Genomic DNA, 72089 nt, shown 5'->3' on the forward strand with positions numbered 1-72089 from the left:
AGGGGGGTCTATCAAATTCCATACAAATTATAACACAGTTCAGAGTATATAGTGCAGTCAATGTAGGATATATACTGTTCAGAGTATATAGTGTAGTAGTCCGTATAGTATATATAATACAGTTTAGAGTATTTAGTGAAGTCCATATATATATATATATATATATCCAGGTCCATAAATATTGAGACATCAACACAATTCTAATCTTTGTAGCTCTATACACCACCACAATGGATTTGAAATGAATCGAACAAGATGTGCTTTGACTGCAGACTTTCAGCTTTAATTTCAGGGTATTTACATCCAAATCAGGTGAACGGTGCAGGAATTACAACAGTTTGTATATGTGCCTCCCACTTTTCAAGGGACCAAAAGTAATTCCATAATTGGCTGCTCAGCTGTTCCATGGCCAGGTGTGTGTTATTCCCTCATTATCCCATTTAAAAAGAGCAGATAAAAGGTCCAGAGTTCATTTCAAGTGTGCTATTTGCATTTGGAATCTGTTGCTGTCAACTCTCAATATGAGATCCAACGAGCTGTCACTATCAGTGAAGCAAGCCATCATTAGGCTGAAAAAAAACAAAACAAACCCATCAGAGAGATAGCAAAAACATTAGGTGTGGCCAAATCAACTGTTTGGAACATCCTTAAAAAGAAAGAACGCACCGGTGAGCTCAGCAACACCAAAAGACCCGGAAGACCACGGAAAACAACTGTAGTGGATGACCGAAGAATTCTTTCCCTGGTGAAGAAAACACCCTTCACAACAGTTGGCCAGATCAAGAACACTCTCCAGGAGGTAGGTGTATGTGTGTCAAAGTCAACAATCAAGAGAAGACTTCACCAGAGTGAATACAGAGGGTTCACCACAAGATGTAAACCATTGGCGAGCCTCAAAAACAGGAAGGCCAGATTGGAGTTTGCCAAACAACATCTAAAAAAGCCTTTGCAGTTCTGGAGCAACATCCTATGGATAGATGAGACCAAGATCAACTTGTACCAGAGTGATGAGAAGAGAAGAGTATGGAGAAGGAAAGGAACTGCTCATGATCCAAAGCATACCACCTCATCAGTGAAGCATGGTGGTGGTAGTGTAATGGCGTGGGCATGTATGGCTGGTTCTCTTGTATTTATTGATGATGTGACTGCTGACAAAAGCAGCAGGATGAATTCTGAAGTATTTCGGGCAATATTATCTGCTCATATTCAGCAAAATGCTTCAGAACTCATTGGATGGCGCTACACAGTGCGGATGGACAATGACCCGAAGCATACTGCGAAAAGCAACCAAAGAGTTTTTTAAGGGAAAGAAGTGGAATGTTATGCAATGGCCAATTCAATCACCTGACCTGAATCCGATTGAGCATGCATTTCACTTGCTGAAGACAAAACTGAAGGGAAAATGCCCCAAAAACAAGCAGGAACTGAAGACAGTTGCAGTAGAGGCCTGGCAGAGCATCACCAGGGATGAAACCCAGCATCTGGTAATGTCTATGCGTTCCAGACTTCAGGCTGTAATTGACTGCAAAGGATTTGCAACCAAGTATTAAAAAGTGAAAGTTTGATGGAGTTAATCTGTCCCATTACTTTTGGTCCCTTAAAAAGTGGGAGGCACATATACAAACTGTTGTAATTCCTACACCGTTAACCTGATTTGGATGTAAATACCCTCAAATTAAAGCTGAAAGTCTGCAGTTAACATCTTGTTTGTTTCATTTCAAATCCATTGTGGTGGTGTATAGAGCCAAAGAGATTAGAATTGTGTCGATGTCCCAATATTTATGGACCTGACTGTATATAATACAGTTCACAGTATATAGTGCAGTCTGTATAGTATATATAATACAGTTTAGAGTATATAGTGCAGTTCGTATAGTATATATACTCTGAACGTATAGTATATATAATACAGCTCAGAGTATATAGTGCAGTATATATAGTGCAGTCAGTGTAGGGTATATACTGTTCAGAGTATATAGTGCAATCAGTGTAGTATATATAATACAGTTCGGAATATATAGTGCAGTCCGTGTAGTATGTATACTACAGTTCAGAGTATATAGTCCAGTCCATGTAGTATATATAATACAGTTCAGAGTTCAGAGGCACGCCTGAGAGGACTGGGAGGATGCAGGCTGGGATAGGTACAGAACCAGAGGAATGGACTGTGGTGTCATGGGCAGGGGAGAAAGGCAGCTGTAGCCAGGAGGGCTGGCAGGGCCTGAAGATGGCTTACTGGGCTCAGTAGCCGCTTGCAGGACAGCTAGCACCAGAGACTTTCTATTTTGTTACACTATAGTCCCTGCCTGCAAAGGGCAATTACTAGGGCCTGCCTGAGCCAATGTCAGGCCAAACCATGCGGTACTAGCTGTGCCTGGAAGCTCATGCAAGTAGAGTGCTGGAGGAGCTGAGGAGAAATAGTCTGCAGTAAGAGTTGTGCTGGAGGAAGTTTCAGGGTCTTGGCAATGTTCTTATAGCCTAGGCCATCTTTATGTAGAGCAACAATTCTTTTTTTCAGATCCTCAGAGAGTTCTTTACTATGAGGTGCCATGTTGAACTTCCAGTGACCAGTATGAGAGAGTGAGAGCGATAATACCAAATTTAACACACCTGCTCCCCATTCACACCTGAGACCTTGTAACACTAACGAGTCACATGACACCGGGGAGGGAAAATGGCTAATTGGGCCCAATTTGGACATTTTCACTTAGGGGTGTACTCACTTTTGTTGCCAGCGGTTTAGACAACAATGGCTGTGTGTTGAGTTATTTTGAGGGGACAGCAAATGTACTCTGTTATACAAGCTGTACACTCACTACTTTACATTGTAGCAAAGTGTCATTTCTTCAGTGTTGTCACATGAAAAGATATAATAAAATATTTACAAAAATGTGAGGGGTGTACTCACTTTTGTGAGATACTGTGTGTGTGTATATATATATATATATATATATATATATATATATATATATATATAATATACAGTGGCGTAGTGTGGGTTGTCAGCACCCGGAGCAAAGCAAGTAATTTGCGCCCCCTAACTTGCAGACTTTTAGCACTTCCCGAGTCCCTTCAAATACATTAGTACTGACCTACCTGATTCCTATACTGACCACTACACTAACCTACTTGAGTTCAACACTGACCAACCTGATTCCTTTACTGACCATTATACACTGACCACTATACTATACTGTCCAATACACTGAGAACTACACTGACCACTATACTGTCCACTACCCTACACTGACCACTATACTATACTATCCACTACACTACACTGACCACTATACTGTCCACTACACTACACTGACCACTATACTATACTGACTACTACACTGTCCACTACACTACACTGACCACTATACTGTCCACTACACTATACTGTCCCCTACACTGACCACTACACAGTCCACTACACTGAGAACTACACTGTCCACTACACTACACTAACCACTATACTGTCCACTATAATGTCTACTACACTACACTGAGAACTACACTACACTGACCACTACACTGACCACCATACTATACTGTCCACTACACTACACTGACCACTATACTGTCCACTATACTACACTGACCACTATACTATACTGTCCACTACACTATAATGACCACTATACTGTCCACTATACTGTCCACTACACTACACTGACTGCTATACTGTCCACTACACTGGCCACTATACTGTCTACTACACTACACTGACCACTATACTGTCCACACCACTACACTGACCACTACACTATACTGACCACTATACTGTCCACTCCTTTATACTAACCGCTATACTGTCCACTACACTATACTGACCACTATACTGTCCACTACACTATACTGACCACTATACTGTCTACTACACTACACTGACCACTATACTGTCAACACCACTACACTGACCACTACACTATACTGACCACTACACTATACTGACCACTATACTGTCCATAAATACTATACTGTCCACTACACTGTCCACTACACTACACTGACCACTATACTACACTGTACACTACACTACACTGTACACTACACTACACTGACCACTATACTGTCCTGCCTACAATCTTCCTATACTGACACTACATATATGGCACCTCTTCCCCCCCCCCCCAGTCTGTGTCCATTCATTCCTCACCTTCTTGTCCTGCATCAGTCCGGACTCTGGAGGATAGGAGGAGGAGGAGGAGAAGACAGTGGCCCCAGCGGCTCACACTTTCCAGTGCTTGTCTCCCCTGCGCTCCGGCTGCCATGTTCAGTGTTTCCCGGCGCACTGTGATTAGGCGTATGGGGGTCATGTGTGGAGGCGGGACTTCAGGAGCAACTGCGATCGTGGACAGGCCAGCCCCACGTCGCACATGACCCCCATACGCCCAATCACAGGGTGCCGGACACTGAACATGGTGGCCAGAGCGCGGGGGACACAGGAAATTAAAATTAGGAGGAGGCAGCCAGTAGTGATACTACTGCCACGAAATTTCGCCCCCCTAAATGTCGCGCCCACGGCACCCCCCACGCTACGCCACTGTATATATACAGTATCTCACAAAAGTGAGTACACCCCTCACAATTTTGTAAATATTTTATTATATCTTTTTATGTGACAACACTGAAGAAATTACACTTTGCTACAATGTAAAGTAGTGAGTGTACAGCTTGTATAACAGTGTAAATTTGTTGTCCCCTCAAAATAACTCAACACACAGCCATTAATGTCTAAACTGCTGGCAACAAAAGTGAGCACACCCCTAAATGAAAATGTCCAAATTAGGCCCAATTAGCTAGCCCCCCCCCCCCCCCCCCCCGGTGTCATGTGACTCGTTAGTGTTACAAGGTCTCAGATGTGAATGGGGAGCAGGTGTGTTAAATTTGGTTTTATCGCTCTCACTCTCTCATACTGGTGACTGGAAGTTCAACATGGCACCTCATGGCAAAGAACTCTCTGAGGGTCTGATAAAAAAAATTGTTGCTCTACATAAAGATAGCCTGGGCTATAAAAAGATTGTCAAGACCCTGAAACTGAGCTGCAGCACCGTGGCCAAGACCATACAGCGGTTTAACAGCACAGGTTCCACTCAGAATAGGCCTCGCCATGGTCGACAAAAGAAGTTGAGTGCACGTGCTCAGCGTCATATCCAGAGGTTGTCTTTGGGAAATAGATGTAAGAGTGCTGCCAACATTGATGCAGAGGTTGAAGGGGTTGGGGGGGGGGGTCAGCCTGTCAGTTCTATGACCATACACTGCACACTGCATTAAATTGGTCTGCATGGCTGTTGTCCCAGAAGGAAGCCTTTTCTAAAGATGATGCACAAGTAAGCCCGCAGTTTGCTGAAGACAAGCAGACTAAGGACATGGATTAATGGAACCATATGCTGTGGTCTGATGAGACCAAGATAAACTTATTTGGTTCAGATGGTGTCAAGCGTGTGTCACAGCAACCAGGTGAGGAGTACAAAAACAAGCGTGTCTTGCCTACAGTCAAGCATGGTGGTGGAAGTGTCATGGTTTGGGGCTGGATGAGTGCTGCTGGCACTGGGGAGCTACAGTTCATTATGGGAACCATAAATGCCAACATGTACTGTGACATACTGAAGCAGAGCACGATCCCCTCCCTTCGGAGACTAGGCCTCAGGGCAGTATTCCAACATGATAACAACCCCAAACACAGCTCCAAGACGACCACTGCCTTGCTGAAGCTGAGGGTAAAGGGGATGGACTGTCCAAGCATGTCCCCAGACCTTAACCCTATTGAGCATCTGTAGGGCATCCTCAAATGGAAGGTGGAGGAGCACAAGGTCTCTGACATCCACCAGCTCCGTGATGTCGTAATAGAGGAGTGGAAAAGGACTCCAGTGACAACCTGTGAAGCTCTGGTGAACTTCATGCCCAAGTGGGTTAAGGCAGTGCTGAAAAATAATGGTGGCCACACACAATATTGAAACTTTGGGCCCAATTTTAACATTTTAACTTAGGGGTGTACTCACTTTTGTTGCCAGCGGTTTAGACATTAATGGCTGTGTGTTGAGTTATTTTGAGGGGACAGCAAATTTACACTGTTATACAAGCTGTACACTCACTACTTTACATTGTAGAAAAGTTTAATTACAGTGGAGAGTATATAGTGCCATAGTGTAGTATATATAATATAGTGGAGAATATATAGTGCAGTCAGTGTAGTATATATAATACAGTGCAGGGTATATAGTGCAGTGCAGAGTATATAATACAGTGTATTGAAGTAGAAAAAAACAGTGTGGTGCCCCCCCCCCAAAATCCAGACCCTTTGGGTCTGGCTTAGATTTTAAGGGGAACCCCACACCAAAATCCAAAATGTAGAAAAAAATTGGCATGGGCCCCCCCCCCCAAATCCATACCATACCTTATCCGAGCAAGCAGCCTGGCAGGCCAGGAAAGGGTGGATGAGCGAGCGCCCCCCTCCTGAACCAAACCAGGCTGCTTGACCTCAACATGGGGAGGGTGCTTTGGGGTGCCCTCCAAAGCACCTTAACCCCATGTTGATAGGGACAAGAACCTCTTCCCGACAACCCTGGACATTGGTTGTCGGGGTTTGCGGGCTGGGGGCTTATAGGAATCTGGAAGCCCCCTTTAACAAGAAGCCCCCAGATCCAGCCCCCCTATGTAAATGGTTAAACCCATTAACCAAAAAAAGTGTAAAAAAATAAAAGCCACAACAGACAGTTTTTGACAATTCCTTTATTAAAAAGAAAAACGTCCATCCATCTCACGCCACCCGACGGACCCAAAAAAATAGAAAAAAAATTTAAAAGCTCCGCCTCGATGGGAGGCCTCCCGGCAACTGCCGTCTCTTGGCTTTGACAGCTGTTATATAGGCAAGGGTGGGGCCACCCGGTGATGTAACCTAGTGACCCCGCTGCCTTCTGACGTCATGATTTAAGAGCTGTCAAAGCAAAGAGACAGCAGTTGCCGGGAGGCCTCCCATGGAGGCGGAGCTTTTTGTTTTTTTGTCTATTTTTCTAGTCCGTCGGATGACTGTCTATTGTGGTTTTTACTTTTTGACACTTTTTTTGGTAAATGGGTAGGGATACAATGTACCCGATACCCATTCACATAGGGGGGCAGGGATCTGGGGGCCCCTTTGCTAAAGGGGGACTTCTAGATTCTGATAAACCCCCCGCCTTCAGACCCCGACAACCAATGGCCAGGGTTATCGGGAAGAGGCTCTTGTCCCCATCAACATGGGGACAAGGTGCTTTGGGGTGGAGGGGTGCAAAGCCCCCCCACCTTAAATCAACCCCCATGTTGAGGGCATGTGGCCTGGTATGATTCGGGGGGGCGCTCGCTCGTCCCCCCCCCCATTCTGACCTCCAGGCTGCATGCTTGGATAAGGGTCTGGTATAGATTTTGGGGGGACCCCACACCAATTTTTTTACATTTTGGCATGGAGTTAGCCTTAAAATCCATACCACACCCAAAGGGCCTGGTATGGACTGGGGGGGACCCTACGCTGTTTTTTTCCTTGATTTTTCATCTATATTGCCGGGAGTCGGCAATACATTACAGCCGCAAGCAAGTTTAAATGATATTATTTCCTTTAGAAATGTCATTATTGCTGCGGCACTGTTCTACACATCGCACAGATGTGCAACTTTACAGGCAGACTAAGGGGACCCCCAGGCACGCTATTTAAAGGAATATTTCATTTTTATTGTTTCACTTTAAGCATTATGGAAAAGGGATGCCCTTGGGGGGATTGTGCGGGTAGCAGTATGAGTAAGGGATGAAAACAGAGGTATAAGTATATAAAAAAACGGATAACTTTTATTACAAAATAACAATTGCAAAATACAATATAAGTATTCCTAAAATCATAAAGTTGGATACAAATACATATACAGTTGCTTAATTAATGGATCACAAGTAGACTCCAAAAGAGGGGTCATGCAGATGGTATGATCACAAAAAATCCCAACATGTTTCGGAAAAGCGGGGGGAATAGGGGTAAACGTATTAATTTCCTTCCTCAGGGATTTAAATGGAAGCAAACTGTTTATATGTCTAATGAAGAGAGACGGAGCCTCAAGTCTCAAAAAATGTTTTTAAATGGCAATGTTGTGCCAAGGACACGGAATTCAATCAGTTGGATAGGAGGTCATCAGATTGGTGAGATAAAAGCCATATACTGGGGTAATCCTAGGCTATGCTTTAAGGTGTGCTGTGGTGTGCAATGCCCAAACCATACAGCAGCAAAACTCACAAAGAACAGCCATTGGAGTCAGGGAAGCGCCAATCTATCATAAAAATGAAAAAATATAATAAAAAATAAAATAAAATAAAAATGGTATCGATGAGTATATGTTTGTTTTGAATAATGAGTCATTTTTTTTACATTTTGGTGTAGAGTTCCCCTTAAAATCCATACCACACCCAAAGGGCCTGGTATGGACTGGGGGGGGGGGACCTAACGCTGTTTTTTTCCTTGATTTTTCATCTATATTGCCGGGAGTCGGCAATACATTACAGCCCCAAGCAAGTTTAACCACTAGAGATCTGCTCTATAGCAGAATGACTGCTACAGTGTGGACCTGCTTTGCCGGGACTACGTCCATTGACGTCGTCCTGTGCACGAGCGGTCTGCGCGCCCCCTGCAGGGAACGCGTGCCACGCTCAGTCTATGAGACTCGCCTGATCACAGATCGGAGTAAGGGGTCGATCCCGACCCCTTACCACATGATCAGCTGTCAGCCAATGACAGCTGATCATGTGATGTCAACAGAGCTGAAAAAAAAGCCGATCACCGGCGGCCGTGAGAGGGACATCAGTCCCGATCATGGAGATCTGCCGCCAGATCACCAGTGCCCACCTGTGCCCCCTGCAAGTGCCCCCTAGTGCCTAGTGCCAGTGCCCCCTAGTAATAGGCAGCAGTGCCGCCTACCAGTGCCCACCAGCGCCACCCATCAGTGCTCACAATCAGTGCCTCAACAACAGTGCTGCACATCAGTGCCACCTATCAGTGCCCATCAGTGTCACCTACCAGTGTCCATGAGTGCCGCCCATCACTGCCCATCAGTGCCGCCCATCACTGCCCATCAGTGCCGCCTATCAGTGGTACCTATCAGTGCCCATCAGTGCCATCCATAAGTGGCCATCAGTGCCACCTTATCTGTGCCCATCAGTACCGCCTTATCTGTCCCCATCAGTGACGCCTTATCTGTGCCTATCTGTGCCGCCTTAACTGTGCCCATCAGTGCCGCCTTAACTGTGCCCATCAGTGCCGCCTTAACTGTGCCTATCCATGCCCATCAGTGCCGCCTATCAGTGCCCACCAGTGCCGCCTCATCAGCGCATATCAATGAAGGAGAAAAATTACCTGTTTGCAAAATTTTATAACAATCTATAAAACATGATTTTTTTTTCAAAATTTTCCATCTTTTTTTGTTTGCTTAGCAAAAAATAAAAATCCCAGCAGTGATTAAATGCCACCAAAAGAAAGCTCTATTTGTGGGAAAAAAATGCTAAAAATTTCATTTGGGTACAGTGTTGTATGACCGCGCAATTGTCATTCAAAGTGCGTCAGCGCTGAAAGCTGAAAATTGGTCTGGGCAGGAGGGGGGTTTAAGGGCTCAGTAAGCAAGTGGTTAAATGACATTTTTTCCTTTAGAAATGTCATTATTGCTTCGGCACTGTTCTACACATCGCACAGATGTGCAACTTTACAGGCAGACTAAGGGGACTTTTTTGCATTGATACATGTCCCCTAGGGCAGTACCTGGGTCCCCATACACTTTTTATGGAAATAACTCACATATAAGCCTTTTGATTTTTCATGTTCGTGTCTCATAGACTTTAATAGGGTTCGCATGTTCCCTAGAACTTTTTGCCTGTTTGCGGTGTTCTGGTGCGAACTGAATCAGGGGGTATTAGGCCCATTACTAATCATGACTCATAACAGGAGTGAGTGAGAATGGTGATTTCCACCACTGGAAAACTTATGAAGTACAGTAAAGACAGAAAAGCTGGTTGTTTCAGTGAATAACAGACTAGAACAGTTTAAATCATAATTGGCTGACATGGATCATGTACAGAGATTCAGCCTCCCATTCAAACTTGACTTTGACACTTTTTATTGATTATCCATAATTGCACAGCTTCATAATAAGACATCACAATAGCAGTTTACCAGGTGTCATGGGACCATATCTAGGTTTGATGCTCACAGCCTCACACAATGTTCTGATCAACCTACTTCAGCCATTTTTAAGGGAACCCTTCAGTTTTGAATCCCTTTCCTTGCTTTCCCCTGTGCCTCTTCTTGCCACTTTGTTTTTATATTGCTCCGACGTCTTGGGTTTACTCGCACAATTGTTAACTATATTGACTTCCAGGCTCTGTGGACTACATATTGATTGTTTTATACCACCTTTTGTTAAACATTGTACATGTTCTGCCGTTCTCGTAGTTAAAACTTTATAAAGAAAGATTTACTCCAAAAAATCTTTAACAATCCACTTGAGAAATGAAGCCAAATTACTCATCCCCTTGTACTGGACATCTGGCTATACTCCAAATATCATAGATTGGTTTTGGAGTATAGATTACATTTTTAAAATGGATGAGCTAATCATGGTAGCTTTGCATATGATACATCATTACATCAATACCCAATTCACTTGGATATACTTTGAAGAGTACAATGTATTACTTAAATGTCCTCTGATACTGTAGAAAATTATAATAAATTATATTCAGTAGGAAAAATTATAATGAATTGAGAGATCTATATTTACACTTCCCCCCTCTTCCCTCCCCTCTTTTTATTTCTTATCTTACTCATACTCATACTCTTTTCTTTTTTCCTAATGGGGAATATGGCATTTTTCTGCATCATATATCACAAGATGAAATATATATTTTATTGTAGTTTCATATTGTTGAGTCCAAATTTTTAATGTTTCAATTTTAATATTTTTATAATTAGATGGTCAGATCTTAGCCTTATACTGTAAAGACAGCTTGTCCTCATTTCTGTCCTCTAAAAAATTCTGCTACTATGAAACGCATTAAAAAAAGATTATTTTTTCAATTGTATTAAAACATTATAGACAAAGTAACATTGTTTTTTTTAATTTGGCAACTGCATATTTAACCTGTAATTTATTTTAACATTTTTAAAAACTTTATTCAAGATTGAAATCAAGAATCATAGTTATAAAATATTATAATGCAAACAGCAGTAAACCTGGCAAACCATCAATTTATGTTACCTATCTATCCACTAAAACAAGAATCTTATTTTGTTTCCATCAAAATCTCATGTGACTCAAAATGTACAGATCGCTGAAACATTTGGATACTCATGGGAGTCCGCAGGTAGGGACAAAGGGGGGGGGATCAGGGAATCAGGGATCTGGGGTTCCCCACTCGGTCACTATCCTAGCGCCGTCGGCTGGCCCTGCTCACACCTGTACACAGTTTAGCAGGGCCGGTGACAGCTGGTGCGAGGAGCGGGACAGCGAAGGCCTCAAGGGGTGGGCAGGATGACATCACCCGGTCTACATAGTGCATGCGAGTGGCCCAGGAGATGGAGGCCGCGGGAAAGGAGAGGAGCCTGGAACCCCTGGACTCCTTAAATCTCCTCACCGCTCCCAGGCCTGGAGGACAGATTGACCGAGGCTTCAGAGAACAAAGACGGGGAGGAAATGCAAGCAGCCAGGGACCGCACCATCTTACATCATAGATCAGATGGAAGGAACAGAGCACCTCCTGTCCTCACCCAGAATGAAAATGGGTCTTGCCAGCTGCTGGCCATCATGGACATCCTACTGCATGCAAGGTACCATACTGAGCATTACACACACAACTGGGACATAGGGGCACTAGAGGGACTGCCGACAGGGCTCTTTCTCTCTGACCCCCCTCTCTCTCTGACGCCCCATCACCCCTCTCTGTCATCCCCTCTCTTTGTCTGTCACCCCTCTGTCTTTCTCACCCCCTCTCTCTCTGTCACCCCCCGTCTCTCTCTGTCACCCCCTCTGTCTCTCTCTGTCACCCCCTTCTGTCTCCCTTTGTCACCCCCTCTGTCTCTCTCTGTCACCCCCTCTCTGTGTCACCCCCCTCTGTCTCTCTTTGTCACCACCCTCTGTCTCTGTCTCTCTCTCTCACCCCCTGTCTCTCTCTGTCATCCCCTCTATCTTTGTCACCCCCTCTGTCGCTCTCTCTGTCACCTTGCTCTCTCTCTCTCTGTCACCCCCTCTCTCTCTGTCACCTCCCTCTCTCTCTGTCACCCCCACATGTATGCAGTCTCTTAGAGTCTCTTATGCCATGTCCGCAGTCTCTTACAGTCTCTTGAGCCATGTATGCCGATTCTGACAGTCTCTTGTACCATGTCCACAGTCTCTGACCGTCTCCTGTACCATGTCCGCAGTCTCCGACCATTTCCTGTACCATGTCTGCTGTCTCTGACCATCTCCTGTACTATGTCTGCAATCTCTGACCATCTCCTGTACTATGTCTGCAGTCTCTGACCAGATCCTATGCTATGTCTGCATTCTCTGACCATCTCCTGTACTATGTCTGCAGTCTCTGACCATCTCCTGTGCTATGTCTGCAGTCTCTGACCATCTCCTGTACTATGTCTGCAGTCTCTGACCATCTCCTGTATTATGTCTGCAGTCTCTGACCATCTCCTGTATTATGTCTGCAGTCTCTGACCGTGATAATGTGATAATGACATTATTGAAAAAGGTCAGAGCATGGGTGACCTTAAAATGATATCAAAAGAAATGTATCATAACACAGAGTGGTGTTGTGGATACATAATCAATATAAAAGTGCCGCGTCCTATAACTAAAATGGCAAGAGGAAAAACGGATACTATTATTAAACCTTTACAACATTAAAATCAAATATATACCACAAGACCAAACTTAATAAAATGAACTATATACAGACTAAATCCATCCTCATCTGTTATAAAGGAATAAAAAGCCCCATTCAAGGATGTGTTAAGCAAAGTCATAAAGGTTACATCCACTGGTGAACGGAATTAGAATTAGGAAATCCCCCTATGCAATTCTACATCTAATAAATAGTACATACTATAGCTCCTCCTGTTGGAAATGGTGAAGATCATTCAGATCCATATGTAGCTGTTTTCAGTCCTCTCCAGCAAAAGCGTTGGGCCGCATACCGATACGTCCTGCCATTTGCGGACTCTATGGCCCATTTAAACTGCACTTGAGTGCAGTGTGTACTCTCTTGGCTCCACCTAACCTTAGCAGTGGCTGCTCAAGGCCATTCAAACTCCACATGTGTGCAGTACTCTCAGCTAAAGCAGGAGACTGCGCATGCACAGGATTTTAATGGCCCGGATAGGCTCCTACTAAGGGTAACAGAATAACTGGAGCCAGGAGAAGAAACACTGTGCACGCACCCAGCTTAAATGGTCCAGAACGGCTGCTAGGGAGCGCAATACAGTAACATTCAGCTCATTTTGTAAATGGCAGGGTGGAGCAGCATGAGGGCCTGCTGCTTTTTCTGGAGAAGACTCAAAAGAGCTGTATTTGGATTGGGATGACCTTCACCATTTCCAACAGGAGGAACAAGAATATGCATTATTCAATGAATGTAATCAAAATTTGGGGTGAGGGGATAGAGTGTTATAATGAATCTACCCCTAGAAAGTACTGTCTCCAAAGACAAATATGTGAAACCAAAAAACATATATGGGACTTTAAATGTACATTCTAGGGAATGTTAAACACCAGCTCATGAAAAATATACAAATATAACAATTTTATTCGATATCACATGGATTAAAAAGTGTTAAAAACATCTTCACAAAGAAGGTAGTCACATAGATCTCGGTCTTGGCCTTGGGATCCAGTGTATTGGCCAACACGTTTCGTGGGCTACCCTGCTTCATCAGGGCTTTAGGTAAAAGTACTGCAATTATATACAAACATATATGAGACATTTAACCATTGCTGGCATAGTATCATTAAGCATTCTACATATATCTTTTTAACTTCACTATACAGTAAATAGAGGTATCATATTCACCATGAATGTAAAAAGGGGAGGGTTGGATCAAAGACTTTGCAGTCTATTCACTAAATAGGTATCTGTCATAACTATAGGATATAGTTAATTATTTTATTAATTAAAATGGACCATCACTGCATTAACCTGATATAATTACCTGTATGATGAATGCATGAAGCACTGATAGCAAATAGTCTGCCGGGTCCATGGGGAACAAAACCAAATCCTCCAACGCTAACTCATACCCAAGAATGTTGCCTAACATGGAAGACTAAATATTAAAATAACGAATCCAAATAAAACGGTGTTTGAGTAACAAAGGTGTTGCAGTGGAGATTAAGTCGTGTGAAATGCCGTGCCAAGAAATATGTGAGGGGATGTGGCAGGGAAAAGGAAGAAGGGGGGGTGTGTGTGGGGATAGGTGGGAAAAAGGGGGGACGGGGAGAGATAAACAGGGGGAGGGGAAAAGTGAGGAGGGGGGGACAAGAAGGGGGATGGGGGAAGGGGAGGGGAAACCAATGAGGAGAGAGGGGGCGGGGCCGATCCACTGCTCCATGCCTGAATGTACACACAGAGCAGCAGCTAGGCTGGGGTGCCCCCATAACAAGCAGCTGCTGGGGTTTCAGATCGATAGCCCACACTAAGTGGCTTCCTAAGGGGTTTTACCTTGCCCTTGTTCCATGAACCATCTAGTTTATTTTTATATGGTCGCTCATTTTTGAACCAGCCAATATGATTGAGCCTGCCTTAGTTGCCTCCCTCTGACAACCACTGATCCTCTGTGGGACTTGGAACCCAATTCAGGCTGAGACCCGAATAGTATACACCCTTAGCTATCTTTGCTGGTCTGGACACCTGGTCATGTCCATTTTTCTGATTGAATCCACCTTCCAACCCCTGAAGAAGACTTTGTATAAGTTGAAATGTGTTGGGTTGATTTGGTGGATTTGCAATTAATTTTAATCTTTCTTTCTTGCACAAAATTGTATCCCTGCTCCCTGTGAGGTCAGCAGGAAATAATTTATAGAAAAAGAACATGAACTGTATAGACCAGCCATTTTTTAATTCATTGTTCAATAAAGATTTTCTATTTTTATATATATATTTTTAAAGTGTGTGATTTCTATTGCTGCAACAAAGTCCCATGAGAGATATCTTTTCAATAATTCAATAGAGATGGAGCAGCTATCTTGCCCATGATTTAATCGCTACTCTTTGTTTCCATGATGCTATTTGCAAACATTAATTTGTGTCAAAACGTGTCAGTCATACAGGTTACATTATATGTGGCACCTCTGTACACAAACTGGTGAAAGTCTGAGATCTAAATTTAACTTTGTCAGCAAGTTGAATTTACTTTTATTCTAAGATCCAAAGGCAATGACCATTCTTTGTTGCTGGAAGATCAGGAAATTACCATCTAACTAAATTGTCCCTCAGATCTTCTTATTACAGACCGCCAAGAAGCAAATAAAACTACTGTTCAGTTCAGTACACTGGGTTCATCACATACAGCCAGCATTTGAGGGAATGTTATCGGTGGTAAGCATCAGCTATACCTATCAATGAGCAGTTAATAGTGAATTAAAAAGGTCACACCAAAGTTATACTATTTTATATTAATGAACCAAGATCTGGTGTATTTAGTTCCCAGTCCTCTTTCAACTTTACCAAGCGTTTAAGAATAATTGATTGCATTTGTGTTTATCTACCTTTGTTACTACAATGTACTCGGAAGCGAGAATGGCTTTTAGCATCCAGTTTAGTTCTACTACTTAGTTATTCATATAACTTAATTTCTCAATATTAGAAAATGTAAATACCATTTAACTACACTCTTTTAACATTCACTTTTTCCTGTATGTCTGGGCATGAAACATCCACTAGAGGACAGCAAGACTCCATTCATGTACAGATTTTGACACTGCTATGGCTTTCAAACACAATTTTTTTGTTGATTTACTTCATATTTCTTTTAATAGCAAAGTAAATTTGATATTGTAATAATGTAAGTGAAATAAGCATTAAAATTTCTGCTTTAGCACAATTTTTTTACTCCAGTTTAAAGGCAGAACAATAGGAAAAAAACGAAATACACAGCTGACATATAAGGGAGCTGTTTTCCCAGCCAAAGGGTTTGAATTTCTGACTATCCAGTTGTGAAATTTACACAGCTCTGCCACACAGCACAGCCCTGTCTGGCAGAGAAAAAGACCTGATTTTTTTCTGCTGTAGTTCAGTAATATTTACAAGTCTCTTTTTTCTGCTGCAGTTCAGTAATATTTACAAGTCTCATTCTACCTCCACCCTGTGCCTGGGAAGTGAAAGAAGAATGTGCAGACTAATGAGCTAATGACTGTTCTCTCCTCCTATCAGCATGTAAGCAGGTGCTTACAGGGTATCCTTAAATGTATTGCTGTAATAATTGCACTGTGTAGTTATGCAGACAGTCCAGGCTGATAAGGGTGGGAAGGAGTTAAAGTTGTCTTGAATTTTTCCTGGGCTTTTATGGGTCTTGCCCCTGTTGTGTACTGATAAATACAGGGGGAGTACTCTGGAGAGGGGCTTCTTTCACATGGGAACTCTAAAGGAGGATCTGCTGAGCAATGTAGTCCCATCTGAACACAGGGTCCCTGTTACAGGGCATCTGCATTGGGATCTCACCTGGAGCCAGGAAACCACCAGATATGGTGGACTTACAATGAAGGACTTGTTACCCCGGGGAAGGTCTGAACCTGGGTAACCTGCATTTAGGTACAGTAGTTAGGGTTGAACTTAGTTCTTGTAAACTGTGTCACTGAACTTTACTACTGAATATTCAGTACAGTTCAATCAACTGTTAAATGCCTGGTCTGAAGCTCATCTAAAGGGATGCATAAAGGTACATAGCGTATCAAAAGAACAGGGCATGTACTATACATACAGTCAGGTCCATAAATATTGGAACATCGACACAATTCTAATCTTTTTGGCTCTATACACCACCACAATGGATTTGAAATGAAACGAACAAGATGTGCTTTAACAGCAGACTTTCAACTTTAATTTGAGGGTATTTACATCCAAATCGGGTGAACGGTGTAGGAATTACAACAGTTTGTATATGTGCCTCCCACTTTTTAAGGGACCAAAAGTAATGGGACAAATTAACAATCATCCATCAAACTTTCACTTTTTAATACTTGGTTGCAAATCCCTTTTAATACTTTTTAATACTTGGTTGCAACGCCAAGTGCTACCGTGGAAGCTTACCTCAAAGTCATTTGATGGCTGAGGTAATCCGCTTTTCAGTTGTCCACTCCCGAGATATGGAGCACAGAGATAGCAAGTCTACATCAATCAGATTAGCCAGCTTGCTTTCTTTAAGGCTGCATGACTCCTGGTTTCCACTAGATGGGGCATGTAGACCATAGCAATGTCTGACTGCACCCCAATCGATTGTCCTTGCTAATGTTGATGGGGAGCTTGGCTTCCACTGATGACCATATTCCCTGGCCCATGAGGGACTGAAACACTTCTACCCAACCTGAAAAACTGGTATCTGTTATCACTTTCCAGGGATAATGAATGAAGAACATTCCTATTTTAGGACTGGACTGGAGATCCAAATGATACTGGGGCAAATGGTATAGCCTTAAAAAATAAATAAATAAAAAGCTACTGCAAGGCCTAGAACGCTCACGGGGAATCTTATTGTGGGATGTCTCTGACCTCAATTATGCGTGAACTCTAATAGAGAATTGCCCTATCTGGAAGGAAAACCTTTGCTTGGGATGTGTGCAGGACTAGACCCAAGTATTCCACATGCAGAGCAGACTTGAGAGCAGATTTTTGGAAATTGATCACCCAACCAAAAGCCTGAAGCATCTGAACTGTCCTTTGGACATTCGAAAAAAGCTGGAGTGTTCAGAAGAAGGTTGTCCAGATAAACTGTCACCTGGTTGACCTGCATTCTGAGAAGAGCAACAAAAGGTGCTAGGATTTTTGTAAATACTCTGGCAGCAGAGGATAGGCCAAAAGGCAGTGCAACAAACTGGAAATGCAGAAAACGCTGATGAGGTGGATAAATGGGGAACATGCAGATAGAGGCCGTAAACACCTGCGTTCGCTAGATGTGTGGTGGTGCCATTCTTAGAGACCTTGCACTCCTCCACTTTCCGTTTGAGGATGCCCCACAGATGCTCAATAGGGTTTAGGTCTGGAGACATGCTTGGCCAGTCCATCACCTTTACTCCCAGCTTCTTTAGCAAGGCAGTGGTCGTCTTGGAGGTGTGCTTGGGGTCGTTATCATGTTGGAATACTGCCCTGCGGCCCAGTCTCCGAAGGGAGAGGATCATGCTCTGCTTTAGTATGTCGCAGTACATGTTGACATTCATGGTTCCCTCAATGAACTGTAGCTCCCCAGTGCCGGAAGCACTTATGCAGCCCCAGACCATGACACTCCCACCACTATGCTTGACTGTAGGCAACACACACTTGTCTTTGTACTCCTTACCTGGCTGCTGCCATACACACTTGATGCCATCTGAATCAAATAAGTTTATCTTGGTCTCATCAAACCACAGGACATGGTTCCAGTAATCCATGTCCATAGTCTGCTTGTTTTAAGCAAACTGCTGGATTTTTGTGTATCATCTTTAGAAGAGGCTTTCTTCTGGGTGACAGCCATGCAGACCAATTTGATGCAGTGTGCGGCATATGATCTGAGCACTGACAGGCTGACCCTCCACCCCTTAAACCTCTGCAGCAATGCTGGCAGCACTCATACGTCTATTTCCCAAAGATAACCTCTGGATGTGACGCTGAGCACGTGCACTCAACTTCTTTGATCAACCATGGCGAGGCCTGTTCTGAGTGGAACCTGTCCCATTAAACCGCTGTATGGCCACTGTGCTGCAGCTCAGTTTCAGAGTCTTGGCAATCTTCTTGTAGCCTAGGCCATCTCTATGCAGAGCAACAATTCTTTTTTTTCAGATCTTCAGAGAGTTCTTTGCCATGAGATGCCATGTTGAACTTCCAGTGACCAGTATGAAAGAGTGAGAGCAATAACCCCAAATTCAACACACCTGCTTCCCATTCACACCTGAGACCTTGTAACACTAATGACTCACATGACACCGGGGGAGGGGGGGAATGGCCAATTGGGAACCATTTGGACATTTTCACTTGGGGCGTACTCACTTTTGTTGCCAGCGGTTTAGACATTAATGGCTGTGTGTTGTTTTTTTTGAGGGGACAGCAAATTTACACTGTTAAACAAGCTGTACACTCACTACTTTACATTGTAACAAAGTGTCATTTCTTCAGTGTTGTCACATGAAAAGATAAAATTAAATATTTACAAAAATATGAGGGATGTACTCACTGTTGTGAGATACTGTATATACACTATATTACCAAAAGTTCAGGGACGCCTGCCTTTACACGCACATGAACTTTAACCATTTCAATACCAGGCACTTTCGCCCCTTCCCGCCCAGACCAATTTTCAGCGCTGTCGCACTTTGCATGACAATTGCACGATCATGCTACATTGAACCCAAACAAATTTTTTAGCATTTTATTCCCACAAATAGAACTTTCTTTTGGTGGTATTTGATCACTGCTGGGATTTTTATTTTTTGCGCAACATATTAAAAAAAAGCCTGGAAAAAAAAAAAGTTTTCTTTGTAAAATTTTGTAAATAAGTACGTTTTCTCCTGCACTGATGGGCACTGAAAGGCTGCACAGATGGATACTGATGGGTGGCACTGCTGGGCATCACTGATGAGGAGACATCTGGCAGGCATTTGTAGTTGACACTAACTGGCACCATTTCTGGGCACTGATTGGCATCCTTGGTGGCCATACCTGGTCATGTGTGCTGGCCATCCCTGGTGGTTCAGTGTGGGCATCCGCGGGGGGGGGGCTGCGCTAACAAACAATCAGTGCAGACCCCCCTGCGCGCGACCGTGGCTTATCCTGCTGGACGTCATTTAACACCCAGTCAGGATAACTGAACCACTACCCAGCCGTCATTTTGCTATAGGCCGGAGGGGAAGTGGTAATGGCATCCTGGTCTTAGTCCGTAGGGTACAATATTGAGTTGGCCCACCCTTTGTAGCTAAAACAGCTTCAACTCTTCTGGAAAGGCTGTCCACAAAGTTTAGGAGTGTCTATGGGAATGTTTGACCATTCTTCCAGAAGCGTATTAGTGAGGTCAGACACTGATTTGGACGGGAAGGCCTAGCTTGCAGTCTCCGCACCTACTTCATCCCAAAGGTGTTCCATCGGGTTGAGGTCAGGACTCTGTGCAGGTCAGTCAAGTTCCTCCATCCCAAACTCGCTAATCCACGTCTTTATGGACCTAGTTTGTGCACTGGTGCTCGCTCAGGTTGGAACGTGAAGGGGCTTACCCCAAACTGTTCCCACAAAGTTGGGAACATTAAATTGTACAAAATGGATTGGTATGCTGACGCCTTAAAGAGTTCTCTTCACTAGAACTAAACCCAATCCCTGAAAAATAACCCCACACCATAATCCCCCTCCACCAAATGATTTGGACCTGTATTAAGTAAACCATTTCTAATATGTGAAGATGCTCTATCAGAAGGGTTTATTGGGTTTGCACCACATGGGCAAAACACAATATAGACCACACCACGTGTTTGACACATGATGTGTTGTTTTACCATTAGTGTTTTATCACTGGGTAATCTGAAAGATGAGCATTCAAAAACCCATGAGCAAAATGAATATTTTCCACATTTAAATTTGAGCTCAGCGAAGCTGGCCCCCCTACAATCAGCACAAATAAAAACTCAAGTGTGTTGCTTTAGTGCTACGTTTGTGCTGTTTTGTGCCGTAAAAATTTACATTTGTGCTGCTTTTATTTTTAAGATATTAGCAATTGTTTTTTCCAGACCATGACATCACCTAGCCCCCCCACAACGTTCAAATGACACAAAACTGGTCTCGTTGGTTAGTGCTACGTTTGTGCTGCTAAAAATTCCGTTCTATCTTTTATCGTTTTTGAGTTATTAATTATTTATTAAAGGCCACCAAAGGTCAGTCAGCCCCCCTACAACACCCAAATGACACGAAACTGGTCTCGTTGGTTAGTGCTACGTTTGTGCTGCTAAAATTTTTATTTGTGCTATTATGGTTTTTAAGTGATGTTTTTTTTTTTTTCCCAAACCCCACTCACTTCGCCCACCCTACTATCAGCACAAATAAAAACTCAAGTGTGTTTCTTTAGTGCTACGTTTGTGCTGCTAACATTTCCGTTCTATCTATTATCGTTTTTGCGTTATTAATGATTTATTAAAGGTCACCAAAGGTCACTCAGCCCCCCTATAATGCCCAAACGACACAAAACTGTCTCGTTGGTTAGTGCTACATTTGTGCTGTTTTGTGCTGCTAACATTTCCGTTCTATCTTTTATCATTTTCGCGTTATTAATGATTTATTAAAGGTCACCAAAGGTCAGTCACCCCCCCTACAACGCCCAAATGACACGAAACTGGTCTAGTTGGTTAGTGTTATGTTTGTGCTGTTATGGTTTTTTAGTTATAACAGCTTGTTTTTATATTTGTGCTTTTTTTGTGTCATAATAATAAAAATTTGTGCTGCTTTTATTTTTAAGATAATAGCAATTTGTTTTTTCCAGATGATATCACCCCGCTCTCCTGTCACGTACCTGGTTAGAAAGCAGCCATGGGAGCACAGTGAGGTATGAGTGCCTGTGATCAGTCCAGTAGACTGCGTGGTGGCAGCAGTCAGCAGGTGGATGTGGCGGCAGAACCAGCTGGTGGCAGATGAGCTGGCACTGAGCTTGGCTGGTGGCAGACTGTGGGTAAGCAGCTGGAAGCAGGAGACAGATGAGACCTTGCTGAGCTGAAGAGCTGTAGCAGGCTGGATGAGCCGGGTCCATAATAGTCAGGCAGATCAAGCATAGACGGCACACAACAGGATAGTCGGGTCACAAGCCAAGTCAGCAACAGGAGGTAGATCAGGCAAGAAGAGAAGGCAGAAGCAGAATCCAGAGACAAGCCAAGGTCAAGGCAGGTAGCGGTCGAACGGAGGTCAGGAGCAAGCTGGGTTAGGATCAGAGGTCAAACACAGGAATCAGGAATGAACACACAGATGCGGCACACCAAATTGCAGCCTGTTTAAATAGTCTGTCTGGTGCCAGCATTGGTGACAGGCTCACGCTCATCTGCCCAGCCAGTTGCCAGTCTGCGCATGTGCATATGTATGTACATGGAGACATCATTTGTGCTATGCAAAAGCCTTCCCTGACACCCCCTACAACAGCCAAACAAAATGAAAATGGGCTGGTTGGTTAGTGCCACGTTTGTGTTGGTTTGTGCCTATTTACTTTCCATTCTATCTCCTTTTGTTTTTCAGTTATTGTTTGAACCCCCAAGTTATTCAGTTATTTAATAAAGGTCACCAAAGGTTACCCAGCCCCCCTACAAGAGACAAAAGGCATGAGACTGGGCTGGTTGGTGCCTCCTTTGTGCTGTTTAAATATCAGTTCAACCGCTTTTTGTTTTTCAGTTGACCTTTGAAAAAATCATTAAAGTGGTGTTCCGGTCAAAATTATACTTTTTAAATAAAAATACCCCTATAATACACAAGCTTAATGTATTCTAGTAAAGTTAGTCTGCAAACTAAGGTCTGTTTTGTTAGTTTATAGCAGTAGTTTGTTATTTTATAAACTTACAGCAGGCCTTGGCCATCTTAAGTGTGGGCATCTGAAGCCAGACTGTATTTTTTCCTGGATCTCATCCTTGCAGATCTCGCACATGCTCAGTGCAGCACAAGCAGTGTAATAGGTTTCAGGTCAGGTTTCCATAGCAACAGCAGTTTCAGAGGAAGTTGCCACCCCTTCCCAGAAGGCACTGCAAACAGGAAATGATGCGATGGGCCGTGGCCAGGGAGGAGGAAGTGAAAAATGAATACAGCAGATATACAGTAGGTGCTGCGAAAAAAAAAAAAAATATATCCAATTTGTTTACAGTGCACAGTTTAGTGAGGGATGCTGAAGAAATGTAAAAGTGGGTGGAACTCCACTTTAATAACGCAAAAACGATAACAGATAGAACATAAATTTAAACAGCACAAAACAGTACAAATGTAGCACTAAAGAAACACACTTGAGTTTTTATTTGTGCTGATTGTAGGGGGGGGGGGGGTAAAGTGAGTGGGGTTTGAAAAAAAAAAAAAAAATCTGTTATAACTTAACCACTTAAGGACCAGCCTCGTTTTGGATTTTAGGTGTTTACATGTTTAAAACAGGTTTTTCTGCTAGAAAATTACTTAGAACCCCCAAACATTAATATGGTTTTTCTTCTAACACCCTAGAGAATAATTGGCGGTCATTGCAATACTTTTTTTTGCACCGTATTTGCGCAGTGGTCTTATAAGCGCACTTTTTTTTGGAAAAAATTTACTTTTTTTAATAAAAAAAATAAAACAACAGTAAAGTTATCCCAATTTTTTTTTATATTGTGAAATATAATGTTACGCCAAGTAAATTGATACCCAACATGTCACGCTTGAAAATTGCGCCCGCTCGTGGAATGGCGTCAAACTTTTTACCCTCAAAAATCTCCATAGGCGACGTTTAAAAAATTCTACAGGTTGCATATTTTGCGCTACAGAGGTGGTCTAGGGCTAGAATTATTGCTCTCGCTCTACCGGTCGCTGTGATACCTCACATGTGTGGTTTGACCACCGTTTTCATACGCGGGCGCTACTCGCGTATGCGTTCGCTTTCTGCGCGCGAGCTCGTCGGGACGGGGGGGGGGGGGGTTTTAAAAAATTTTTTTTTTATTATTTATTTTACAATATTTTATTTATTTTTACACTGTTTAAAAAAAAAAAAATTGTGTCACTTTTATTCCTATTACAAGGAATGTAAACATTCCTTGTAATAGAAAAAAGCATGGCAGGACCTCTTAAATATGAGATCTGGGGTCAAAAAGACCTCAGATCTCATATTTACACTAAAATGCAATGAAAAAAAAAAAAAAAAGACATTTTAGAAAAATTACATTTGAAAAAATATGCCTTTAAGAGGCGTGGACGGAAGTGACGTTTTGACGTTGCTTCCACCCAGCAGTGTCATGGAGACGAGTGAGCGCTATCTTGGCCTCACTCGTCTCCAGACACACCACACAGAAGGACGTGATCGCTACCGACGGCTCCGAGGGCACCGGATCGCGGTAGGAGGGGGCCCTTTCCCGCCACCGATAAAAGTGATCTCGCTGCGAATCCGCCGCAGGGACCACTTTTATGAAAGCCGGCCGCTGCACGAAAACGGGGATACCGGGGTTATGGCAGCTAGCTGCTGCCATAACAACGATATCCCCGTTCAAACTTAGGACGTACATCATCGTGCGGCGGTCGGGAAGTGGTTAAAAACCATAACAGCACAAATAAAAATTTTAGCAGCACAAATGAGGCACTAACCAACGAGAGCAGTTTTGTGTCATTTGGGTGTTGTAGGGGGGCTGACTTTTGGTGACCTTTAATAAATCATTAATAACGCAAAAACGATAAAAGATAAAACGGAATTTTTAGCAGTATAAACGTAGCACTAACCAACGAGACCAGTTTTGTGTCATTTGGACGTTGTAGGGGGGTAGGTGATGTCATGGTCTGGAAAAAACAATTGCTAATATCTTAAAAATAAAAGCAGCACAAACGTAGCACTAAAGAAACACACTTGAGTTTTTATTTGTGCTGATTGTAGGGGGGACAGCTTCACTGAGCTTTAAATTTGCCAGGGTTGCCCTCATCTACAGTATTTAGGTCTCCTATAATGGCTCGTGATCACAGAGAGAAGTAGAACATCTATGTGATTTCAGGATCAATTTCCACATATTTGTTTAAAATTGTTTGGTTCGTAAGAATTCTCCAATTTTTTTTTTTGTAGTATGTTTCCCAAATTGAGCCTATTGGTTAGAGAAGGTAGTAGCCAGTCTAACCATCTCTTTATTTTTTACCAAATAACAGTCTCTGTCTCATTTTTGATACCGCCTTATTTAAAGCCCTACGTAATGTCGTTTCGGTGTAACCTCTAGTGAGCAGCCATTTACGTAACTTATTAGCCTCTGTTTGAAACATGTCCTCAGAACAGTTGCATCTTATTCTCAGTAATGTGAATATGGGATACCGTTGATGGGCACTGTCAGCATGCAATATTGTATTCCCTGCCGTGTTTTCGAAAACATGTAGTGGCAGTAGATCCATCTTTTTCTCAAAATTAAAGTAGTGTCTAAGAAATCAATCTTTTCATTACTATATGACAAAGTGAATTTTGCATTAGTGCCTCTGCATTTAAAAAAAAAAAAAAAAAAAAAAAAACAGCGGCGCCTCGGCTGGGAAGCGGTGATTGTTTATTATTTTAGGCTTCCCAGCCTAGAGGTGAGATGTGGGGGGTCTTATTGTCCCCCTATCTCACTGTAAAGAGGACCGATCATGTCATATTCCTATTACAAGGGATGTTTACATTCCTTGTAATAGGAATAAAAGTGATCAAAATTTTTTTTTTTTTTTTTAAAGCGCCCGTCCCCGTGAGTTCGCACGCAGAAGCATACTCAAGTCCCGCCCACATATGAAAACGGTGTTCAAACCACACGTGAGGTATTGCCGCGAACGTTAGAGCGAGAGCAATAATTCTAGCCCTAGACCTTCTCTGTAAAACATGGAACCAGTAAAAAAATTTTAAAGCGTCGCCTATGGGGATTTTTAAGTACCAAAGTTTGGCGCCATTCCACGAGCATGTGCAATTTTGAAGCGTGACATGTTAGGTATCTATTTACTCAGCGTATCTTCATCTTTCACATTATGCAAAAAAAATTTGGCTAACTTTGCTGTTTTGTTTTTTTTTAAAGCATGAAACTTTATAATTATAATAAAAAAAAAAAAAAAAAACCACACACGTTTGAAAAAATACCGTACAAGATAAAAAGTTGCAATGACCGCCATTGTATTCTCTAGGGTCTCTGCTAAAAAAAAAAAAAAAAAAAAAAAAAAAAAAAAAAAAAAAAAAAAAATCATGTTTGGGGGTTCTATGTAATTTTATAGCAAAGAAATGATTTTTGACATGTAGGAGCGAAGTGTCAGAATTGGCCTGGATGCGAAGTGGTTAAATGAATTTTTTCCCAGTTTAGTAAAGAATTCCTGTAACTCCTGGGTAGATCCAAACAATATGAGCACGTTATGCATGTACATGAACCAGCTCAAGACATGGTCCAGGTCCATCGAGAAGTGAGAACCCCTAGTTTGTGTGGAATCGAGTAATACAAAGCGGTCCAAATTGCCTGTCATTTTGTCCCCTTTGATTAAAAAAAAACAAACCTTGTGATCTCCATGTGTTCATTTGTTTTTGGGACTGCATCTACTGATGCAGGTGAAGCCACTCCTGTTTGTAGTAGTGCTTGTGATGTGTCTCCACATTGTGTAAGGATAGCATTAAGAACTTGTGGGGGGAAAAAAAGTGGCAGGCACTTCTCACTCTGTTAATTCTAGTGTGTGAGACATTCAAAGTCTTTCTATATCTCAAAACACTTTGAATGTCCACAATCAAGGTAACAAAATTGCATCAATATGATTGTAGATTAATAGTTCAGGTTCATTTGATCTGTCTTCCCCAAATAGATGGTTTCCTATATTTTACATTATATGGGTGGATTTTATGGTGACATGTTTGATTTAAAATTATATATTATTTAGTTAATGTATCACTCCTCTGTCCCCCTTGTGTATGTATATATATATATATATATATATATATATATATATATATATATATATATATATTTGAATGAGGACTGGGATATTTTTTTATGATTTGGATGCATCTATATAAATATGCCCCTAGTGGGTATTTTTGCAACCTATATTTATGGATCTTGCTCCAAACACATGTACAGCTATGATTGTCATATCTAACTATTTTAGACCTAGTGACCATCTGCATTTCCCTATATGCTCCAGCACCCACCTAGGGAGATAATGTGCTAGTGCTACCCCCACACAGTAAAACCCAACTATAGTGGATTATGTACTGTTAATTGAGTTCAGTATGTAAATGCCATTGTTTTCTAGATGAGTGCTGTATGGTTTCCACAACACTGATTACACCAATCTAAGCAAAATGTGTTAGCGTATGAAGACCTAACGTACCAGTATTTGCCTTTTACGTGTACAGTGAAACCTATGGGCACAATTGCTTTTAATTTATATATTATGCAAGGTTCTATTGAATAAACTAATCTTTCATAGTATTGATGGTCTTGCCCCTTTTGTGGCCTGTATAGGCCGACATCTTTGTGCTCTTCCCCCCCCCCCCCCCCATATAAAGTTGTTCAAGGATTCACAACAGATGAAGACAATGTTCTTGTTAGGCAAGTTGCATGCCTGAAATAAACTTACATTGGATGCAGAGACCATTGTTGATTTTGGGTCCTGGGCCAGTGCATGGGAAGCATAGCAACTCTATAGGCAATTATTGTATAGGACTTCGAGCAAATCTTTAAATAAGGTACTCCCCTTTACTAAAAGTAATGAAGAATATAGGGAAAGCATGTCCAGGAGTGCACAGCATCCTTTCTGTACACCATCCTGTGGGAGGAAAAATGATAGGAGGCAGCACCAGAATAGCTTATAGGGCTCTAGGCAAGGTGACTGTAAAGTGTTCAATCAGTGGTTTGATGCAATACCTGGTTTTCCACTAGAGACTAAGCTCTAAGGAGTTCAAATTCAGCACTAAAGTTTACACTAAATACTTTCCAGACAGTTCCAACTTTTACAGTTAAAGAGACAGGGCCATAAAGTCCAGTCTTTACCAGACGAAGGGCATACCCCCCAAAAGTTGTCTGGAACCCATAGGGACACAGACCTAGACCCGTATAGTAGCCGACTACACATTGCAGCAAGTGCCATGATAAATACCCAAAACATTACAGATCCCAAAGCTGTGAGTTCTGAATATAGCTCCATAAACCTTATTCATGTTGCACTGCTTCTACTGTTAGTAGTGGAAAAAAGCAAAGGGGTCAACTGAAAAGAGGGCCAAAAGAATCTGATGTTAATAAACCAGTTAAGTGTGATTTCTCTACTAGGACAGAATCAAAATAAAGACTAATGCCCCGTACACACGGTCGGCCTTTGTTCGGATATTCCGACAACGAAATCCTAGGATTTTTTCCGACGGATGTTGGCTCAAACTTGTCTTGCATACACACGGTCACACAAAGTTGTCGGAAAATCCAATCGTTCTGAACGCGGTGACGTAAAACACGTACATCGGGACTATAAACGGGGCAGTGGCCAATAGCTTTCATCTCTTTATTTATTCTGAGCATGCGTGGCACTTTGTCCGTCGGATTTGTGTACACACGATCGGAATTTCCGACAACGGATTTTGTTGTTGGAAAATGTTATCTCCTGCTCTCCAACTGTGTGTCGGAAAATCCGATGGAAAATGTCCGATGGAGCCCACACACAGTCGGAATTTCCGACAACACGCCGGACATTTTCCATCGGAAAATCCGACCGCGTGTACGGGGCATTAGAGTAATACGGGAGGGAGCATGTTCTCAAAGAGTTGCCAGTGGCCAATGACTTGAAGTTATGAGCCCAGGGTCTACAAACTACTCAGCTGGTGTCCTTTAGTGTACAAATAGGATTTTACAGAGCTTATAAAAATCCTGATTCCATTAGGAACTCAAGATAGTAACAGACCTAGATGAACACCTACAGAGGAAATAGACACAGAAACTGAAAGCCAGCCCCCTTATACTGCAGGCAGAAGCATAACCCCAAGTCTCTTACAAGATGTATCCTTCAATGGACAATAGAGAATTTTAAGAACAGAGGAAGTCTTTGTATGCAGAATGACTGTATAACTTTGAACTTCAGTTGTCCAAGTTCTCAGTTGCCATCTAGGGTTTGCTTGCAGGAGGCTGCATTACCAATGCCCTCAAAAGGTTACATTTAGGCCGAGTTTCCTCTCAATCCCAATCTGCATTTAGATGACACTTCAGAGGCCAATATAGTGAGAAAGCACTGCATCACTGCTTTTGTCTTAACTACATTTCCCCCCCCCCCCCCCAACAAAAACACCCCAACTTTGCACGTTGCAGGGTGTTTGCAGCACTTCATTTGATTTAGCATGTAGCATTCAGCAGGCTACATGTCCGGAGGCTTTGCCATAGGCAAGAAATATTGCACCCACGGCATCAAAACACCCCTCTCCCCTGCCTAGTGCAGCTAACTGCACGTCTAAAAAGTAGTATTAAAGCTCTACTCCAGCCTTGCCATTTATCTTCATTTGTACAGGCTCATCTCCAAACAAAAGGTGGTGATTTGCATACAGTGTTCCATGACCAAGCAATTGTCAGTTAACAGTAAGTGCTGAGTAGCAGAAAATGGTCATGAAGGTGTTTAACCACTTGATCTAAGGCTTTAAGAGTATGTAAGCCCAACATTTCAAAGTTCTGATATGTGTCTGCTGTACTATGTACGAAAATGTAACCTGTTCTTTGTATAGTTTCCTTGTGTGAAAATCACTGGTATCTCTGCCAATGCCCCTGAACTCCTTTTAAAAGCTGAAACAGAAATCAGTCCTTTCACTAGCCATGCCGGGATCTCAGCCTGCTCTCCAATGATGAGACTTGTCCTGACAAAATAAATATTTACCCAACTACTGACACCATTAAATGCACATCTTATGTAGGTGGAAAAACAAGTGGCATGTAGCAAGGTTGGTAACGACTTTACCTGCTTGAGGACCAACCCTGAGTGAGCCGTCGTAGCTGTAGGTTGGCCACTTTAAGAGGACCAAGAGGCACATGCACACTGCGACAACCAAGCTGATGTGCATGCCCGGTCACGATGTCCACCGGGTACCCACGATCGCTCCTGAGAGACAGGACGGAGGTCTGCCAATGTTAAACAGACAGATCTCCATTCTGTCAGGGGTGAGGAGACTGATCAGTTGTTCCTACTGCTTAAGAACGATCGTCTACTCCCCCAGGCAGTCCCATCCCCCCCCACAATTAGAAACACTCCTTAGGTAACACATTTAACCCCTTGATTGCCCTCCTTCCTGCCAATGACATTTAGTAATTAGTGGCCATTTTTAGTACTGATTGCTGTATAAATGTCAATGGTCCCGTCAGTGTCCGATCTGTCTGCCGCAATCATGATACAAAAAAGAAAAAAAAAAAATAATAATTTTGCAGATCACTGACACTACTAGAAAAAAGAAAGAAAGCTCCATTTGTGGTGGTGGTGGTTGGGGGGGGGATTGTTTGGGGACAGCGCTGCATGACTGCACAATTGTCAGTTAAAGCGATGCAGTGCTGTATCGCAAAAAATGGCCTGGTCATTGAAGGGGCAAATCTTCTGGGGCTTAAGTGGTTACTCAAATATAAGAAGCACACAGCCAATTTTTAATTTTTTTATTTTTATATTTACACCAAAAAAAAGAAAAATTCTGTCCAATAAGTTGCCCTGAAAAAGAAAAAAAAGAAAAAATTAACATAGTACAATAGTGGCCAATTCGCCATATTTAACTTTATTTCATAAATGACAATGTAGTATAAGTTCGCAAGAATCTAAATGGGATTATACCTAGTTTCCAATTCAATGTGCATCAAGGAGGTAGTGTGGACTGAATGACATCTGTATCAAATCTGTTGAAAGGGGAAGAAAAAAAAAAAAAAAAAGTTTAAACATTGTCAAAACTGGGTTACTGTAAACCCAAAAAGCAACTCAAATACAAAATTAGCACCAATTAGTTTAATCTAGTTCTAAAGCAATTAGTAGCTATGATTAGTAGCAGGAAAAAAATGATGGCATCTACTGCAAGACCTTGACAGGATGTGGAGCTGTGTAAACACAGCTCCACGTCCTGTCAGGGGAGAGGATACAGATTGTGCGTTTCTAGCATATAGGAACAACGATCGGTCTCCTCCCCTAGTCAGTCCCATCCCCCCACAGTTAGAACAGTCAGAGAACACATTTAACCCCTTGATTACACCCTAGTGTTAACCCCTTCCCTGCCAGTGACATTTACACAGCAATATATAAATGTCAATGTTTCAAAAAGGGTCAAAAATGTCCGGTCTGCACAGTCACCTTATAAAAAAAACAAAAAAAAAAAAAAAAATTGTAGACGCTCTAACTTTTGCGCAAACCTAATAAGCTTATTGCGATTTTAACCAAAAATATATCGGCCTAAACTGAGGGAAAAAAAGTTTTTTTTAAATTTGGGATATTATAGCAAAAAGTAGAATAGTAAGACAGTCACTCTTGTTTATAGCGCAAAAAACAACTGCAGAGGTGATCAAATACTACCAAAAGAAAGCTGTATTTGTGTGGAAAAAAAAGTCAAAATTTCATTCGGGTACCATGCATATTGTTTCACTGAACTTGTGTATTAGCATTACTGGTTCCAGCAAAGTGTCAAAAGCATCAGTGTGTGATAGTCCACTGCAATCGGCGTCTCGGTACAAAATATAAATTATATACACAAACACATACCCCAGGTTGTAGACACTAAAATGTTTGCGTAAAACCAATATATGCTTAAACCAATATATGGATTTTATAATTAAAATTTATCAGAATACACATTAGCCTAAATTTGAGGAAATGTGTTTCACTTGTAATTTTGTAATTGGATGTTTTATAGCAGAAAGTAAAAATTCTCAAAATTGGTCTTGGTCTCTTGTTAGTAATGAAGTGGTAAACAAATCCCACCAAAAGAAAGCTCTATTTATGGGGGGGTTATCTTCAGGCAGTCAAGTGGTTAATCAACTTCACAACCAGCTAGCCCATACATGGATCGAAATTCAGCCAGTCCCTGCTGAAGACACATTTCTATGGCTGGCCTAATGCACAAAACAGAAACCAAAGCAAACCACACAATTGAACATACCTTAACATAAAGACTCTGGAATCAATGTCAGCCAGTATCCAAATTCCATACCTAAAGATAAGTGACCAGAAAGATCAATTAGCTTTCAGTTTTCTGCTTAATGTTAGTGACTAGGCACAACTATGATCCATTTTTTTTTTTTTTATAAAAAAATGCACAACTGGATCAAAGTCTTAATTCTAAGAACTTATATCTATAGCATATGGTGATCTCAATAAGAATGCTGCATTAACCAGTTGAGTAACAGGTTAAAGGGTTTCATTTTGCAATTCGCTTTTTAACTAAAAGGCTTCTGGACAAAGCTTGCCGAGATTACTCGGCACAGCCAGACCACCACTATAAATATTCAGTATAGCAGGATACAAGTCAGGTAATTTTATCAGCCAATTGATATATCTGCAATACAGATATTTGCAGTTCAGTCTAATGTGTGCTTACAGCACATTCATAAAAGGGGCGACTCACTGCAACTTAAAAGTGAAATGTTCATGTCCAAAGCATTTGGACAAAAGTAAAATAGTTAATCCTTTAAATTCAGAAAATACAACTTCCTGCCTATTCAGTTAAGGTATTGCTTCATTTTAATACATGAACCATTTACATCGCAGTAGAAGAGCTAAGATATAGATTTTGCTTTTGAACAGTTTCTCTGGGCTGTCCCAAATTTTAGGAAACACTAAAAAGAAACTGCACCTTTAAAAACAAACATAGTATGTGCATTCTGACACAACAATTCTGACAATAACTGCAAGTAGTCAATTTACAAATATGAAAACAATGCAGCACTTTATAACCATGTTTGCACATTGCACCAAAATGTGTTTCTACTGTAAAAAGTCAGCCACCCAATCCAAAGAAACCAGTACTTTCACTTAAGTGTTTCTTGAAAAACGCCACACTGATAAGAGTGTGCAATGTCATGACGCGACTAAGATTCCATGAACCCTATAACATTGCATTGGTAGCTTAACAGCTTTTGCTCACATTTGCCTTGCCATAGCTTGGTATAACCCATCAAGTCCCAAAACCAATACTGCAATCTATTTTAGGACAGAGGAAGTTCAAGTGTCCAATACAGACTACAATTTTCACTAAGGCAGAGTACATACTGGAACTTGTAATGCATGTTCAGTGTCCCTCTGCCAAGATTAAAACACTGCAATGCTCAGGCAGCATGGGATGAGTTGTAGGGTTAAGCAGCACATGCTGGTGTCAATACCTGCCTAATGCCACTTTTTGCTTTCATTTTAGCACACCCCAAAACAAACCCCAGGTGGTTTAGCACAGATGAGCCCTGCTAAGTGCACAAAAGTCCCTAGCAATGGAAAGATTCTGCACTGAGCACTTTGGAGCAAGTACAAAGTCAGAATGAAGGTCTGCAAAAGTTATGAATAGCCAAGCTGAGACTATTTTAACCTCTTCACGCCAGCGCCTCCTGGCCCTTTAAGAGGTTTATAATTCTGTAAGGCGGGGCTTTAGAGCACATGATCGCCACGATTGGCAGACACGTGATCTGAAAACTCCCAAAGGCAAGCAGCTCAGGAAATTTTCGGTTAGGCGCCAATAAGTCTGTGCCAAAAACGCTCCCAAGGACTGGGCGCCGAGAGGCCGCATATTTGCATGCGGCCGGCGCCAAGGGGTTAATACTGACTGAACACCAAGAGGTTCAGCTATGTTAAACTCTGGGTGGAGTAAATTTAAAAATTTGACTGAGCAGCTAGTTTCCCAATACATGTAATGTCCATGGGACAGTCATTTGTGCATTACATCCTGGCTCAAATGCCTACTTAGTAGCTTAGCACAGCAACTTTTCACAGTTCCTACCTCTTAAAACCATGTCTATCAGCCATCTCAGGGGATTGAAAACAGATTTAGGTAGCCTATGAAATGTATGTAGGCAGCTGCCAAGAAATAAGTGTCCACATTATCCTACAAGTATAAAAAGCAGCATGTACCATTTTAGACATCAACATGCAAAGTTTAGTGTGGGGGCAGGACTAAAGCCTCACCTGCCACCTAAAACGAAGACGTTTTGGCAGGAATCACTAAAGATGCTTTTAAAGGATGCCTCAGAAAACACTTTTGCCTGCAACTTATTGCATTGCTCACGGAGCCTCTTAAAATAAAGTATATCCCTGTGACCAGAACATGGGGTGCAGGCTTGTCCAGATTCCAATCCAGGGAGTTAGTAAATAGAGGAAAAAAAAAAGCATTGCTACTCCTGACCAGCCCAGGTGAACAGCAGCAGCCTCAGTTAAGCCCTGGTGGGCAGGGTGTAAAGTGCATTACATCCTGCCCACCAGGGCTTAACCATTCCCAAATAAACCACAGGGAGAAATCAGGGGGTGTGGTTTGGTGGAGACATGTAGATCAGGGTTTCTCAATGCACCCCAACAGGTCATGTTTTCAGGATTCCCTCAGAAAAAACAGCTGTGGTAATTACTAAGGCAGTGACCTGTTGGGGCGCCTTGAGAAACTGATGTAGAGGCTGCTCTATCAATTTGTTCACCTGGGATGGTGAGGAGTAGCAGCAATCCCTTCTGTCTTTACAGTTTTGCCTGGTTTGTTCTATATCCAGTTCAGACCCAGAATAAATTGTGACTTACACCTCATTCATTACAGGTCTTGTTTAAAAGTCTATTTCTATGTAGGGACAGTGAGTCAATATACATATGGAAAGCACGGAGTGCACATAACCTCCATGTCATGTATCCAGGGCCGCTGATAGAGGGGGGGCGACCACTGGTCCTCTTGTGTAGGGCCCAGGAGGGCAGAAGGTTTGGTGGAGCAGAATGAAGCATGACAGAATACTATGTGCGTTTCTCTCTCCAGCAACTGAAAAGCAGGTTTCTTTCCCTTCCGCCAGCTTTCAGTTGCTGGGTGAGAGACACGTGGGCAGATTTATAAGGGGGGGGTGCTCTTCTCAAAAGAGCACTGGTCTATACAGCACAGGATCACTCTTAACTGGGTGGCACAGTGGTGAAGTGGATAGCACTTGCGCCTATGGTCACTGGTTCAAATCCCAACCACAACACTACCTGCCTGGAGTTTGCAGATTTTTTATTGGTAGGGAGGAAAAAAAAAAAAAAACCTTTGTGCTGGGAAGGTAATTTAGAGGGGTTATGCTAGGATGAGGGAATTTGTCCTAGGAGGGGGATTAAAGAAAGATTTGTGCCAGAAGGGTATGGGGGAAATTTGGGGGAGAAGATTTGTGCTAGGATACAGTTTAAGATTGTGTGCTAGATAAGGTGATTTTTTTGGGCCGAAGGAGATTTGTGGAGGGGTGGGACAGAAACTGGGAGTTGATAGACTATGTGCATTGTAGTTTGGGGAGAATTTTGGCTTGCTGGCGGAATTTATTTTGACGTATGACAAAAGGTTTGTGCATTTTTAGTGAAAATAGTTTTGATATACATTTGTCAGCTAGGCTGCATGGGACCCAGGTGATTTCTAACAGCGGCCCTGCATCAACATGCATGGACAAAATGCATTTTGCTTGATGCAGTTTTCCCTAGCTTCCTTGAAATCAATGGAAACCTACCAAAAATAGCATGCCGCAGTTACACGTCACAACCCACGCATTCATCCCTAACGAGTGTTCACTAAATATAGCACTGCAATGCACATCAACATGTGTTCCATTGACATCAGGGAAACCCACATAGATGTTGAGTTTGAGCCATAAATCCTAAACAGATTAGGAAATGCAGCCAAGCGCGAGTATTTTGAATACATATTTTTTATCTTGCTTCTAGCCTAGAGAAGGTCAATATATCAAGCCAATGGCCAACATATACAGAAGATATGAAGAGTCTACACACTTTTTTTTTTTAAAAGAAACCTAACCTTTCAGAACTGTACAATTCAATTGAAAAAAAGGAAATCTTTTGGGGGGTAAAAACTAAAAATAAAGAGTGGTTGCATAAGTGTGCACATCCTCTTATAAGTAAGGACATAGCTGTGTTCAGAATTAAGCACATTCAAATGTTAAATAGGAGTCAGTACACACCCGCCGTCATGGATGCATCGGGGTGAAGCCTGCAGCGTACCGTTCAAAGCAGGCGGCTCTTGGTGATAACAGCTAATTCAGCTCGGCAGCCACTTGGTCGTTATCCCAGGCAGTGGGAGGGGGATGTCACCCATCCGCTGCTCTTCCCGGGCCTCCCGTATCACCGGGAAACCCGAGCCACCATCCGGCGCGTCCGCCGGCTAAGCTGAGACCCGAACAAAGCCAGATTCAGCTTTGATCTCGTCTCCGATGTAAAATCCCTGAAGCGACGTCACTTCTGGTTTACTCGGCTGTCAATGGCACCGATAAAAATAAAAATTCAGAAAAAGATTGGCAATCTGAATACTTTTAAAGTGCAAAGGAGGGATTTGGGGTTGGATGTTTGTATTTGTAACAGCAATAAAAGCGATCAGATTTTTTTTTTCCAAGTGTCCCTGCGTGCTCACGCGGCAAAGAAAAACATACGCAAGTTGCACCTGCAAATGTAAACTGTTCAAATTACACACGTGAGGTATCCCTGCGATAGTCAGAGTGAGCAATATTTATAGCAAAAGACGCCCACTAACTAACCTGGTAATTTTTTTTAAGTGTCGCAGAGATTTTTTTTAAGTACGGTCATTTGTCACCATTCCACAAGTGTGTGCAATTTTCAACCGTAACATGTACCCATTTACTCAGCGCAACATCCCCTTTCAAAAAAAAAAAAAAAAAAACCCCAAACTTCACTGAATTTTTTTTAAAGAATTGCACCTGAAAGACTGCTGCGCAAATACTATGTGAGAAAATATTGCAACATCTCTCACATATATATATATATATATATATATATATATCTCTCTCTCTCTCTCTCTCTCTCTCTCCCTCTCTCTCACTATCCATCACTATCTATATATCTGGGGGTTCCAAGTAATTTTCTAGCAAAAAATACTGATTTAAACAAGTGTCAAAAATAGTTTAAGTGCCTCTAACCCAATAAAGTTCAGCTGTTCTAGTAGGTCTTTCCTGACTTTTTAGTTGCATGCAAAAGCTATGGTCTGCAGAGAGCTTCCAATGCATCAGAGGGATTTCCTTGTTAAAACTGTCAGGGGAAGGGTACAAAAGAATTTCCAAGGCATTAGATATACCATGGGACATAAGACAGTCATCAAGTGGAGAAAATATGGCACAATAGTGACATTACCCAAGAACTGGGCATCTCTCCAAAATTGATCAAAACATTAAGAAGCTGCATTGAGGAGCTGCAGGAATATCTGGCAAGTACTGGCTGTGTGGTACATGTAACAATCTCCTGTATTCTTCACATGTCAGGGCTATGGGGTTAAGACGGAAGCCTTTTAACATCCAAGTCCGGCTAAATTTAGCAAAAACATCTGAAGTCTCCCAAAAGCAAGTGGGAAAATGTGTTCTGGTCTGATGAAACAAAAAAAGGTTGAACTTTTTGGCCACAATTCCAAAAGATGTTTGGCACAAAAAACACTGCACATCACCAAAAGAACACCATACCCACAGTGAAGCATGGTGGTGGCAGCAGAATCATGCTTTCGTGTGGTTTTTCTTCAGCTGGAAGGAGGGGCCTTAGTCAAGGAAGAAGAAATTATGACCAGTTCCAAATACCAGTCAGTCAATATTGGCACAAAACCTTCAGGCTTCTGCTAGAAAGCTGAACATGAAGAGGAACTTCAGCATGACGACCCAAAGCATAGGAATAGAAGATTTTGAATGGCCCAGCCAGAGCCCAGACCTGAATCAGATTGAAAATCTGTGGGGTGATCTGAAGAGGGCTGTGCACAGGAGATGCCCTCGTAATCTGACAGATGAGTGTTTTTGCAAAGAAAAGTGAGCAAATATTGCAAAGTCAAGATGTGCCATGCTGATACTCACACCCAAGACAGTGCCAGTGCTTCGACAAAATGTTTAAGGGTGTGAACACATGCAACCATATTTAAATTTTTTACTTCCCTCCACCTAAAAGATTTCAGTTTGTTGCTGTATAGTAACCATTTGACACTAGCCTACCAGTTTAGTTACAGGTTTAAAGTTACTGCTCTACTTTGCTGCTTAACAGTGGATTGGCCATCCATATTTAATAAATGTGTTGATTGAAATTTCAATCGCAAAGTGGTAGTGGGCCCACTTGCAAAAGGATCAGACATGAAAAAGTCAGTCTTTCCACACAAATCCTGTACAGCGAGAAAAAAAAAATATATATATAAAGTACATGTGCAGCAAATCACAAAAAAATTTGTTAAACTGGCTATTCACACCAATAGGTTTCAGCAAGCTAAGCTACAAGTTTGTTTATGTAGAAGACTCAATTCCCTACCCTTAAGAAAGTGTACAGAGACATGGGGACGGCTGCTATTGCAGAACCTGCCAAAAAAAAAAAGTGGGCATTATTAGTTGGCTTCAGTACACTTGAAAGTGACCTGGCACAAGTATGCAACTTAAAATCAGCTTGTAAGATAAACTGCACACTTCTAGAACAGTGGGAGAAAAAAAAAAAAAAAAAATCAATACAGAATGTCTTTCAACAATAGCCATCCCCATGCTGCCTCAGTACATTTTCATTGGTACCGCGAAAAGCTGTTTTTATTTTCAATCGCACAAAATGGTCAAGCTCAGTTGTAGGCAAAACCCTTCAGCAGTGTAACCCCCACTGGCTATTCCTTACGAGGACTCCAGCAGGAAATCTTCGACACTGCTCATAGCAATAGTTTAACTCTTACTCAAGCTGCAACAGCATTTCCTTTCTTCACAATAAAAGTATATGATCCTTTTGTAATAAGCAACCAGTATTTATACCTAGCAAATCATGTGCCAGGACCACCAAATACAATGCTCAAAATACCAAGTATTAAAAATTGAAATGTCATTTGTAGGCAAACTGCTCCTGTAAAAAGCTAAAATTACAAAAAGGCGCTATTCAGTTTGATAATTTGACACAAGCACTACATTAAACAAATGCTTGAGTAATTTCTAATCACAGGTCAATGCTAACAGTTAAAGGCACTTTATAGCCAGAAGTTCGCTCAAAGAGGAGCAAAAATCCTTTTCGCATCAGATACTACATTCACTTACAGCTATATACTGTGGTTAGGTCTTCAAATTTAGAAGACCTTTAAATACACTAAACCCTCCACTTGGGAAGGCAACAAATGTCATAACACTACTGCCACCCCTCCCAATAGCCACCTAAGCCAGCACTGGAAACCAGATTAAAAATGTAGTTCATTACAGTAAACGCCGACCTTACGATTGTGCTGCTGCATAGCAGAAGTTGACCATAAGAAATAAGTGCTGCATTGTTTTCATTGAACAGAAGTGTAATGTCAGAATAGCAATATAACAAAGTAGGTCACCAAGGTAGAGGATTTCTTATGTACCTACCTGGACAAGGCCAGCACTGAGCATCTTGAAGCAGGACTACTACATCCAGGATCCTACTGTCCAGTAGCACTATGTTCCTCAAAGTTATGCACTGCAGAATGCTTGCTACAGGTGGTCACTAAGATTGTAATGTGCACTTGATGTGGCTAAAACTCCAGTAAAAAAATAAAGTGAACAGATTCTTACATCTCTGGCTGCCAACAAAAAGTACACTGCTGAATACTCATCTGTGCCTTGAAGATTAAAACACTGAAATGAAACGAAAGGTCTAAAATATTGACTGTAGACTCCATTGTCGATTCCTACTAAATCTGCAACCCAAACATTATGTAAAAAAGTGCCAAAAGGAAAAAAAAAAAAAAAAAGCCAGCTATTACCAGCCATTATTTCCTCATGTACTGAAAGAATTCTGCAACAAAAACAGGACAAAAAAAAACTAAATGTTTGTCAAAAGGTTCTGGATATCAAGAACTATAGTCAATAGGACAGGAGTGACTTTTGACATTTACTATGACCATTACTTTTTGAGCCAGATGGGTTGGGGATGTTTCTAGCCATTTAGAAACTAGCCTACCCCATAACCAAGAGGGGGGTTGAGGGACTCCGTTACTTACAAAAAGCACTTCAGAGATTTTGGTCCTGAGCATTTAAACTGGCAATTTGCACATGATCTTCGATCATTACATTGTCAGAACGCAACATCATGTCTTTCATATTCCCTGGTTCTTTATAGTAGTCTGTTGAAGACTTGATCACATAATGACCTGCCCTTGTTAAGATCTCAGCAAACTTAACCTCCTGGAACCCCTTAAATGAGGGCTTAAATTGTGAGTGCTCTAAAACAGATGTTTGCACACACTGTAAAAGAGGCTGCTATAGAACACAACCAAACAAGCTTTAGATAAACTGAAAGCTTTCCTATTCAGGCAAGGAGGTGATTGTTATCTATACACAAGACCCAAAAGGAAAACCAACCACTAAAAAAAAAAAAAAAAAAATTAAAAAAGTGAGCAGTGGCAGCTTTCTCTGTGCTCATGTGGCATAATATAAGCTTGAAATTTACAAATTTTTTTCAACCCAACGCTGCAAAAAATAAAAAATAAATAAAACGAAAGTCTTTGTTTCAAGCCGATTCATACACATTAGAGATTCCATATTAGTTACGTTACCTCTAAATTGATATATATGTAGTCCTTTACAAGGTAAAATATGGTATTAAAGCTGAAATCCAGACAGACAACTGATTTGGTCCAATGGTGTTTTTCATGGTTTAAGTGCAAGACAGCCAGCAGAAAAAAAAACTGCCTTTTAAAATGGAAAGGAAAAAAAATCATGCAAGGAAGAAACCCCAAGCCAGTCAAAAGCTCTGCTTTACAAAGCATCATTTACCCAACACTGCCCATGCCCTACAGGAAGGGAAAAATGACAAAGCAGATGCAAATTTAGCATTTGTCTGGAGTTCAACTTTAAACATTTAAAATGAGCGTGCACAATAGTACCAGTGGGTTAGTGCAAGCATGTCTTAGGTGATCTTGCAATCATTTGCTATATACACACAGTCCGTAACATACACGGCATGAACTTGGAACTTACAAACCTGTCAACAGCCCAGCCCCACTTTCATTTTACCAGATCAATAGGATTGTACATATCCCTAACACAATGGTCCTGTATAAGTGGGAAAGATTTACAAAGTTAAGCAAAGTAAATTACTAGTTTAAAATACAAAATCAGTTTTGAAGTGTGCATATGAAGGTAAAATGCACAATACGGATTTGCTTTAAAAATGGACTGAATGACAACAGCAATCAAACAGACCAAAATTAGGCCACAACAGTAACCTGCATAAAGAATTTTACTAGCTGCTAATTCTTTGTAAGCCTATCCCAGTAACAGGACAATATTTAATAGAAAATTATGCACTAACAGCGCACAAAAAAAAAAAAAGTGTAACCAAGTGAGGTCGACGACTCACGACACTCATCTGCACATTAAAGGTTAATTTACCATTTGTTTCTCTGCAGCTGTGGGCAAAACAATGAGTTTGTTTTCACAACATGCATAGAAATAAGTCTTAACGTTCACTTTTTTTCGCTGTTGTGAGCAGTAGTAGCGAAAGTCAGCTGGGTAAACATGCCCAGAAAGACACTACATTTGCTTTAGCCATACATAAAATTAGTCAGTCATACTTGTGGAAGCCACGATTCCTTACTGCAGAAGAAAAGCTGTTTATTAACCTGGAAAGCAAAAAAAAAAAAAAAAAAAAAAGTGACTAGAACAAACGGCTGTTTCCTCTTGGACTAAAGAGTTGGCCAGGTGACCTCTTGCATCTATTCTCAACTGTTCAGCAGTACCACAAATAGCAATGTCTAAATGGGGGGGGGGGGGGAATTTAAAGCTTTAGGCAGGTCATGTAGCCATAGAACAGGAATCCCTGCTAAAAAAAAAAAAAATAAATCTGCCATTTGGCAGATACACAAAATGAGCATTAAACAGCTTTCCTTATGCAGCAAGTCATATTATACCCAACTCCAACCAAGAAATATTGGCGTTCTAGTCCTAAACTGCAGCACTGAACTTCTGACAGTACAGTTACCCACCCCAAACACAATAACTTCCACATTTTTATTTATAAGTATTTTAATACAATGTATTACAAGGACAAGTGTCATCGCGTTTCTGCTCACCACAATACTCAAATACATAAATTAGCATTATCCGGATCCATCCCAGAACCACAGGGAGGTGATCCACAAATTAGAGCATTACTTAGAATTGGACTGCCATCTTAAAACAAGAGGGTCAAGTTTGAGTTACGGCTGTTTGTTGGGGATAAAGCTGCCCATCTATTTACAGTCTGGCGCTGGATGGCATGATGGCAAGTCAAGCAATGGTCTTGCCAATATACTCCTTTCTAGGAGTATTGAAGTTTGATGACCAATACCAATTAACTGGTGAATTCTGAACAGCAAAGTCCAAGTGTTAAGTAGCATCCAGTATATTTAAAGCACATGTAAAAAAAAAAAAATTAAAATAAAAATTTGGGCCATTTACGGGAATGAACATACACTGCCATAGAAAAAAAAAAAAAGAAACTTAATAACTCAGACCTACATCTATCATAGCCAGCTTCACAGATACTGGGTCAAGCAATAGGAGCATTCATAAAAATGTTACTTCAATAAAATAGAAGATAAAAGTGTTAACAAAAAAAAAAAATTCAGGTTGATAGGTGGCCATCTAGAACCTTGGTTTCTTCGGTGGCCCTTCATATTCCTCTCTCCCCCTCCCATAGCCTCCAGCACTTGCTGTAGGAGGAACTGACCCAATCCCTCTGGAGGCCTGAGCACTGGGAGTCCCTGCATTGCCCTGAACAAAGCGATCATTACGCTGTTAAAATCAGTTCATTACAGCAGTTGTCCGTGTGTGTATGTGTGTTTTTAGAAGGGTCCGCAGTGAAGGTTCGTCGATACAATCATCATTGAGCCGATCCACAGGTACCAGGAACATAGAAAGGAAAAAAGGGTAATTTGCAAATTAGTTAAAGTATCACATGTCATGAGATACGCTCCCACAATTGAAAAAGGATGTCCGTTTCAAAGAACAGACTTCCCCATGGTGCTCACGAAAGCACAAGTTAAGGTACCAAGATGCAAATTCAAGTACATGAATTGCTTGCACAGTAAGGAACTTGAACGCACAAAGTTACATTTTACTTAAATCTAATCTGAAGTATTCAGAATTGCTCACTTATACAGGCCCAATACTATGGGTTTCATCACCAAACGCAAGTATGCATTATGACCCTACAAAAACAGAGGGAGGTTACTAGTCAAGATCATGGCCCTATGAGTTTACTGGTACTGCACGAAATCTAGAAACATATGGCCCTGAAAAATGTAAAGCCAAGCTAAGAAACACATGGCCCTGGGCATTCAAAAAGAACACTGAATTATTTAGAGCTACTAGAAATACATCAGGAGTACCAACAAATGGAAGTATCACCCATGACCATCTAATAAAAAAGGATAGGCATCTAAAAATCCTCGTCTGGGAAACTGATGAATATTTCAATTAGGAGCAATACATTTAACATAACCAGCTTTTAACATTGCTTTCAGTAAGCCTATCCTCAATGCCGACAGTGCTCCTTACAAATACTAAGGAAGACACACTGATCATTTGGATGGTGCATATGCCCCCTTTTTCCATTATAAATGTTTGTTCCTGAGACTATGCAAAAGTGAACATAAAAAGGTAGTGTTGGCCAAAGGAGGATCAAGTCAGATCCAGCAACATAGTAAGCTACATGTTGATTTTTCACTGAAAGGTGATCAAGGTGACAGACCTCGCCATCTTTTAAAAACCAGCTTGGCAGAACTGCAAAGCATTTCAGGCTGGGATTTAGAAAAGATCCTTCTTAAAATACAAAGAGATAGTGCAGTATAGATTCACAGAAAGTCCACTTTTTTCCCCAGATCTTAAATGCTTTCAGACTGAACCCTAAAGGATTTAAATGTCATTAATAGGACTATGGTAACATGATAAAAAGGCACTACTGTTGAGCTCCAAACAGTTTGTTCACCTGTACCGTAAAGAACCATCTAAACCCAGTCTGCAGAAACGATACAGACCATGTAATAGTGGTATGAGAAAATGTATAAAAAAATCAGCTTTTATAGAGGCAACTGAAGCCCCATTATCTTTAGTTATAAAAATATAAAAAAATGCATTCTTACAAGGCTTCTCAGGTATATCCTTAAAGCTGAAGTTCAGGCAGAAGAGCAACAATTGTATATAATTGTGAAAAATGCAACTCAATTGATCAACTTTTTACAGCAGCCAAATAAGTGCTTATACAAATTGGTTTCTTACAATGTGGTTTATTTACTAAAACTAGAGTGCAAAATCTGGTGCAGCTCTGCAGGGAAACCAATCAGCTTCCAGTTTTTGTCAAAGCTTAAAACAAGCTGTAGTTAGAAGCCAATTGGCTACTATGCACAGCTACTCCAGTTTTAGTAAATCAACCCCCAATGAGTCCCATAAATCCCTCCCCTATTATCTGGATGTTTAAAGTCAGTGTTTTTTTATTACTTAAATACACTTACCTGCTCTGAGCAACAAAATTTCTGGTTCTATACCAGCACACCTCCACTCCTGCTCCAAGTACCCAAGGACACCCAAGCAGGTGCACCCCTGAGCTAGGATATGTGCCTCTTTAGACATGCACAGCATGATTTGCGCCCCCCCCCCCCGTATTTGACAGATAGTAGCAGGAGCCTATGGTTCCTGTTGCTCTCAGCAAAGCCAGCTTGGCCCAAACGAACCATGTCCCTCACAAATATGTGAGGCTGCTGGATGAGCTGTAGTAGCTGAGGCTACACACAGCATATGGCACTGTGTTCCAGGTCCGAGCTGAGACGGTCTTAGACAAAGAACACAATAGAGTCTCATCAGAGCTCAGCCAGAGGAAGCAATACATTCTAGCAATGAATACATTTCCTTTGATTGGCAGAGGTGACATGAGCACGTCAGACTCAGCAGAGGAAGCTTTGTATTCATTGCTAGAATACATAGCTCTCTGAATGGTTGAGCACTGATCTGATAAGACTACTGTGCTTTGGCTTGGCCCAAACAAAGTGTATCCAAAAGCAGGAGTTCAGCTTTAAAGTAATGCTGCTTGGCAGGACATTCATGGCTGTTGGTGAGAAGAGCCACGTGCAGCATAACCTAGGTATTTTGCTTATTAAAATCTCAGATACAGAGAGCCATAGCTCTGACTGTACTCAGTTCTAGCCAAACTATCAACAAGTGAATGATGCACACCCACGCAATTATACTGTTACAAATCTGTTCAGGAAACCGCCAGAACATCACAAGCTAAAGCCGACTGCTTGTAAAAAGTAGTCCCAAGGTTTGATTTGACACTAAATTTTGCACCTCACTGCTGTTGATCTTCCTCAGCCATTTTCCATCTGTCACCAGCTGCACCATCTTTGTTTAGGATCAGCCTCTTGACGATAGTGAACCATGCCCAGCAAGGTTTGTCTGCACAGCGATTGTAGTCTCCAACAAGGTTTCAACATAGAAACACAAAATTGAACAGTTTGTCACCCCATAACAGGAATGGCCAGAATAAGGTCCTTCAGCAGGGTCACCAGCTTTTTTGCTGAATTATAAAATTCGGAGCTCTTCGATCATACCTTCCTATATAGGGTCAAACCAGAACTAGTAGAGGTTTAAGCAGTCAAAGCTTTCTGAACTTTTATGTGGGTGGAACAGCCTTTATATTGTTTTTCAATATATGGATTTAGGCTACATGAAGTTTACGTTGCATCGCTTATCAGGATCTTCTGCAACTGGTAAGAGTAAAAGTGGCAAAACACTGTTACCCCGATAACATAAAGAGGAAGAGGAAATTGTGGAATATACACAGAGGGTTGTGAACTATGCTGTTTATATGTGTGATTCCTAATGGATAAGAGTGAAAAAAAAAAAAAAAAAAAAACCCAAGCCTGTATACACATTACGCACTTTTGAGAAATTTTTATACTTAGTAAGGCACTTAAATATTGATAAAAGGGTATATATGCTGTAGACTGCTTTATGGACAAATATTCCCAAACGTTTTGAATGAAGCTACTGCACCACAAGACCCACATTAAACCATTTTGTCCTTGCTGCTCTATGCATACACATTGTGTTGTAAAGAAGCCTTGAGTTCAGCTTTGATTACATACCTTCGACAGCTTGTCAGAAGTTACTTTTCACCAATAACTTATAATTTACTGCAGGGCTATCCCAGTTTGTACAAGTACATAGCAAAAATTGTAGCTCTTTGAGCAATGGAAATGCACAATTACATTTAATACTGCATAAAAAGCACTCCATTTAGTGACTCAAAATTAAGCCATAATTTAAAAAAAAAAAAAAATTAAGTTTTACTTTGGCACAATAGTGATATTTATGAAGACAGGCCACATTACTATATGCCATTAGTCAGCTTTAGTGTATAGTTTTTAATCGTCAATTTAAATACTAAAAATCAAATACCCTCCAAGGAGGAATGTTTTCAATGCACCAAGTCTGTTCTTTTCAAGCAGATCTGGTTTAGCGCTTATAGTACATCAGTGAACCCAAGTTGTCATTCTATAGGGTTACAGTAGCTTACAGACCCATGCTTCAAATTAATGAACAGTAAACACCCATATTTCTAAAAGGGACTATCTTTATGCATTATTCAAGGTAAGGAGTTACAAAACGCATGACTCAATTTCTGCCATTAAGTATCAAAACCTGATCACCATTTTGTAAGACTAGCAGCTAGATCAGACAAGAATTACTTTTCATAATCTAGCCTCTAAAGCCTCAAAACAGGTTTTGCTTAAGCAAGAGACCTGTATAAGGTTTTCAAACTCAGTCTTGAGACATACTACACAGTGTGCAGCAGTCCACCATACCTAAAACCACAATAAGTAGAAATACTAGTCACACTGTCAATGACACCATTTTTGAAGTGTCAGTAAGATACATTACCATGTCATTCGCCATTAGAGATGAGGCAATTGTTGCCTGTGTCACACCTGGGCTGCCCTCATAGCCCATGCCAGTTGACCCAATTGTTGGATATTTTGGGGCTGCTGCTGCAGCATATGGATCTTTAAAACAAATACATGCAATTAGAAAAGGATTTGAAAACATCCTTAAAAAAAAAAAAAAAAAAAAATGAAAGCAAGTTAAAGGTTCGCGTTACCTCCCATGGACAATGAGTTGGTTCCCATGCGCATATCCCGCTCTCTCTGAAAAAACAAAAAAACAAAGTTGTAACAATGAAGTTCCACAAAGGTTCAGAAACAGCAGGTATCAAACATTCTAATTACTTACTGGGTCCATATAACTCATACGGTAACCCTCTTCCCGCTGACGTCTCATCTGTTCTTCCATTTCACGTTGTCGCAGAATCAATTCTTCTTCACGTCTGCGGCGTTCCTCCTCTTGTCTATTTAAAGCAGCAAAAAAATTTAAAAATTTAGAAATGAAAGCCCACAAATTCATATAAACTTCAGTAAATCAGTGAAGATGCTTGGCTCACCTCAACTGCATTTCTTTTCGCTTCTGCATTTCTTGGTTGTGCATCTCCTCCATGCGTCTTAGCTCTTCCTGACGTCTCATCAAATCTAGGATGAAAATTTTAGTTAGAACAACATTTTTATATTGTTTATTCTGTAGGTGACTTCTTAGTGTGTGTACTCACTTAAGTTTCAGTTTACATTGTTACATATAGTTTGGTGCCAACCAACACATGCCTTGTCCTAAAAAGGCATTCACCAATTTGGGATCAGTGGCAAAGTGACAAGCCAATTAAGACCTGCTAGATAACCAAGTAGATCCTAAAACCATAAAGTATCAAAACCCCAAAAAAATTTACTGCCACTTGCCAGTCCTTTATGCGATTGTAAGGGAATTTTCTATCAGCACTCCTGACTCCTCTGTCCAGTGAGCCCACGGAAAGCCGCTTCCCATGGGGGCACTCATGTGTACGCACTCCCTCCCAAGCCCTGCTGGTCAGCATCGGCCCACCCCCACTGGCTCTGAATTAAAGCACTGGGCGCCAATGGCTCCTGATGCAACTAGTGAGACACGGAAGTGAGGGAAGAGCTTTAGATGTGCACAGCTCTGGATCTGTCCCCCGCCGCCTCTACACTGAAAACTGAGAGACAGAACATAGCCGATGGCTCGGTTCTCTCACCTCCCAGAGCAGAGAGCTGCTGCCTGTCAGTCGCTCTGCCTAGGCTTCAGAACCACTAAAAGTTACTTGTTTCCTCTTTCACCAGGTGATCAGTAAGATTTTTATACTTCCTGTGCAGGCCAATCTGTTCAGCAAAAGTGGCAGTTGAGTGGTTAAACATAACACCGATAAATGAATAACTCCAGTGATTTTTATATTTAAAAGGTTTAATTTTTAAAAGCAGAACAGGCAGTCACTCCAGCAATTAAATGTCCTTACCTGCCTATACACTGGTCTGCACAAGCAACTCCGTGCACAATTTCAGCAATGCCAAGATGAATGAACTCCTGGCACATTTGGAAGAAAAGCCATCTTGGCCAGAACAGTGAAGATGGGTGAATATCAGTACCCAAAAACTGATCAAGCTAAAGAGGACAGCAGCCTGTGGAAGTTCTGGGACACTGCAATACTGATAAGGCAGATACAGTTCCCCTTTCAAATTGCTCATCCATACATGTCCACAGGCCAACAATGGCTCTTCTACTCTTCCATAGAAAGTTACTGGCCAGATCACCAGGGGGAAAAAAAAAAAAAAAAATTAACAAAAATAAAAAAAAAATGAATGTAGATACTACATTTTAAAGAATTGTATTACACTGTACATTTTTTTTTTTTTTTGAGGTTCAAATATTCACAAAAACAGGCAAAAAAAAAAAAAAAATATTTATATATCCCCATCTCTCTGCATTCTTATTGAAGGCAACATTTTTAAAAAAGGCACTGTCTACAATACTCAATAAGCAAGCTACAATCTGCTTTTAATTTCCAATTCTAAAATGGGGTTCAAAGACATGCTCCAAAACGTTAATTGCTGCCAACTTAGTACCACACCCAACCAGATTAGAAAACCTCATAGTATAATCAATCATACAATTAGCAGGTTTAGGATGCAGGGGGGAGGATTGTGCATTTGTATGCAAGTTTGGCATGATAACTTATGGGTGCCTGAAACACGCACACACCTTGTCGCAGAAGGTTGGCTTGATGTTCATGGTAAGCATCATCCATTTCACTTTCTAGTTTCTCCCTAGCTTCCTTCATATTTTTCTCCACTTGCTGCCTTTGCTGCTTCTCCATCTCATCTAAAGACTTCCAGCGCTGAGAATACTCAAACTCAAAACTGCCATGCTGGGCAAATCGTGGGGGAACTTCTCTTTCTCTGTTGGACAAAGTAGATATTAGTCCAAGGTAAAAGCCACTATTTAAACTGGTTGACACATCCTACAAAAGCTGTCCAATAATAAAGACATACAACAAGCAAAGACATTGTACTTATTATTTTTTAATACCAGAATGATATTTTATCCAATCATGCAGCATTAAAACTATAAATTTTAAGACACATAAAATAGACAGCTTACATGCAGGTGAACCACTTTATTTCCCAAGCAATTTGCCGCCTGACGTTGTACCTCCTCTGCTGCACAGTCAGCAGTATAAATTCCTCTTCTCTACAGCTAGTCACCCCCCCAGTGGTTGGGACAAAGCAGCTACAGGACACTGACCAAGACATTCCTGTTATATCTCCTCTTAAAGTGGTTGTAAACCCACTTTTGAAAGAAAGTTTTTTTTTTTTTTTTTTCTAACACCTGCAGGACAAAGGCATAATGAGCTAGTATGCGTAGCATACTAGCTCATTATGCAATACTCACCTGAGAGCGAAGCCCTCGCTGCGGTGCCTGTACACAGCACCAGCCGGCGACATCACTCCGGAGGGGTTACCTCCGGGTATCGCAGCTCCGGCGCTGTAATTGCCCAGAGCCGCAATGACATCACCTCCGCACATACCTGCAGTAACGACAAACTGAAGCAACGGCACATACGTGCCATTGCTTCAGTTTATGTCAGTGTGCCGATGTCAGCACATGCAAATACAGGGGATATCTCCTAAGCCGTGCAGGTTTAGGAGATATCCTGGGTAGCTACAGGTAAGCCTCATTGAGACCGATTTTTTTTTTTTTTTGACAGCTCTGAAAAGCAAACATTTAAGTGGGGCACACACTAAGTAAATCAGGCAAAACGATTGTCCGAGTTTCATAGCAGAAACAGAGGAAGGAAATGAATGAAAATTCTCGTATGATAAAAAGCATATATTGTTTCCGATCATGTGCCCTTTTTCGTTTGATTTTTCTGCTACAAAATTGGTACACATTAACGAAAATAGTTTGTTCCCATACAAGAAAAATTTGTGTTTGTCCCTCATTTGTTCGGAAGGTTGGTATCAGCTGTCGAAAGCTGTGTACACCCCAACAGAAAATTGTACGATCGTTCTTTGGATAAAATGCTGGCCCGATTTCTTTTTACAGTATGCACGAGCCTTAAGGCAAAATGCCACCTTCACAAAAATCCCACCACACACTAGAAGTTGTTGCTGTGCATTCCCCATTCACACAAGTGGGGTGTATTTGGCAGCGGTACCACCTGCAAAAAGCAACAGGACATGTAAAGTTTGCGGTGCTGCAATGCATACACCCATGTCCACTGGCAATATTAACCAATGGACAGTAAAAATACAGAAAAGCCACCTGTGTAATCACCCCTCTGCTGCCCATGTAAATGGTCACCCCTGGTGTGCCAGGAAATTTTGAAAGCCAATAAAAAGGCGCTACAGGTATCGAAAACTAGCAAAAAACAAACATACTTTTGATATGAATGATTCTTCTGGGCAAGTTTTTCTGGGAGGCCATCTTCATCGTCAAACTGCTCTAGAGGCTCCACAATAACAGGCATTGGGGTTCTGTAAAGCACAACAGAAATATGCTGTAAGTAAACAACCTAAGCCAACAATTACAAGTTATAACTAAAGCAAAAACTGCAATGTTGCACTTAACAGTATTTTCAAACACGTGGTGCAGTAGCCAACACATGCACATTTCATACATGTCCATTTTGTCTTAATACTCAAAGTACATAATACCTGTTGATCCTGCAAGAAATCCAGTGCCCTCCTAGCTTTGACTTGACAACTCTGCTGCACTAAAATCCCAAGCAGCATCATCAGCCCTGCTTGACAAGACTTGCTTTATTTCGTGGCGATGAGGAAATTGAGTGTTGTGCAACAGAACTAGGCAGAGTTTAAAGCACTGCTTGGAATTTGTGCATCAAAGGAAACCACCATTTCTATATGCAGTGATTTGTAATGGTATACAACATGGGTAACTGTAAATACTTTACATAGATTAATATGCTCCCCCCTATCACATTTAAAGCATTTCCTTAACACAACCAAAATTGTAATATTGCAGGTGCCAAATAGATGACTGCATTATTTGCTTTTTTTAGCCCCTCCATTTTTACCTGGTGCTCCAACTAGTAACACACCTGCAGTATTATAGTACACCCACTCTGAATAAAGGTGCACAGGAACACCTTTGGACAGCCGCACTGATAATCTGGGGGAAAGGTAGTGTAAAGACGTACTAGCAGATTCAGGTACACTAACAAATTGAAGCCAAAACTCCAGCTCACAACCACAGCAAATTCTCTTGGGATAAAGGTTTTACATACACCACAGTAAAATTATAAAACGCAACACTTGTGTTTGAGCTGAACTCAAATATCTACCACTTTCTTCTACGTACACAAAAGGCCTATTTCTCTCAAGTATTGTTCACAAATCTGTCTAAATCTGTGTAACTGGGCACTTCTTTGCCGAGATAATCCATCCACCTCACAAGTGCAGCATATCAAGATGCTGAATAGACAGCATGATTATTGCACAGATGTGCCTTAGGCTGGCCACAATAAAAAGGCCACTCTAAAATGTGCACTTTTACTGTATTGAGGGGGTTGGGAGGGTCCAAAAACTAGTCAGTATCTGGTATGACCACCATTTGCTTCACGCAGTGCAGCACATCTTCACATAGAGATCAGGTTGTCGATTGTGGCCTGTGGAATGTTGGTCCATTCCTCTTCAATGGCTGTGCGAAATTGCTGGATATTGGCAGAAACTGGAACACGCTGTCATATACGCCGATCAAGAGCATCCCAAACATGCTCAATGGGTGACATGTCCGGTGTGTATGTTGCCATGCAAGAACTGGGATATTTTCAGCTAACAGGAATTGTGTACAGATCCTTGCAACATGGGGCCGTGCTTTATGCTGCAACATGAGGTGATTGTCGTGGATGAATGGCACAACAATGGGCCTCAGGATCTCATCACGGTATCTCTGCATTCAAAATGCCATCAATAAAATGCACCTGTATTCCTTGTCCATAGCATACACCTGCCCATACCATAAACCCACCACCACCATGGGCCACTCGATCCACAATGTTGACATCAGCAAACCGCTCACCCACACACCGCCATACACGCTGTCCACCATCTGCCCTGAACAGTGAAAACCGGGATTCATCTGAAGAGAACCTCTCCCAAAGTGCCAAACTCCAAATGTGAGCATTTGCCCACTCAAGTTGATTACAAAGACGAACTGCAGTCAGGTCAAGACCCCGATGACAACGAGCATGCAGATGAGATGCCCCGAGACTGTTTGACAGTTTGTGCAGAAATTCTTTGGTTATGCAAAACAGATTGTTGCAGCAGCTGTCTCATCAGGGTCCTCAAACTGCAGTTTGTCATCATAACCGACTCGAGTGTGCAAATGGCATCTGGCACTTGGTGTTCTCTTCATGGATGAACCCCGGTTTTCACTGTACAGGGCAGATGGCAGACAGCCTGTATGGCATGTGGGTGAGCAGCTTGCTGATGTTAATGTTGTGGAACGAGTGGCCCATGGTGGCGGTGGGGTTATGGTATGGACAGGTATGCTATGGACAAGGAACACAGGTACATTGATGGCATTTTGAATGCACAGAAATACCGTGACGAGATCCTGAGGCCCATTGTCGTGCCATTCATCCATGACCATCACCTCATGTTGCAACATGATAATGCACAGCTCCATATTGCAAGGATCTGTGCACAATTAATGGAAGCTGAAAAAATTCCAGTTCTTGTCACCCACGTCCTGACAATATCCAGCAACTTTGCACGGCTATTGAAGAGGCATGGACCAACATACCACAGTCCACAACAACTAACCTGATCAACTATGCAAAGGAGATGTGCTGCACTGCGTGGGGCAAATGGTCATACCAGATACTGACTGGTATTTGGCCCCTCCGATACAGTAAACCTGCACATTTTATAGTGGCCTTTTATTATGCCCAGCGTAAGGCACACCTGTGCAATAATCATGCTGTCTAATCAGCTTCTTGATATGCCACACCTGTGAGGTGGATGGATTATAATCAAAGGAGAAGTGCTAACCATGACACCTCACACTGAAGGTGTTTTTCAGGTGCTTTAGCGCTAAAAATAGCGCCTGTAAAAAGCCTGAGCTGCAATCCCAGTGTGAAAGCCCGAGAAGCAAGAAGCTTCTTTGCAGCGCTGTAGGAGTAGTGAATACCTGCTCCTAAAGCGCCCCTGCCCATTGAAATCAAGCCACCTGCAAAGCACCGCTGCAATGGCGTGTTGCGGGTGGTTTTAACCCTTTCCGGCTGCTAGCGGGGGATAAAAGCGCTGCTTTACCACCGACAACCAGGCACTGGCAGTGTGAAAATGCCCAGAGATTTATGAATATTTGAGAGAAATCGGTCTTTCGTCTACATAGAAAAAGTCAGATCTTTGAGTTCAGCTCATGATAAATAGGGGCAAACAAAAAAAGTGTTGCGTTTATAATTTCTCAGTGTAAATAGAAACAGATCATTGCAAGCACCTCCGAGTGGTGTTTGTCTCAACGCTAACAGCTTTGAATAGAAACTAGTACACAGTATAGGACATTTGTTTCTTCTCATATCTGAGGGCCCCAACCACCAAGTACACACCTGGAGAAAAAAGGTTGGATTTATCCCAAGGATTATACTTTAAGCGGCTGTAAACCTCAGAAAAATTATGAGCAAAGCATATGCCTCTATCGAGAGCACCAAGTGTCAATTCTGTGGTCTCCTTCCTTTCCTATCAGAACGAGCCACTTCTGACAAGTTTTCCCTGACACCACCAAGGAATTAAAAAAATAAAAAATGTGACAGGGAAGGGAGTTCCAGCACACAGCCTGTGATTGACAACCCCAGCTCTGTTCCTATGTGAAGAGGGTGGGTGCCCTTCCTCCAGTTAGCTCTCCACCCCTGCTCCATGAACAGTCAAAGAAGCTGTACAAGGTCTGCACTTTGAGCAGACGTAGGAGAGAGGGTTGCAAATAAACAGGTACGACCTACGCGAGGATTGGCTAAACAGGTCACGGGGGGGGGATCCACAATCTCCTGCCAGGTAAACAGCCAGGGGACCCAGACTTCCCTGAACACTGCCGTTGATGGGTATTGTGACTTCTTGATTACATAGTGAAGGAGCACGAGCACAATGACAAAATCACCCTACTATCTCCTCTAAACATGTGAAGGATTGGACAGCAGCACTGCACACCATAAAGCCCTGTTCAATCCCATCACTCCTAATAATGCTGTGAAGAGCGCTACAAACTGATGATGAGATTCAAGTACTTATGTCACATGCAGGAACATAGGATTATACATTTTAGAAACAAAATATACATAACTAGATTAAGTTTTGCATCTGCCCAAGATTTAGCTGTTAGAATTTCATAATGCACAGTAAGAAAACTTACGTTGTCAAAAGGAAGACTCCATCATTGCACCTTTCATATGCCTTTCTAGCAGCTGGCTTTGCAGCAAACTCTACGATTCCTTTTCCTGTGGATCTTCCACGGTCATCAACAATGACCACAGCTCTTTCAACTGGTCCAAACTGACTGAATGCTTCCTCCAATAGCTCGTTTGATACAAATGGAGAGAGATTGCGTATGGAAAGGGCAGCAGAGTGAGTGGCAAAACGTACACGAAGTTGTCTGCCTCTCATAGGGAAATCATCAAGTTCTGCTTTTGCAATTTCAGCCAGTGCCCTTGTTTCCTAGAAATGTAGAACAACATTCAGATTAAAAAAAAAAAAAAAAAAAAATTTTCTAAAAAAGGGCCTTTTTTAAACAGCTAACATGTTATACTTATCTGCTCCGTGCACCTCTTCTGGTGTCGTCCAACCCCCCCTCCGCCTACCCCCATAGCACAAGCAGTTTGGTATGGTGGCACTCATGCAGGCTCGATTTCAAGCCGGGATGGGTTCTGTCTATTTACACACAGTTGATTTACTCAGCTAATCTTAAAATGAACACTACATTTTGGCTTCACTGGGAAAAAAATAAAAGTTTAAGAACTAGACATCTGAAATGTATAGGTATTGAAGCATGGGAGCTGACATTACCAACCTGGTTATTCAACCGCTTCCAGGCCACCCATCGCACATACTGAGGCGGGAGGCCCAGCAAACAAGGCAGACTGTCATTCTGTCAGAGGGCGAAAGATGGTGTCCCTGCTAATCAGGAACACAGACATCTCTTCCTCCAGTCAGACCAGACCCCCCCCCCCCCCCCCCCATTAGAAAGCATTCCCTAGGACAGTGATGGTGAACCTTGGCACCCCAGATGCTTTGAAACTACATTTCCCATGATGCTCCACTACAGTGTGCATGATCATGGGAAATGTAGTTCCAAAACATCTGGGGTGCCAAGGTTCACCATCACTGCCCTAGGAGCACACTTAACGCTTTGATTACCCCTGATGGCAACCCCTTTCCTCCCAGTGTCATTTATACAGTCAGTGCATTTTTTAGCACCGATCACTGTATTCGTGTCAATGATCCCAAAAAAGTGTCACTTTGTGTCTGATTTGTCCGCCGCAATGTCACAAACCCACTAAAATTCACTGATCGCAGTCATTGCTAGTTAAATATCCCATAGTTAAGGGGTAAGCAACCTTGGCCCTCCAGCTGTGGTGGAACTACAAATCCAATCATGCCTCTGCAAGTCATGCCTGTGATCATTAAGGTCTTGCAATGCCTCATGGGACTTGTAGTTTCAAAACAGCTGGAGGGCTGAGGTTGCCTAGCCCTGCCATAGTTGGTAGATACAATAACTTTTGTGCAAACCAATCAATATACGCCCATTGGCATTTTTTACCAAAAATATGTAGCATAATACATATTTGCCTAAATTGAAAAAAAAATTGTTTTACATATTTTTATTAGATAGGTTTCATAGCATAGAAAAATAAATTTTCGTTTTGTTTATAGCCCAAAAAATAAATGCAGGTGATCAAATACCACCAAAAGAAAACGCCGTTTGTGGGGGGTGTAAAACCTTCTGGGGCTGAAGTGGTTAAAGGTGCAGACTGCAAGACCATTATTCTCAGGCTGCATTGTGTGATCACTTAGCCAACACTACCCATAGCACATTCAAAATATTGATGACCAAAAACCAGATTAGGTGTCAAGAGGGAAGGGAAAAAACCTACCATACACCCATCACACTACTGTGCCAATACGGGGCATAGACATGGCTATGAAAGGGTGCCCCCTTTGCATAAGGGCGCAGCAACATTTACAATGGTATGAATACCAGTGAAGCATAATGGATTAGAGACTACCCTCATATCCACGTGCAACCATTGATGCCTAGGAGGCTGGCGATTCTACATTGGCCTATACAAACAGCAGCATGATCCTAAGCAAAAGGCATACCAATAGCAAAATGCCAGACATGTACACCTGGAGAGGACATAATAGGTATGAAAAAACACCAATCGCTCTCTTAGGCTGGGTTCACCATTTGAAGTTGAAAATTTTTGCTTGAGTTGCAACTGAAACGGACCCAAACACACAGGACCCTTTTGCAATCCACACGTATTAATATAAATTATAATTTATTATAAATATAAAAATATAATTATTAATATAAAATATCACACTTATTCTGTAAAAATGTACATAGGGCACCATACAAATTTCAGGGGACACAATTTTTATTAAACACACACGAGAAGCTTACCAGCTTAATAAAACCGAACCCTTTGCTTTTGTTGATGAAAACTTCTCCAGCCTCCCCATACTTCGAAAACAGTTTTTTAAATTCATCATCACTGATGTCAGTAGGAAGGTTTCCAACGAACAGCCTGCAGCGTTGGGTATAGGTCTTTTCTCCTGGCCTCTTCAAAAGGGACAGTGTGGCCTTCACACCCTGTTTACAAGATATCAATTACAATGGTGCAAAAACACTTCAGATTTAATACATTGATGTTAACAGAATTCATTTTGCTTTACCTACCAAACATTCAACTGCAGCAATCATACAAACCTGCTGCTTCTTCCATAAGGGAGGGGCGGGGGAGGGGCAAAGCCAAAATGGAGCCCAGACAAAGGAAAGGCAGCCATTTTAGACATCTTATGTAATCGCTTCTCTAGACAAGATGAAAGCCGTAATGAAGCTCTGATTTGGTCAGAATGTACTAGTCTCAGCACAAGAGTAGCTACGCATTCGGTGCGTTACCGGTAACAAAATTTAAACGCTGTCAGCTGGTACTCTAATTTTTCCCCAGACACAAATGGACAAAGAATCATTGCTAAGATATTAAAGTGCATTGCAGCCCACATGATGCAAATGCAAAAAGACTGCATGTAAAGAATGAATAGAGCTCCATACAATGAAAAGCACACAAGCCTATATGATAAACAGCCAAGCTTTGTAACAGAGGAACAGTATGAAACCGTCTGAGATCAACTAAATGTTTAGAAGGCCAATCCTAAGGGCAGCTACATGTATAAGAGCAAGGTGACTGACTTAATATTTCTGGTCAAATCACGAAGCACAGAATACAGTGGACAATACAATATATAATCTGGATGATGATATTAGCATAGAAAATGACAACATTCAAAAGAAAAATATCCCACGCTCTACACACTTTTCTATAATAAGGGATGTGGCACCCTAGTCACATGTATTAGCCTGGATCTATTGTATATTAACACTAAACAATCTGATTGTGCAATATAAGATATACAAATGTAAGTGAACCAAAGAAAAAAAAAAAGTTAGACCCTCAGACTTCATAGTTGATGGCAGATCTAATGCAATCCAAACCCTAAACAATCCATGACTAAGAGTCTTTACATCTATCATGTGGATCATGAAAGTGCCCAAATTTGATTGGGTTGTTTAGGTGGGTCCTCATATACAGCTAAAAGAAAAAAAAAATGTATAAACATAGTATAGTGTATGGGCAGAATTAAGGAGACTGCACAATCCGATTTAGTGTAACACCAGTTAACCGCCATGTGCAAAGATCCTAGATCAATCTACATGTATGGCCACCACTGGGGTGGGGGGGCTAGGTAAAGGTCTGCTAGAAGCACTTACCTCAGTGAAGGGCTCCTCATGGCTGGCGTGGTCCATGTTGACATCGTGCTGTTCATGTGGCGGAGGATGGGAATGGAAGCGGGACTGGTGCGGCCTTTTCTGGCCGATCTGGTTGTTGGGCCCAGAGCGCCTTTGCTGCTGTTGCTGATGGTGCTGCTGCTGTTGCTGCGGTGGCGGCTGCTCCCTGGCCTGCTGCTGCTCCCGGGCCTGCTGCTGGGCCTGCTGTTGAGCTGGGGGCTGGCTAGGAGGGGGCATCATTTTGGCCTGCGCTTTCGGGGCCTGGTTCTGGGTAGCGGGTTTCTGAGCGCTACCCTGTTGTTGCTGCTGGTTCTGCTGCTGTTGCGGACTCTGCTGTGGGGTAACCGCTGGCTTCTGTTGAGGGGACGGGGCTGGTTTAGTCTGAGGGGATTGAGCGGGGGTCTGGGCAGCAGGTTTGGCTGCCGGGGTCTGTGGGGCCGGAGCGGGCTTGGCGGGCTCTTGTACGGCCGGCTTTTGTTCCTGGGCAGGCGGCTGCTGCTGGGATGCTGGTTGTTGCTGAGGCGGCTTGGCCTGATTCTGTGGTTGGCTCTGAGCTTGGTTCTGGCTCTGCTGTTGGGTCTGGTTCTGCTGCTGCGCGGGTTTCTGGGGCTGCTGTTGGGTCTGCTGCTGCTGAGGCGGCTTGTGTTGCTGAAACCCAGAAGTGTTGCGATTGGTGTCCATGTACCCCGGGCTACGGTGATAGTTCGACATGCCGCCGCCTCCTCCCATTCCACGGCCACCGTTACCTCGGCGGTACAGGCTCATTCCTCCCATACCACCCATTCCTCCACCGCCACCCATACCGCCGCGGCTTCGGTACCTATCCCGGGACATTTTAAGGTTAGAGCACGGAACCGACAAGACGCACAAAGAAGGCTCGTCACTCCAAAATGGCGGCGAAGAAGAGAGAGAAACGAGGTGGCTGTGTCCTCTACTTCTATACCCAGCTAGCGTTTACGCCTTCCCAACTATTGGTCCAATGAGAGGACAAGGAGCGCTGAACTCGATGTGCTATTGGTGAGCGAGCCCGGTAACAGGAAGGGGAAATGGGGGCTTCCTCCAGACCTTGCGATGGTGATTGGACCGCTTTCCCGCCTCGCTCCGCCTCTGTAAGGACGCTCGTCCCACCCTAAACGCATTCCAGTCAGGGCTTACTATGTTGATTGGTGCGTTTTGATAAGTGGCAGGCTCTAACACCAATCAGGCCACTTTAACCTTTGTACTGCGATTGGGAGATTCAAGCATATTACATTTTGTGAATGGAGGGTTTCTACGGGGTTTTGTGTTTAGAGGAGACAATCACGCCGAATTTTGCATTTAAAACAAGTGTCAATAAATATATATCTATATAGATATATATATATTCTTTGAAGACTGACGTTCTTGTGCATGTTTTTTTTTCAGAATTTATGCATAGGTTTTAAAACGTTTTCTGTGTGTTTGTGCATATGTGTATATACATATATATATATATATAAATCATTAAAGGAATATATATATATATATATATATATATATATATATATATATATATATATATAAATAATTCAGTAGTTGCCACTGCACATATATCAGAGAAAATGGGCCTGGGTGCTCAGCAACCCCATGAATTACATATAATATATTCCAAAAGATAGAGCAGCACTCACGGATGTAGATGAACACACAGCGATGACATTTTATTGAGAGGAAGACAAGCTAGTGCCTCATTGAAACGTCAAACTAAAACTTGTAAGCTCTATGAGCAGGGCCCTCCTATTCCTTCTATCATGGACTGGGTTGTAATTGTACCGTCCCCCTTTATATTGCAAAGCGCCATGCAAATGGTTAGCGCTGTATAAATTCTGTATAATAATAATAACCACTGTGTTCACCTCTCAAGACCCATGAGTGCTGCTCTATATTTTGGATTACTATATATATATATATATATATATATATATATATATATATATATATATATATATATATATATATATATATATATATATATATATCTTTTTCTATAATTCTTTTTTGAAGACTAACATTTTCTTACTGGATTTTTTGTCCAGAAGTTGTACACAGGTCACAAAATGTCTTCTGTGCCTATGAGGCATGATGCATGATGAGCAGATGGTCCTTAGAAAATCTGTGCATACCTATCACAATACAGCAGCAAGGGGGGGGGTCAATGTAAATTGTCTCTACAAAGCAATACACTTTGTTTCATGCCCCAGGCCAGTATCTTGCTATGTATTGTTCTGTCAGTAATACAATTCCCCTCAAATGTGTATTCCTTTTTGTATTCCGATTCTTAGAATTTGATTATTAAATATGTTGTATGTTTAATTTTGCTGTGAAGGACTAAAAGTACTATTCATTCTCATTTGATCTTTGGGAGATCCTTATTTATTTGACAGATGGCTTTAAAGCGGAGTTCCACCCAAAAGTGGAACTTCCGCTCATCTGATTCCCCCCCCCCCTCCGGTGCCACAATTGGCACCTTTCAGGGGGGAGGGGGGTGCAGATACCTGTATTAGACAGGTATCTGCACCCACTTCCGGGTATAGACTCCCGCAGGAGTCACGCTCCCTCCCACCCCCCCCACCCCCCCCCCGCTGTCTCCAGGGAAACACACAGGTCAAAGGAGATAGCGGGGACCACTTAGGACACGCAGCGCAACTCGCGCATGCGCAGTAGGTAACCAGGAAGTGAAGCCACAACGCTTCACTTCCTTATTCCCTCACCGAGAATGGCAGCGGCAGCAGCCGAGAGCCGAGCTGTAGCTCGGCTTCGGCTGCCAACATCGCTGGACTCCTGGACAGGTAAGCAGCTGCAGCAGCAGCTGCAGTATTTGTAGCTGCTGGCTTTTAATAATTTTTTTTCAGGTGGACTCCCTCTTTAAGTCATGCTGAATTCCAGGAATTACCTATTTTGTAAATGAACATTGGGCCAGCTTGGCTCAATGTAATTATCAATGTGTCACATCTGGAGGACCACTATGGATGCTGAAATTCCCTGTAATAGTCTATACTACATACAGTCAGTGTTGTCCTGTTTCCGGCACTATACCACTTGCCATCAATGGTATATTTTGGTTTTGTGCTGCCCTAGGCAAGACTAAAATTGGGCGCCTCCCCATCTAAATGTGTCCCATCCCTTCCTGTTTAAGGTCCACCCCTTCATCTGTAAGCCCCATCCCTTCCTCTTTATGCTCCACCTCTTCCTATTAGAGCTCCACCTCAAGAGTTAGTCAGAAACTGCGGACATGATACAGGAGATGGTCAGAGACTGCAGGCAGGATACAGGAGATGGTCAGAGACTGTGGATAGGAGTCAGGCGATGGCAAGAGACTGCAGACAGGAGATGGTTACAGACTGACTTGCTGTAATGTGCACCTTTACTGAATTCCCAGAAATTATAGTGCTTTAATATGTGCCTTTTTCTGTATTTGAAAACCATAAATAAAGATTATATATATATTTTAAAAAAATATATAAATAACAACACACAAAGCCATCCACAACTCAAGGCCCGAGCTACATGTTGTCAATCTTGTCTCCAAATATCACCCAAACCGCCCTCTCCGCTCTTTCCAAGATCTCCTGCTTTCTAGCTTTCCTGTCTCCTCCTCCCATGCTCATCCCCAGGACTTCTCTAGAGCCTCTTTCATCCTCTTGAACTCTCTACCTCCCTGAAAACTCATTTCTTCAGGGAAGCCCATCCTACCTCCAACTAACAGCTGAACTTTTTTTTACTCCGTAAAATATTTATTAAAGTTTCTTACAGAGTTTAGGTCAAAGCTCAGTAGAATAGATTGAGTGAACATAGAGAGACGGCATAGTAAAGACAATCTGGATATACAGTAGGATAAATGCATAGGTGTGGTGCACATTTACCAACTGAAGAGATGCAATCACTGGAGAGGAGCATGGAGTGTGGAAGAAGGAGGAAAGAGAAAGGGGGAGAGCAGGAGAGAAGAATGGGGAAAGGTGAAGGGAGGAAGAAGGGAACAGGGGGCCGCAACCGAATCTGCACATAAGTTGATAAGTTCTACAAGAACATGCCATAGTCCAAGCCGTGTTCCTCAGAAGTGATAACTGTATGCAAATAGTAGCTTTCATTAAACGGTAATTTCTTTGGCATCTATCCAGGCTGACCATATTTTGTCAAAATTTTTCAGAAAATTGCAACTGGCATAGATTAATTTATAAATTGGAAGAACCATGTTAGCTCCAGCCTTCCATTCCGCCACAGTAGGTGGTTGAGGAGCCTTCTACTCTAGAAGTATGGCCCGCCTAGCATAGAATGCAGAATAGAATACAAACAATTTAACATAGTGGGTGTTTGCCATATTATCAGTCATACCCTATAGGAAAATAAAGGGTCTCTGTGAAGCGATAGACCACTTGCAGTTTTGCTGGTGGACACCACCTTGCCCAAAAAGGCCTATAGTGGAGAACATGTCCACAGCAGTGTTTAAATATATACGGGGCAGTATTTGTGGGTGTAGTACACTCTATGTAGAAGCTTAAATCTGTCTATAGCTGATATCATAAAATCAAGAATTGGTCCAGACATTCAGTCCAGTCCTCCTTAGTGAGGGAAGGGAGATCCGCGTGCCATTTCCTATAAAGGCCATCGAGCCTGAGCCAGAGGGCAACAATAAGCTGGGCATAAATGGAGGAAAGTTGTTTCTCTAAACCATGGGTGCTCAACCTGTGGCCTTACAGCTGTTGTGGAACTACAATTCCCATCATGCCTCTGCCTTTGGGAGTCATGCTTGTAACTGTCAGCCTTGCAATGCCTCATGGGACTTGTAGTTCCACAACAGCTGGAGAGCCACAGGTTGAGCACCCATGCACCATCTGTCGTGAGAAGTTCCTCAAGTGGATGGGAGCACAAATAAACAATGCGCCAAAATTGTACATGGACTGTGTGCCTGGAGTTGGAAAAAATGAAAAAGCATATGGTTGGGTAATTGAAAGGCAGCCTTCAGAGAATCAAATCCGAGGAGACTTCCCTGTGAGATAATGTGGTGCAATAAGATGACACCATATCTAGCCCAGATCTGGGAATCAGGTATCATACGTGGGTGAGGTGACTTGGGTTCCCCCCCACAGTGGGGTGAGTATATTCCAGGTTTGTGGTATCTCGGAGAAGCTTGCAACCAAATCCTCAAGGTGGTACACATGGGCGCTGTGACAGCCGCACTAGCCTGGGGCCCCCAAAAGGGTAAGTTGCTCAGCTCTGTATAGGATTCCAGAAGTCACGCAAAAGAAAGCTCTATTTGTGGGAAAAAAAGGACGTCAATTTTGTTTGGGGACAGCGTCGCATGCCCGTGGATTTGTCAGTTAAAGCGACACAGTGCAGTATCGCAAAAATGGCTTGGTCATTAAGGGGCAAAATCCTTCCGGTCCATAAGTAGTTAAAGCATTTTTTGCTCATCAGTTGCTGTAGGAATAATAGGGATGGGCCGAACACCCCCCTGTTCGGTTTGCATCCAGAACATGCGAACAAGCAAAAAATTAAAGTCTATGGGACACGAACATGAAAAATCAAAAGTGCTAATTTTAAAGGTTAATATGCAAGTAATGGTCAAAAAAAGTGTTTGGGGACCTGGGTACTGCCCCAGGGGACATGTTTCAACGCAAAAAAAGTTTTAAAAACGTCAGTTTTTTGGGGAGCAGTGATTTTAATAATGCTTAAAGTGAAACAATAAAAGTGAAATATTCCTTTAAATTTTGTACCTGGGGGGGTGTCTATAGTATGCCTGTAAAGTAGCGCATGTTTCCTGTGTTTATAACAGTCCGAGAGCAAAATGACATTTCTAAAGGAAAAAAAAGTAATTTAAAAGTACTAGTTCTAGTGCTGGATATTAATGAATTGTCGGTCCCGACAATATACATAAAAGTCATTGAAAGGCATTAAAAAATAAAAAAATAAAAATGTGTGAGGGTCCCCCAAAATTCTATTACCAGGCCCTTCACTTCTGGTATGGATATTAAGGGGAACTCCGCGCCAAAATTTTTAAAAAAAATAACGTGGGTTTCCCCCCAAAAATCCATACCAGACCCTTCAGGTCTGGTATGGATTTTAAGGGGAAGTCCGTGCCAAAATAAAAAAAAAATGGTGTGGGGTTCCCTTAAAAATCCACACCAGACCCTTATTCATGCATGCAACCTGGCAGGCCGCAGGAAAAGAAGGGGGGGGGGCGAGAGAGCGCCCCCCCTCCTCCTGAACCGTACCAGGCCACATGCCCTCAACATGGGGAGGATGTCCCCATGTTGATGGGGACAGCGGCCTCATCCCTACAACCCTTGCCCGGTGGTTGTGGGGGTCTGCGGGCGGGGGGGCTTATCGGAACCTGACGCCCCCTTTAACAAAGGGGACACCAAGATCCCGCCCCCCCATGTGAATTGGTAAGGGGTACATTGTACCCCTACCATTTCACAAAAAGTTAAAAAAAACACATGAGACGGCTTGGGACAAGTCCTTTATTAAAAATAAAAAAATAAATCCATGCTCCTACTCCAGCGATGTAATCCAATTCTTGATCTCCAGTGATGGATGATCTCCAGCGAGGAACACGCACAGGATCCTGTCTCCACCAGAGGCATCCAGCCAATGGGCGGCACCAGCTTGACAGCTCTTATGTAGCTGAGGGCGGGGCCACCCATCCGGTGACCCCGTCGCCCTCTGACAAGGGGAAACGCCGGGGTTTCCCTGTTACGTGTACGGGTGGCCCCGCCCCCCTCTGATGCAATGGGAATAGACATCCTCCTTAGCAACTGATGTCATTGGTTGTTAGGATGCCAGTGTCTGGAAAGGCTTTGTATAACTAAAAGGCAGGCTTGATCCACCTGCTGGCTTGTATTACATTTTTTATATATTTTTAGGAATTTTGCCACGGCACCCCTGAAGAAACCTCAAGAAACCCCAGGGTGCCTGGGCACCCTGGTTGAAAAAAACAGTTCTAAACCAACAACTTGATTTAAAGGGAAGTAAGAAGAAATAGTGCATCTTCTTGCCTTCCCTTCTGAAAATTTACTCATAAACACTCTTCTGTACCATCTTACACACACCAGTAGCGACTTGCAAGTTTTACAGTATGTTAATGTTTGCATTCTTAGTCTATTGTTCTCTCCTTTTTTTCTCTTTCATGTGTTCCTGGAATAAAGTCTTCACTGAATGTCTGGACTTTCTCAATTGTTTAATATTTGAAATCTATCTTTTAACAAATGGTCTTGCCAGTCTTACTAAAATAGCCCCGGGTCTGTTTAAGGAGCTTATGGACACTAGGGGGGGTGAAAGGCAAATAGACTGTGCACTTTTGTAAGTGCAGTTGCACTGTGCAAGTGCAATTGCTCCAGAGCTTAGTAAATGATGTAAAGCTTCACATTACTAAGCATACCCAATCACGTGCTAGGAAATTGAAAAAAAAAACTTTGCCTGCATGTGATTGGATTATGGAAGTCAGCAGAGCTCCCCCTCATATACTAAGATCTGGAGCAACTGAACTTGCAAAAGTGCACAGTCTATTTGTCTTTAGTAAATCAACCCCAATGTGAGAAGACATGTCTTCAACATTCCAGTCCTTTAGAATGCTAATACAAGATTTCAGTAACCAAGCTGTTGTATCCTCTAGTAGTCAGTCAGTTCGCCCTGGTGATTCTTCAGTAGCATCCTCTCCATCAAGGCAGGAAAGACATTTGTCAGAGAGGTCAGACAACAATGCTGACTCTTCAGATAAACCAGAGAACAAGGGTTCCTTAGATCAGGATAGGCCAGAGAGCTAACAACAAAAGTATTTATTATCAGGATATGGAGGGCCTCTCTGGGAATCCTGGAACAACTGTCAATACATGATCAAATGTATGGGGGATTGCAGGAAAAGAAAGAGCATACTTTCCAATGCATGAAGCCCTAAAGTAATCTATCAAACAGCAATGGAAGCAGCCAGGGAAGCCTTTGTTTTTACCTTTGAACCTGAAAAAGAAGTTTAATTTTTCAGAGGATGATGCTTAATTGTGGAACAAATGCCCTAAATTAGACACAGCCCTGTGACAGGTTTCAAAAATAGGATAAAATAGCAGAGGAGGATCTAGGAAGCGGAAATCTGCAATTTCAAGCCAGCTTTAGCTACTACCTGTATATCTTGTTCCTAAATTATCTGATAGAGCAACATAAGACACATTTGGAGCCGAGAACCCCAAGGGACCAGATTTTGTAGCTGTTACTGATTATATTGAAGGCAACAAAGTTCATTGCAGATGCCTCAGCTGAGTCGGTGTGCATTACAAAAAGAGCCACGGCTCTCCTTTTTTTGGCCAGGGAGCAATATGGCTGAAAACATGGAATGCCACTTCGAAATCCAAACTGTGTGGAATTCCCTTTAACAGAGAACTACTGTTTGGCAGTGATTTCGAAACAGAGTTAGATAAGTCAGAAGGCTGCAGGAAACTTTTTCCTAAGAAAAAGAAGCAGCAGGAGAAAAAATCCTTTTGGTACCAGAGATTTCAAAACAGAGGCAAGTATAGAAGCCAGGAATCTAATAAATGCAAACAAACTCTATCAGCATAAAGATTCTAACATAAAAAAATATATATAATTAGTAGTTAGCCCACACTGACATGTGTTCCCACACCATAAATAATATATCTTAAATTTAGTGCAGCCTGCCTAAAATAAATGTAAAATCTCCCACTAGCGTACCTCTGTGAGAAAAAAATATTATACCACTTGCACTTAAATCGTAATTATACTCCCCATGAAAAGTCCAAGTCTATATTATACACAAAACAGTTCAAAGCTTGTACTCTAAACACATGTGCTGTGATCCACTACAACTTCACTCAGTGTTTCACCCTTCTGTTCTCAATATGCTCTCACCTTTGGTATTGACCCATATACTGTATATTATAGGTCAAATCTCTCATTCTCCTTTAAGGGGCTACACTATTGATGTTCACTCTTCAGTACTTGGGGCTCATAAACTTTCCCCCAGGGGCACTTTACCTTGTAGCATAAACCAGAAACTTTTCCCTTTGGGTAATGGCTCCAGCATCCACCTTCTTATCCTTCCACCAGTTTATCAGCTCAAAATATGCATATTGCAATTATGGTGCTTTCTGTAAAAGCTCCCTTTATTAAAAACAAATAAAAATACACTCACATATATATGTGCACTAGTCCCATGCATGGTAGAATATTTGTGTGTAAATCCCTTTAAGAAAACAAGCTCCTTGGTCAGCACCGCTCTCCCTGATGTCTGATTACTTCCTGGATTGCATGATGAAGTCACTGGCTCCCCTTCAGAGTTTTTACAGAAAGCACTATGATTGCAATATGTTTGTTTTGAGCTAATAAACTAGTGGAAGAATAAGAAGGTGGATGCTGCGTCATCAGGAGCCCCTCTAATGTAACATAGGGTGGAGCCTATTCATTGGGGAGAGTGAGTGAAAGACCTTACAGACTGCATGATTCATCTCGGAGGGATGTCTGGTCTTTCAGTGGCTGTAGTGGGAAGGCATGTGAGTGAGCAGTTTGAAGTTGAAGCGCTTGTTTTTAAATATCTATGTGAATGCATATACATTTGTTTTTTTAATAAAAATCAGTTTGTCAGAGAACTCTATGGGTTGTTTTGTTTTTTTATTGAGCAGTCTATTTGCATTAAGTAAATCAACCCCATAGTGCCGGACCTGCTGCGGAGATATGTGAACCGTCTCCATAGATAGCCGGTCAAAATCTCCTGCTATTGCGAATTGGATGTGGCGAACCCAGCCTTTGGCCACACTTAGGCGTTGGGGGCGTCGGCGGTGAAGCTCCGCTATTTTTAGAGGCGCTTTACTGTCGTTTTTGCGCAGGTTGAAAAACACCACAGTGTGTAAGGGGTCTTTACCGTCGTTTTAGCGGTGCTATTCGGCCACTAGTGGGGGCGGTTTTAACCCCTGCTATCAGCCGAAAAAGTGTTAAAACTGCCCGCAAAGCGGCCGTTTGCCGGCGCTGCCCCATTGTTTTCAATGGGCAGGGGCGCTTTAGCAGCAGTGTATACACCGCTCCTACAGCGCTGCAAAGATGCGGAAAAATTCTGAAAAAAAAACATCAATTGCAGCCTCTCTGTGCCCATCAAATGTAGCCACTGTGCCCATCAAATGCAGCCACTGTGCCCATCAATTGCAGCCACTGTGCCCATCAATTGCAGCCACTGTGCTCATCAATTGCAGCCACTGTGCACATCAAACACAGCCACTGTGCCCATCAAACACAGCCACTGTGCCCACCAAACGCAGCCTGCATTGTGCTCGGAGTCCACCCAAGTGTGTTAGAACTGCCTCTCCACCAATCAGGTAGCGCAGGTCTGATACCCATTACCTGATTGGCTGAAAAGACAGACGCTGCGATTGGAAGCCTATCAGGAGGAGGGGAGGAGACTCATGGAGGACACAGCTCACCTCTGCAAGGTCCCACGGCTCGCCAACCTCACCTGCTGCCTGACCCGCCACCAAGATAGGGTGTGTCACTTTGCAAAGTGCACAGTCTATTTGCCTTAAGTAAATCAACCCCATAGTGCCGGACCTGCTGCAGAGATATGTGAACCGACTCCATAGATAGCCAGTCAAAATCTCCTGCTATTGCGAATTGGATGTGGGGAACCCAGCCTTTGGCCACACTGGGGCGTTGGTGGTAAAGCTCCACTATTTTTAGCGGCGCTTTACTGCCGTTTTTGCGGAGGTTGAAAAACGCCACAGTGTGAAAGGGATCTTTACCGTCGTTTTAGTGGCGCTATTCGGCCACTAGTGGGGGCGGGTTTAAGCCGCTAGCGGCCGAAAAAGGGTTAAAACCGCCCGCAAAGCGCCACTGCAGCGGCCCTTTGCCGGCGCTGCCCCATTGTTTTCAATGGGCAGGGGCGCTTTAGGAGCAGTGTATACAATGCTCCTACAGCGTTGCAAAGATGCGGCTTGCAGGGCTTTTTTACCGTCCTGCAAGCGTGCTCTTTACAGGCGCTATGCAGGCACTAATTTTAGCACTGTAACGCCTGTAAAGCGCCTCAGTGTGAAAGGGCTCTAAGGCCTCTTTACACTGAGGCGCTTCTAAACTGCCAGTAAAACACTGAGGCTACTTTCACACTGGGGCGGGCGGGCGCCGGCGGTAAAGTGGCGCAATTTTTAGCGCCGCTTTACCGTCGTTTTAGCGGCGCTATTTGGCCGCTAGCGGGAAGGTTTTAACTCCCGCTAGCGGCCGAAAAAAGGGTTAAAACCGCCCGCAAAGCACCGCTACAGCGGCACTATGCCAGCGGTTTGGCGGCGCTCCCCCATTGTTTTCAATGGGTAGGGGCGATTTAGGAGCGGTGTATACATTTTTATACACTTTTATACTTATATAGCGGTGTATACACTATATACTTTTTTGACCATCCTGCAAGCGCACCGCTCCAGTGTGAAAGCCCTCAGGCTTTCACACTGGAGAGACAGGAGAGGCTCTTTACAGGCGCTATGCAGGCACTATTTTTAGCGCTGTAGGGCCTGTAAAGCGCCTCAGTGTGAAAGTAGCCTGAGGGCTTTTGAAGAGCTTTTCAGGCGCTTTTGAAAAGCTTTCCATTCATTTCAATGGAGAGGGGCATTTTTTTCACCACCCTGCCAGTGTGAAAGCATTCATCGATTTTAATAGAAATAGGTTTTCGTGAGCTTTTCAGGCACTTTTTTTAGCATGAAACTCAAATTTTCAGTGTGAAAGGGGGTCTTACAGCATGGTCATCAGAAGGAAATGCTTTCATTACCTTTTCTCTGTAAGACCTCTTTCACACTGGGGTGGTTTTGCAGGCGCTATAGCGCCTGCAAACCGACCTGAAACTGCCACTGCTGTGTCTCCAGTGTGAAAGCCTGAGGGCTTTCACACTGGATCGGTGCGCTGGCAGGAGGGGAAAAAAAGTCCTGCTAGCAGCATCTTTGGAGCGGTGAAGGATCGGCATATACACCGCTCCTTCACCGCTCCTGCTCATTGAAACCATTGGGGCAGCGCGGCTATACAACGGGCTCATACTAGCTCATTATGAAATACTTACCTCAGAACGATGCCCCCGAATTGGAGTCGGCATTCCGAGTACAGGGCTGACATCTTCCCGTGGAGTTACTTCCGTGGTCGTGGCTCCGGTGCTCTGATTGGCCGGAGCCGCAATGATGTCACTCCCGTGCATGCACGTGGGAGCCGCCGGTCACGGCACAGCTACTGAAGAAACGGCACCAGCTGCCCGTTTCTTCAGTGCGCATGTGCCAATGACGTCAGCAGCAGAGCATATATGGAATTTCTCCTAAACTGTGCAGGTTTAGGACACATTTACAGTACCTACAGGTAAGCCTTGCTAAAGGCTTATCTGTAGGTACAGTGGTGTAAGAGAGTTTACAACCATTTTAAGACCTATGCCGGGTTAGCCCCCCATATCAAACATTTAAAAAAAATCTTATGCAGTTTGTTAGATCTTTGTTAGATCAGGTTAGATCAACCGTTGTTTGCGTTACATCTCACACAGAAGAAGCAATATTAACAGTTATTTGCTGGGGGGGGGGGGCTAACCCGTTATCAGCCCCCCCTTATCAAAAAATTGACCAAACAGTTAGCCTTTTTTGGAAGCTATTCATTAGATCCGGTAAGATCAAGTGGTTTTAACGTTAGATCTCACATAATTAGAGACTTATTAAGTGATTAATGAGGGGGGGGCTGGCCCCCCCTTACCAAATTTTCTGGCCAAAAATCATTCAGGCTAACAGATATTCGTTAGATCCAGTAAGATCAAGTGGTTTTAATGTTAGATCTTACATAATTAGAGACTTATTAAGTGATTAATGCCTTATCAAATTTTCTGGCCAAAAATCATTCAGCCTAATAGATATTCGTTAGATCCGGTAAGATCAAGTGGTTTTAACGTTAGATCTCACATCATTCCAGAGATATTCCACATCAAACTAGAGATATTAGGTGGTACATATGGACGGGTTAGCCCCCCCACATGCAATTTTCTGCCCAAAAATCATTCAGGCTAATAGATATTCGTTAGATCCGGTAAGATCAAGTGGTTTTAACGTTAGATCTCACATAATTTCAGAGATATTCCACATCAAAATAGAGATTTTAGGTGGTACATATGGACGGGTTAGCCCCCCTTATCAAATTTTCTGGCCAAAAATCATTCAGGCTAATAGATATTCGTTAGATCCGGTAACATCAAGTGGTTTTAACGTTAGATCTCATATAATTAGAGACTTATTAAGTGAATAATGAGGGGGGCTGGTCCCCCCTTATCAAATTTTCTGGCCAAAAATCATTCAGGCTAATAGATATTCGTTAGATCCAGTAAGATCAAGTGGTTTTAATGTTAGATCTCACATCATTTCAGAGATATTCCACATCAAAATACAGATTTTAGGTGGTACATATGGACGGGTTAGCCCCCCCCTTATCAAATTTTCTGGCCAAAAATCATTCAGGGTAATAGATATCCAGTAGGATCAAGTGTTTTTAACGTTAGCTCTCACATAATTTCAGAGATATTCCACATCGAAATAGAGATATTAGGTGGTACATATGGACGGGTTAGCCCCCCTTATCACATTTTCTGGCCAAAAATCATTCAGGCTAATAGATATTCGTTAGATCCGGTAAAATCAAGTG

At 42.3% G+C, this 72089-nt stretch overlaps 1 protein-coding gene across 3 annotated transcripts; it reads right to left on the reverse strand.

Moving 5' to 3' along the window:
• Positions 1 to 30473: 30473 nt before the first annotated feature.
• SFPQ (splicing factor proline and glutamine rich) lies at positions 30474 to 59373 on the reverse strand. Of its 3 annotated transcripts, XM_073615585.1 has the most exons (13): positions 58422 to 59373; positions 57054 to 57242; positions 54783 to 55084; positions 50795 to 50890; positions 49116 to 49312; positions 47458 to 47542; positions 47250 to 47364; positions 47119 to 47164; positions 46902 to 47023; positions 38302 to 42755; positions 31970 to 32020; positions 30661 to 30722; positions 30474 to 30540 (listed from the first exon to the last, which is right to left on the reverse strand). In XM_073615585.1, the coding sequence occupies exons 1-10, from the start codon at positions 59271 to 59273 to the stop codon at positions 42606 to 42608; spliced, it is 2154 nt and encodes a 717-aa protein (XP_073471686.1). In that variant the 5' UTR covers positions 59274 to 59373; the 3' UTR covers positions 30474 to 30540; positions 30661 to 30722; positions 31970 to 32020; positions 38302 to 42605. The 3 variants fall into 3 exon arrangements, with proteins under 3 accessions (XP_073471686.1, XP_073471688.1, XP_073471689.1); XM_073615587.1 differs by lacking the exon at positions 38302 to 42755; XM_073615588.1 differs by lacking the exons at positions 31970 to 32020; positions 38302 to 42755.
• Between the last annotated feature and the right edge of the window lie 12716 nt (positions 59374 to 72089).

Source organism: Aquarana catesbeiana, linkage group LG02 (genome assembly GCF_042186555.1).
Source record: "Aquarana catesbeiana isolate 2022-GZ linkage group LG02, ASM4218655v1, whole genome shotgun sequence".
In the NCBI taxonomy this organism is placed as follows: domain Eukaryota; kingdom Metazoa; phylum Chordata; class Amphibia; order Anura; family Ranidae; genus Aquarana; species Aquarana catesbeiana.

Excerpts from the sequence above, each read along its gene's own strand:
- SFPQ (XM_073615585.1), bottom strand. The coding sequence starts at position 59,273 with ATGTCCCGGGATAGGTACCGAAGCCGCGGCGGTATGGGTGGCGGTGGA. Across the intron at positions 55,085-57,053 it reads GGTTCGGTTTTATTAAGCTG|GAAACAAGGGCACTGGCTGA; the intron begins GTAAGCTTCTCG and ends CTACATTTCTAG. Across the intron at positions 47,543-49,115 it reads AGCCAACCTTCTGCGACAAG|ATTTGATGAGACGTCAGGAA; the intron begins GTGTGTGCGTGT and ends TTTTCATCCTAG.